General features: G+C 35.6%; 1 protein-coding gene across 1 annotated transcript; it reads left to right on the top strand.

Moving 5' to 3' along the window:
* The first annotated feature begins 19,523 nt into the window (after positions 1–19,523).
* TMEM41B (transmembrane protein 41B) lies at positions 19,524–55,020 on the top strand. Its single transcript, XM_074275011.1, has 7 exons — positions 19,524–19,834; positions 34,645–34,762; positions 38,288–38,416; positions 44,710–44,803; positions 45,582–45,686; positions 51,372–51,510; positions 52,610–55,020. Exons 1-7 carry the CDS (start codon positions 19,756–19,758, stop codon positions 52,777–52,779), a joined length of 834 nt encoding a protein of 277 aa, XP_074131112.1. The 5' UTR covers positions 19,524–19,755; the 3' UTR covers positions 52,780–55,020.
* Positions 55,021–72,089: the final 17,069 nt, after the last annotated feature.

Genomic DNA, 72,089 nt, shown 5'->3' with positions numbered 1-72,089 from the left:
AGGACTTCAAATTACTACTACTACTACTACTACTACTACTAGCTAGCTAAGATTTATAAAACACTATATACCAGATACTATGCTATCTTTTAGAAATATTAATTATGATAGTTAACATTTATATAGTATTTAATATGTGCTTTAGGAGAGAGAAGGACTCAACTGACAGAGATGTCACATTTGGAACATCCGACAGAAAGTGAACCAGCAGAGAACAATCATGAAAATCCAATAGGGGAAAGAATATTAGGAGACTGTGGTCCACAGTGTCATATGTAGCAGATAGGCTGAGAAGGATGAGCTCTTAGAAAAGACTATCAGATTTGGCAAATAATAAATCCTTGAAACTATAACAATGTAAATAAAAAAAAATCAATCACTATAAAACAATTGAAAATGAATTTTATGAAGTTAAAAAAAAAAGACTGTCCCAAAAGAAAAGACATGTGAAGATACTTTCCTTACACACACTTCTTTGCAGAAATGGGGGTTCCACAAGTGTGGAACATTGCATTTATTCATAAATCATTGTGATGTATTGATTAGTTTGGCTGTTTTTTTCCCCTTTTCTTTCCATTTAAAAAAATTCTTAGTTATAAGCCTTGACTCTTCCTGAGGAAGGGACACAAAGAGAAATTTAGGATATATAAAAATACATTGATACTTAAAAAAAAAAAAAAAATCATTAGTAACTTCAGAAAGAACAATTTCAGTTGGATGAATAGATCCATGGAGGCAGATTGACTTTGAAAGGCCTTAATTTTCTCAGTAAAGAAATATCTTCAATTGAGAGGATGGTAGTGGGAGGTATGGAGAGCTTAAGTAAGGAAAGGAAGATCTAGAAAAGCTTCTGTAGGGAGTGAGATAGGAAGTCAATTAAGGAGGTATAAAAGCATGGCTTTGCTACAGTGAGGGACTAGTGGAGGTTGGTTAAGATGAGTTCATAATGTACCCAGTTAGCACAATAATGAGATTTTCTTTAGCTTTATTAAATAGCTCATAAGTGAAGGTGGTGGGTGGTGGAAGTCATCCAGAAGTCACGCCAGGTTTGGCAAAAGAATAGTGATAGTGTAAGGGTCTTGCATATGTGTGTGTGGGAGGATGTGGGGGGTGTGGGTGTGTGGAGGGGCTGACAGTCAGATTGTACTTAAGTGCCTACTATTTACCAATCAGGCAGTCAGTACACATTTGTTAAGTGCCTTTAATATACCAGGCATTGTGTTAAGTGCTGAGATTTAAAGGCAGAGAACAGTTAAGTTGGCTAACAATTGGATGGAGCTGGAAAGTGAGAAAAGTAAGTTAGAATAAGGCTAATAGCCTGAGAAAGTCTTGAATAATAGATTGATTGAAAAACCCAATGCAGGTTTTCCAATTTTTAACATGTTTTTAAAATTTTGAGTTCCATATTCTCTCCCTTTTTTCTTATACTCCCTTTCCCACTGAGACAGCACATGTAAAGTTAATGCAAATCATTTCCTTAAGTCATGTTACAAAAGAAAACATAGTTCTGCCCTTTCCTCCTATCCCCCCCACAAAAACCTCAAGAAAAAAAAAAGATCAAAAAAATTCTTTCTCTGGGTATGGATAGCATTTTTCATCATTTCATAGTTGTGACAAAGAACTGAACAACAACAACAAAAAGAATATCCCTATCAACTGAGGAACAGCTGAACAAATTATGGAATGGAAAATTATTGCTCCCTAAAATATAATGAAAGGGATGCATTTATAGAAATCTGAGAAGAATTGTATTAATTGATGCAGAGTTAAGTACTCAGAACTATAACATCATAAAGGGAAACAGTTTTAAAAGATTCAAGAACTCTTATCAATAGAAAACCCAATCATGACAAGAGAAGACACAATGAAACATATTTCCTGTCTCTTGGCAGAAAGATGATGATAAAAAGTAGGTTTAGAATGAGATACATTTTTAGACAAAGTCAATGAATGATTTTTTTAATTAAAGGTTTTTATTTTTGAAGGGACATAGAGGGGATAGTGATAAAAAAAAAAAAAGAAAGAAAAGCATTAATCTAATATTTACAAAATACTAAGGGGAGAACAGAAGAGAGTTCATGATGGGATAGACAAGCAGAGTAGTGTTAATATCATGGTGTCAAATGTCATATGATCTGGAAAACAAATAAAATTTTTTAAAAATTCATTGTTTCATAAGCAGCCTTTATGTTCTTTATATATAGAAATGCTCCTATTTATTAGTATTTATTAAGTTCATAATATTAAAAGAAAGAAAATATAGAAATTATATTCTTTATATATAGGAATCCTTCTATTTATTAATATTTATTAAGTTCATAATATTAAAAGAAAGATAATATAGAATAAAAAAGAAAGAAAATTGAACCTCTAAGTCTAAGGCCAGAGCTTCAGGTTTTGAACCATAGGTTACGGAGAAATGATACTTCACTCTGTTGGTTCTCCTGCCTCTGGCTAATTTTTCTTTGTCTCCTGGCTGATTCCTATTCCTATTCCTGCCTTCTATACACTGATGCTCCTCAAGCTTCCATCCTTAATTTGCTAATCTTTTCTCCTTCTTCATTGGCTCCCTTGGAGACTTCATTTGGCTCCTCCCCTCTATGGTTTATTTACTTATTTTTTATTAAAGCTTTTTATTTACAAAGCATCTGCATGGATAATTTTTCCAATATTGACCCTTGCAAACACTTCTTTATTGTTGAAGAGAGTCACAGCCATCAGAATTGATCCTCAGATAGTATTGTTGAAATGTATGATGATCTCCTGGTTCTGTTCATTTCACTCAGCATCAGTTCATACAAGTCTCTCCAGGCCTTTCTGTATTCCTCCTGCTGGTCATTTCTTACAGAACAATAATATTCCATAACATTCATATACCACAATTTATACATCCATTCTCCAACTGATGGGCACCCATTCATTTTCCAGTTTCTAGCCACCACAAAAAGGGCTGCCACAAACATTCTTGCACATACAGGTCCCTTTCCCTCCTTTAACATCTCTTTGGGATATGATCCTAGTAGAAACACTGCTGGATCAAAGGGTGTGCATCCTTCTTCTGTGGTTTAGATGGTCTATTTATATCTTTGATCCTGATGTTTTTTCCCAGACTTCAAGCCAAATTTCTAGCTGCCTACTAGAGAGTTACCCACTAATTATCATATTAATATCAATTCATCCAGATCAAACTTGAACTTTACAACAAGCAGCGTCACTAGGTGGGCAGGTAGGGGTATTCTAGGATGATTTCTGTGCTGCTTTGTTCTGGACATTTGAATCTTTATGCAATATTCTTGCCAAGGAGCTAAAAAACGCTTGGGTGGTCCGAGACATGAAATACAGAAGTAATGAAGAAAATAATTGTGACTCTGAGTAAATGAAAAATCAGTGAAGATCCCTGTCATGTCCCAATCTGCTGCTTTCAGTCTATACGGAATTTCTATCTCTTGATTACTTGAGAGCATTCTGAATTCTGGTCTCCCATTTCTGTCCCTGACTCAAATTTCCCTCTCCACTGAGCACCTCTGAAGAAATAAGCCTTATTTGTCCTCTGATCCCCAGTTCCTTTGTTAATATCTCAAAAAAACCCCAAAAAAACAAAAAAACCAAAACCCAATCCCTTTAAATTTGCTAATCTGGGAGCTTCCTCCACTATTATAGTTCTTAACTTTTATGTTGAGTGTTCATATTTACATAATGTGCTGAAGTTTACTTCATTTAGAAAATTGCTTCAAATCATTCTAAATGACTCCCTGGTGCAGAAACAGATCTTTTAAAATGTTTTCTGGGTGATCCCTTGTGGTTCAGAATCATGGAATAATCAGTCAATAAATATTTATTAAGCACTTTTTATGTGTCGGCACTCAGCTAAATACTGAAGAGTCAAACAAAGGTAAAAAACTGTCTATCCTCAAGGAGCTTACAATCTAATCAGGAAAGACATATACAAAAAGTATATGATATATATATATATAAACATATATAAAGATATATATAAAAGGAGGGAGGAAGTGGCATGTACTGGGGATTGTGATAGGAAATTAAGAGGAGTTTGAGGGCAGTTAGATGGCTTGGTGGATAAGAGTACCAACCCTGGAATCAGAAAGACCTGAGTTCAGATCCCACATCAAACACTTAATACTTCCTAGTTGTGTAACCTTGGACAAGTTATTGCCTCCCAAAGAACAAAAAACACCTAATAACCCCAAAAACAAAACAATCAAGAAAAGAGTAAAAATAAGTGGAAAAAGAAGAAATAGCTATCTTGGGTACCCTTCTCAAAGAGAGGTTCATATACTTCTAGGAGGAGCTCTTTAATCTCTATCATCCAATCAGAAGGAAGGTGAGGGGCCCCCAGGAGAAGAGGATACTTAGGAATATGTGAATTTCAGGACTGAAAAGATATTTTAAGATGAAGAAGGAAGACTCGATGGTTGGAGGAGATGAGAGAACTCTATTTGGAAATGAATGTGTCATAATAATAAAACTTCAATAAATATTGTTTTAAATAATGAATTAGAAGCAATAATATTTTAAGATCATTTAAAGAAAATTTAATTGTTGAAAATTGCAAATGACTATAATTTTTTTTATTATAGTTTTTTATTTACAAGATATATGCATGGGTAATTTTCCAGCATTGCCAATTGCAAAACCTTTTGTTCCAATTTTGTCCCTCCTTCCCCCCACCCCTTCCCCCAGATGGCAGGTTAACAATACATGTTAAATATATTAAAGTATAAGTTAAATATAATATATGGATGTATGTCCAAACAGTTATTTTGCTGTACAAAAAGAATTGGATGCAAATGACTACAATTATTCTAGAATTGTTGTAGTTTTTTAAAAGTTGCAGGTTGGGGGTTGGGGATAACCAGGTTATTATATTGCATTAATCAAAGTGAATGATGTTGAGAAATAAAAAACTTATTAACTCTCACACCAGGTTTGACTTTAAGTTTACTTATTTTGGGTTCAGATGTTTTAAGAGACTCTGGGACATAACTCATCTGTGTCACCAGCCTTCAAAGTCAATTGAAAACTTTTGTTTTAATCACTGATTAATCCTAATTCCAAAGGATTTAAGATGAAATGTACCTTTTTCCTGATGGAGAATGATAGATTCAAGAATATAGATTGAAATGTATTTTTTTGTGTGTGTTAAAATAATTTATTTCCCCCCTGTACATTTCTGACCCACACAAGCCAGAAATAAATCAAGAAAATGAGCTTTAGAGTATTTCACCCATTTGAGAATTTCCATTCAACTGAGACAGAAAAAGTGTAATTCGGTCACTGAAATGTTTAAAAAATATATATTAAACAAAAATGTTTATACAAGATAAAAATACTCATCCACACTGCAAGAAACTGCAGATTCCATAGATGTGTTACATTTTAATAATTCCTTAAATCATTTTCAGTCCAGGTTTTGGTTTTGAATTCTAGAGACAATCTGTTGAAGGCTTATCGGTTTTTACGTTTTTCTTTTTTGCTCCGGGCACTGGTTGCATTACTCAGAGAGGATGTGGAAGGGGCTCTTGCATGGCCTGTAGCCTTCAGGTGTTCAAAGAGTTTATTCTGAGATGAAAATTCACCATGGCAAGTTGTACATCGGATGGGAATATCATTCATTATTTGTTGTTCATCAGACATTTTGATGGATTTTTTCAAATCCTTGGCTTTCTTTCCTTTGGGTTTTGGAATATTTTTTTTCTGCCCTTTTGGGATCTTCAGACTGCTCATCAGCTTCGGAAACAATGACCTTTTCCTGGACATTATCTTCTAAGCTTTTGGTGCTGCTCTCACTTGGATTGGTAGGTTCTTTTGATTCAAGAATCACTTCATCTACAGTCTCCTCTTTACAGAAGTAGTCATCATATTTCTTTTTTGGTGGTGGTGGTGTTTGCTTGGTTTTTTTTTCTCTTTTGATCTGATTTTTCTTGTGCAACATGACAAACATGGAAATATGTTTAGAACAACGGCACATGTTTAACCTATATCGAATTGCTTGCTGTCGGCACAGATTTCTGTTTCTTTTTCTTCTGTTTTTTGGAAAGTTTTTGCTTTGGTGTATCTTCTGTTTCTTCCTCTGCATCAGCATCCAATCCATTTTCATTTGCCTGTTGATGTACTGAAAAATCTTCCTCCTCCTCTTCCAACTGCTGTTTTGAAATGTATTTTTTAATATACTAATGTGAAAATTTGTTTTGCTTGACTATGCATTCTTCTTACAGAAGTTTTATTTTTATCTTTTTTTTTTTTTAATTGCAGGGAAAAAAGAATCGGAAAGGCAAGATAATAGATCTTTGAAAACTGAAAAAGTTGGTTTAATTTGTAAAAAGATTCAACATGGATTGATTCAAATTTGCCCCTATTTGTACATGTTACATTAAATAATATCTAGACATAATAAAAATGACAATTCTGTCTAAATTAAAATTTACTTATTCACTGCTGTACCAATAATAATACCAAGGATTACTTTTTAAAACTAGAAAAAAAAAAATTAAAGTCATCTGGAAGAACAAACAGTCAAGAACCAAAAGGGAAATAATGGGGAAAAGTTAAGAAATAAAGAGTTTCATCAGCACAACAGATTGGGTACACAATCTACTGAAGCAAACAAATCTAACAGCCTAGTTCTTGATAAACCCAAAGATTCTAGCTTGTTTGACAAAAACTGTTAGGTAAATTAGATATCAGTCTGGTAGAAATTATATTTAGAACAAAACCTCATGCCATATATCAAGATAAACTCCAAATTGATACATTACCTTGACATAAAAGATCATACAAATAGAGGAGATAAGAAATTACTGTTCATATCCATAAATAAGAGTTCATGATAAAAAATAGAATATAGAAGACCAACTAAGATAAAATGAAAAGTTTGATTATATAAATTTTTAAAGTTTTTCCATAAATAAATTCAAAGCAGCTAAGATTAGAAGAAAGTCTATTAAATGGAAAAAAATATCTTTGTAGCAAGTTTCTCTGATAAAAGGCCCCTATTTGAAACATATAAGTAACAGATTCAAATAAGAATAAAAGCTATTCTCTACATAGCAAGTGTTTAAAAGATTGAAATAGACAGCTCTCAAGGGAAGAACAGAAAGATGAAATGTCCTGAATTACTAACAATTAAAGAAAAGTAAAAGGAACTCTGATGTTCACTTTATATTTATCAGATTGACAAAATGGATTAAAAAAATGACAAGTCCTGGAGAGGTTTCTGGGAAGTTAGACACACTAATGTATTTTTAGTGGAGTTGTGAAATGCTCTGGCTTCTGGAAAGCAATTTGGAACTAGACCTCAAAGTCACAAAACTGTCTATACTCTTTGACCCAAGAATACCAACAGTAGGATTATAAACTTGAAAGATCAATAAAAGAGAAAATGGACCCATATGTACAAGAATATTTCTAATAGCTCTTTTTATAGTAGCAGAGAACTATGAATTAAGAGGGTATCTATCAATTGGGGAATAGTTGAATAAATGTTAGTATATAAATGTAATGGAAAACTATTTTCCTATAAAAAATGAAGACATAGTTTCAGAGAAACATAGGAAGACTCACTGGAATTGGTGCAATATGAAGTAAGAACTTGAAGTATAATTTATATTATAATGTCATTTATCAAGTATCAAAGTATCAAGTCTATTATGTGCTAGGCACTGTGCTAAATCCTGAGCAAAAGAGAAAAGAAAAGCAAAAAACAGCTCCTGCCCTCAAGACGCTCATTCTTTAATGAGGAATACAACATTAGTACTACTGTACAACTAGAGATTGCAAAATGAGCAACTCTCAAAGATTTTAAGAAGTCTGATTGATCTACCATAAATTCAGAGGATTCATGACAAAGAATCCTATTCACCTCATGACAGAAAGGTGATGAACTAATATGCAGGATGAGTTGCATATTTTGTAACATATTCTAAATGGGAATTTTTTTTCTCTATTCTTATTTATTACAATTTTTCTTTTTCTTTTTTGTGAGAATGGAGGGTGGGCAGGAAGGAGAAAAAAATGTTTAATAATTGAAACATGTTAAATTTAAATAAAATAAGAAAAGTTAACAACTCATTTATATTCCCTATCAATGGGAACCCCCCCCAAAAAAATCACAAGAAAAAAAAAGCAAGCAAACAAACAACAATAACCAAAAAGTACAAATACTATGCTTTGATCATCTTCACTCTCCAGAATTCTCTCTCTTGGATGCCAAATGGATCTCTCCATCACAAATATATTGGAACTGCCTTGAATCACCTGATTTTTTAAAAGAGCCAATTCCATCAGAGTTGATCAACATCTAATATTGTTGTTTCTGTGTGCAATGTCTATTTGGTTCTTGGTTCTACTAGCTTCACTCAGCATCAGTTCATGTATCTTTCCAAGCCTGTCTGAAGTCAGTCTGATTATTACTTCTTATAGAACAACAATGTTCTTTAATTTTTTTTTTTATTAAAGCTGTTTAATTTTTAAAAGATATGCATCGATAATTCTTCAACATTAACCCTTGCAAAACCCTGTGTTCCAATTTCTCCCCTCTCCCCCCTTCCCTTAGATAGCAAGTAATCCAATATATGTTAAACATGATAAAAATATAGAACAATTTAGCCATTCCGCAACTGATGAGCATCCACTCAATTTCCAGTTCCTTGCCACTACAAAAAGGGCTGCCACAAACATTTTTGCACACGTGGATTCTTTTCCCTTTTTTTATGATCTCTTTGGAATATTAGACCTAGTAGTAATCTTGCTGGATCAAAGGGTATGCACAGTTTGATAGCCCTTTGGGCGTAATTCCAAATTCCTTTCCAGAATGGTTGGATCATTTCACAAGAGCACAATTATTTAAACACAGTCATTCTTAACTGGCTAAGTACCTTCCTGGAAAGGTCAAAAAGCTATGGAAGCACATAACTATGCCCCAAGGTTAGGGATTCTAAACCTAGGTCTAGAGACTCTGAACAGATCACAGGTCTGTGCTATGTGAGGAAAGAATCATAACTTCACTAACCTCTAACTAAAATTTAGCATGTCCTTCAGTTATGAGTGTAGGAAGCAAACCTCAGTAGGATGATTAGTATCTGTGACCTTTTCAATTATAGAAAATATTATAAACATTTTCATATCACATTACAGTTATTTCAAAATATCTTCCATTATCATCTCTACTTCAAATTATTGTAGTTGTTAGATCCACTATTAAATTGCTAATAGTCTTCTTGTTTTTGGACTATTTAATTCTGTTTCTTTTGTAGTTCCATGTATTTTATTTTATTCATTTGTCAGCTTTTGGACATGAAAAAAAGTTAAGAATCCCTTCATCTGGGCACTTTTTGTTTCCATAATAATGATAACTAATGCTTATATTGTACTTAATACTGTACAAAGAGCTGGGAAGTCAGTCAGCATCCTCTAAGACTTCCCAATGGAATGGAGAAGACAGTTAACTATGTACACACAGACTGAAGACTGATTTCAAAGGGAAGGCACTACTATTTGGCACAGTTAAACCTAAGCCTTATCCCACAAAAACAATGTCCCATGTTCTGAAATATAATCTTAGGTGCTGGTTGAGGTAAAGGATAGAGAAAAAAGTGAGAATCAAGAAAAGGGGGTCTGGGGAAGCAGGGTGAGATATATGTTTGCTCTGCTTGGGAGAAGTTTCCATCCTAAATCAATTTTTTAAATTTAATTTTTAAATCTCTGACTGGGGAGATTTTTTGGGGGAAAGGCATGGGAAGCTTCACCCTAAGCTAAAAATTCAAAGTTTGAGTGTTCAATTGTGTCCCAATTTTTTGTGATCCTATTTGGGTTTTCTTGGCAAAAATACTGAAAGTATTTGCCAAAATGGTTTGCCATTTATTTCTCCAGCTCATTTACACATGAGGAAAGTGAGTCACACAATGTCTGAGGCTAGATTTGATTGCTCCTTAATACAAATGAATATCTAATTGATAGCATTTGCTAACATGTGATTGAGAAATTTGGGTGCCAGTACAAAATTGAAAATTGATTTTTCTTATTTAATCAATCTGGCATAGATTACTACTGCCCTCTGCTGTAAGAATCTAAACTCGTTTGTCCTGTAATTTGGCCTTTCACCTATGTTCTATAGAAACTTGTCTAAAGGTCTTATAGCAATCTCCACCTTTCCTTAGGTCGTTTGACATTCATTTCTATTGATTTAATTTGTTTCTCCAGTGTGATTCAATCAAAGCTAGAGAATACACCCAAGTCTGCTGACTACAATCTATCACTTGAGGATTACTTCTATCTCATTTTTATTCTCTATCAATGGCAACAAATTTGTTAAGTTTATCTCCCCCCTCCTTATTTTTTTTTTTTTTTGAACTTTGACTTTAACTTCGTTTTTTAATTGATTTTTTATTTGGGAATTTACTGAAAAATATCCTGTAATTTTGACCATTGTTTGACTCTCATTCTCAAGTTTTGAAAAACTCTGACTTTAAAAATGTTTGTTGAAATGAAATATATTAATTACACGAATTCAATTCTATTAAGGTATATGAGGGAAGGGTTAATTACAATTTTTTTGAAATATTAAAGAGTATAATTATTTAAAGACAGGCATTCTTGACTGTCTTGGACTGTTGACATTCTGTTTGGAAAAGTCAATGGTCTGTTGAGAAGAATCTGAAGCAAACAGGGTCACACAGATCACACAGGTACTAAGTGTTTGAGGGTGATTTAAATTCAGGTCTTCCTCGAACTAGATGCTCTATAAACGTATTGAGAGAAAGACACCAGCCCTCAAGAGGATCCCCTAGAGCCCCGAAGCCCCATGTAGAAGGCCTGAATCTAGGATTGGGAGACCTGAATACTCTACTTAGTAACAGAAAAGCTTAATCTTTAGGCAAGTATATCCAGCCCGTAGAAGGAGGGGTGGGGCAAAGGTAGATGAAGTTTACAAAGAGAAAGAATTAAGAGAGGGAATGGAAGCCTTTTCCTGATCTTTTGAAAGTTGTAATCTCTATTTTGTCTTTAGGGTAAAAAAAGCAATAACAAATATTGAGGCTAAGAATTGGGACCCCAGAGGACACATATTAATCTTGGAGAAAGTTCTTTTTTTTTACATCCTTGATTCTCCCTGGAAGTCATCAACCCAAAAAGGATTCAAATCAAAAAAACAAAAACCAAGAGGAGAATGAAACTCTCAGTGTCTTTTGAATATATCCCCAGATAGTCCGAAATCTTTTCCTTATATGATTAGAAAACTGAAATCAGTGACAAAATATCTCTATGTGCTCCAAAGTCTCTCCAAGAAACTCATGTTATTTACATTGTTATATTTAGATTTTCTTGGAAGCTGACTTTTTCCACATTAGCATGCTCATAAGCATTGTACTTAGTGACCAATCCCCCATTATAGTCATATTGATGGGGGTAAACCCTGAAACTGTCCAAATAATGGGGATGGACCTGGAAACTCTCCTCCAACAGAGACCCACCCTTCAGGGCAGGCCAAGGAAGCTCTCTTCTTGGCAAAGCTGCCTGCAGGGACTCTTGCCCACTGTGAAGATATTCTCTTCTCAGTGTTGTTTCCCTAATAGAACCTTACCCATTGAGAAGTCTGTCTTCCTAGCAAAGTTGGCTTCTCAGTGCCAATAAAATTTCCTTTTGCCTCAGATTTTTAGATTTTCGAATTCTTTCACTTTGGACCTTCATCGACTAGAGGTGGTTCCCCACCTCAATTCTCACTCCTCTTCAATATCACATAGTATATGGTAAGATTTGAACCCCAAACTGCCAGCAAGTCCCACACTCTTTCCATTATGCCCCATTGTTTTTTAGGGGGCACAAATCTTGGAATATCAGAGGCGGTAAGGTACTTAAGAGAGGCAAAGAAAAGATCCTTCTGATCTTTGTCCATGGACAGAGGAAGTTCCTGATATTTGCCCTGGGTAGTGACAAGTCCTGATCTTTGCCCTTGGATACAGTGTGGCAGCTGCTGATCAGTGCTCTGGATGAAAGGTGGCAATTTCTATAATCTACAGGAAGTGATTGCGTCCCTTTAAAGTAAGCTTTTCCTGCCTCCATTCTGTCCCAGATTTATCATTCAGTTCTCAGATCAAGTCCAACTTGTTCTGTTGTTCTCCTAATTGTTGCAATATATGTCACTGGGTCTTTAGCATCTAGTCATTGGATCCTTGATATAGAGTTGGTAGGGAATCCATCTTCCCCTTCATATGCTCATTGACTTTACTCACATGTCTTTGCACAAGCTGTACCTTTCCCACCCCTATCCCATCATGTGCTGAAATACTCTTTATCCTCACCACTCCATCTTGGAATTTGTAGCTCCAGTTAAATCTTGGCTCAAGGGCATCTCCTTCAAGAAGCCTTTCTTGGAGTTAAGCTAAGAACAGAAATTTTTCCTGATTCCCTCACTTGTGTCATGTCCCCTAGGTAACTTTTTAGGGACTAAGGGAGACAAGGATTGGGAGAAATGAGGGCTTTAGTTTTATATACATGGAAAGCAGCAGAAAGAACTTTGAGTCAAAGGATCTGGCTTTGAATCTCAACTCAGCTATAGCATTCCAGCTATTGATGATTAAAACAATTTTTTTTCAATGGTATTTTATTGTTCCAATTACATGTAAAGTTAATTTTCAATATTCACTTTTGTGAGATTTTAAGTTCTGAAATTTTTTTTTTCCTCCTTCCTTCCATTACTTCTTCCCTTCCTAAGATAACAAGCAATCTGATAGAGGTTAGACATGTATAATCATTTTACACCCATTTCCATATTAGTCATGTTGTAAAGAAAAACCAGAACAAAAGGGAAAAACCATGAGAAAGAAAAAACAGGTGAAAATAGTATGCTTCAAACCAAACTCAGTCTCCATAGTTCTCTCTCTGGGTGTGGATGGCAGTTTCTGTCTCAAGGCTATTGGAATTGTCTTGGATCACTGTATTTTTGAGAAGAGCTAAGTTTATTTTAGTTGATCCTCATATGATCTGTACAGTGTTCTTCTGATTCTGTTCACTTCACTCCCAGCTGTTGATCATTGAATCACATTCTGGTGGGATCTTACAATAGGCACTCAAGGACTTTTGCAGTTGCAATAGCTCAAGAAGTCCAACTCCTCAAATATTTAAGACCGTCAGTAAGCATAATATGTAATGGAGATAAACTGGAACCTCTCCCAGTAAGATCAGGAGTGAAACAAGGTTGCCCACTATCACCATTACTATTCAATATTGTATTAGAAATGCTAGCCTCGGCAATATGAGTCGAGAAAGAGATTAAAGGAATAAGAGTAGGTAATGAGGAAATCAAACTGTCACTCTTTGCAGATGATATGATGGTATACTTAGAAAACCCCAGAGATTTTAATAAAAAGTTATTAGAAATAATTTGCAACTTTAGCAAAGATGCTGGGTATAAAATAAATCCACATAAATCTTCAGCATTTTTATACATCACCAACAAATTGCAACATCAAGAGATACAAAGAAAAATTCCATTCCAAACAAATGTTGAGAGCATAAAATATTTGGGAATCCATCTACCAAAGAAAAGTCAGGAATTATATGAGCAAAATTACAAGGCACTTGCCACAAAAATAAAGGCAGATTTAAATAATTGGAAAGACATCCAGTGCTCATGGATAGGCTGAGCGAATATAATAAAGATGACAATAATCCCCAACCTAATCTATTTATTTAGTGCTATACCAATCAGACTCCCAAGAAACTATTTTAGTGACCTAGAAAAAATAACAACAAAGTTCATATGGAAGAATAAAAGGTCGAGAATTTCAAGGGAATTAATGAAAAAAAAGTCAGATGAAAGTGCTCTAGGTGTACCTGATCTAAAGCTATATTATATAGCAGCAGTCACCAAAACCATTTGGTATTGGCTAAGAAATAGACCAGTCGATCAGTGGAACAGATTAGGTACACAGGACAAAAAAGGGTACAACTATAGCAATCTAGTGTTTGATAAACCCAAAGATACCAACATTAGGGATAAAAATTCATTATTTGAAAAAAACCGTTGGGAAAACTAGAAATTAGTATGGCAGAAATTAGATATGGATCCACACTTAACACCATATACCAAGATAAGATCAAAATGGATCCATGATTTAGGCATAAAGAACGAGATCATAAATAGATTAGAGGAACAGAGGATAGTCTACCTCTCAGACCTGTGGAGGAGGAAGGAATTTATGACCAGAGGAGAACTAGAGATCATTATTGATCACAAAATAGAAGATTTTGATTACATCAAACTAAAAAGTTTCTGTACAAATAATACTAATGCAAACAAGATTAGAAGGGAAGTAACAAATTGGGAAAATATTTTTACAGTTAAAGGTTCTGATAAAGGCATCATTTCCAAAATATATAGAGAACTAACCCTGATTTATAAGAAATCAAACCATTCTCTAATTGATAAATGGTCAAAGGATATGAACAGACAATTCTCAGATAATGAAATTGAAACTATTTCCACTCATATAAAACTATATCCAAATCACTACTGATCAGAGAAATGCAAATTAAGACAGCTCTGAGATATCACTACACACCTGTCAGATTGGCCAAGATGACAGGAACAAATAATAATGAATGTTGGAGGAGATGTGGGAAAACTGGGACACTGATACATTGTTGGTGGAGTTGTGAAAGAATCCAGCCATTCTGGAGAGCAATTTGGAACTATGCCCAAAAAGTTATCAACTGTGCATATCCTTTGATCCAGCAGCGCTACTACTGGGCTTATATCCCAAAGAAATACTAAAGAGGGGAAAGGGACCTGTAAGTGCCAAAATGTTTGTAGCAGCTCTTTTCGTAGTGGTTAGAAACTGGAAAATGAATGGATGTCCATCAACTGGAGAATGGTTGGGTAAATTATGGTATATGAATGTTATGTAATATTATTGTTCTGTAAGAAATGACCAACAGGAGGAATACAGAGAGGCTTGGAGAGACTTACATGAATAGATGCTGAGTGAAACGAGCAGAACCAGAAGATCATTATACACTTCAACAACAATATTACATGAGGACGTATTCTGATGGAAGTGGATATCTTCAACATAGAGAGGAATCAACTCACTTCCAGCTGATCAATGATGGACAGAAACAACTACACCCAGAGAAGGAACACTGGGAAGTGAATGTAAATTGTTAGCACTAATGTCTAACTACCCAGGTTACTTATACCTTCGGAATCCAATACTTAACGTGCAACAAGAAAATTGGATTTACACATATATATTATATCTAGGTTATATTGTAACATATGTAGGATGTATGGGATTGCCTGTCATCTAGGGGAGGGAGTAGAGGGAGGGAGGGGAAAATTTGGAAAAATGAATACAAGGGATAATGTTATTAAAAAAAAAAAAAAAAAAAAAGAAGTCCAACTCCTCATCCCTTAGTGGTTAGAATTGCACTACCCAGGACAACCTCCCTTACTGGTTAGAATTACGAAAGGAATATACTCTAAGTTATCTAACTTATAAGGTGCTAAGTAAGTGGAATTGAGGAGATGATGGTTAAATCTAGTTTAGCATTGATTTAATCTTACCACAAATAATGGTTTCCTAGTGATATAATGATTGATGTATACTCAGTGTGGGGCATGTAAGGAGCAGTTGTAAAGGCTGGAAAGGAGAAACCCACTAGAAGGAGGAGGAGGCAGATTCATTCCATCTTTCACCTTTGTGTCTTTTAAATGTAATGTTATCTGGGAGCAGGTTTCTTGGGGTTCTCTGGAGGCAGTCTTCCTTTCAGTTCAGTAATCACAAGTGCAGCCAAGGATTAAAGTCCCGATCCTTTATTGTCTCTTTCCAAGTCTTGTCTCCTTCCTTGGGCCCGGTTAGCTTTCTTAGAGGCTTATCTCTCTCCAAGGAGAAAGGAAGGCTGCCTCCAGAGAACCCCAAGAAACCTGCTCCCAGAGAACATTACATATTTTTTTATTAATAGTTTTTATTTACCAGATATATGCATGGGTAATTTTACAGCATTGACAATTGTCAAACCTTTTGTTCTAATTTTTCCCCTCCTTACCCCCACCCCCCAGGTGGCAGGTAGACCAATACATGTTAAATATGTTAAAGCATAAGTTAAATACAATATATGTATACTTGTCCAAACAGTTATTTTGCTTACAAAAAGAATCAGACTTGGAAACAGTGTACAATTAGCCTGTGAGGGAAATCAAAAATATAGGGATTGGGAATTCTATGTAGTGAGAATATTACATTTTAAAAGAGAATATTACAATACTCCATGCCAGAGGTTTTTAAATCATGTTTGTGTCATGGCAGGTGGTAAATATTCTTGTTATTCAGTTGTGTTCAATTCTTTGTGACCCCATTTTGAGTTTTTCTTAGATTCAAGATAATGCAGTGATTTGTCATGTCCTTCACCAGTTCATTTATGGAAGAGGAAACTGAGACAAACAGAGTTATCTTTTTTATTATTATTATACCTTTTTTTTTTGACAGTACATATGCATGGGTGATTTTTTACATTATCCCTTGCAATCACTTCTGTTCCGAATTTTCCCCCCTCCCCTGGATGGCAGGCATTCCCATACATGTTAAATATGTTATAGTATATCCTAGATACAATATATATGTGCAGAACCCAACAGTTCTCTTCAGAGTTATCTAACTTGGCTAGGGTCACACAACTAGCATCTGAGGTCAAATTTGAACTCAGGTCTTTTTTATTTGAGGCACCTTGCTGCCGAAAATGAGTTCATTTTTAAAGGAACTTTTAGTTTTGCAGTGTTATACGGATTTTATCTCATTTCATCCTCAAGGGAAGTGCTCTTATTATATACATGAGGAAACTGAGGCAAACCAGACTTTTAAGTGATTTGCTCTGGATATCTGGTTTCCCTCTTTATGCTCCTAGGATTGGATTCTCATAAATGCACAATTCAACTGGTAACTTTCAAAGCTTTGTCTGAGGTTGTCTGTCTGTGCTTTTCCATACCTGTGTGTGTATATGTACAAATATATTTTCTTCCTTTCTTTGGAGGGGTAGAACTACTCCATTATCTACTACTAACAGTCGAAATTGATCAGGAGATAGGTCTTGAGTTGGGATTATATATGAGTCGAATGAGAGTTCTTCATAGTCAATATACTCATAACTTCAATATCACTGGTGACCTATGGCTTTGACTGTTACATAGGGGTTGTAGATTTCGTCCATCATATATAAGATGCGTAGAGATGGAAGGGCAATTAGAACAAGGATGACTGCTGGTATGATAGTTCAAATAGTTTCAACCTCTTGATGTCTATAGTGCTGGTGTGGGTTAATTTTGTTGTAAGCATGAGGATAAGGACGTAAAGGACTAATGAGCTAATTAAAAAGATAATTATTAGTGTATGATCATGGAGGTATATCAGTTCTATGATGGGAGAGGTAGCATCTTGAGAGCCCAGTTGTATAGGATAAGGCATGCTAAGACATGCAGGGCTTAAACTTGTGATTTAACTATGGCAATGTTATGTAAAGATTGTTACTAATATCTTTTTGAGAAAGTCATAAAGGTTATGGGGTTGACTTGAAATCATTTCTTTGGAGGTTAGATTCCATCCTTTCTCGTTTAAGATTTAATGATCAGGAGCAGCTAGGTGGCGCAGTGGATAGAGCACCAGCTCTGAATTCAGGAGGACCCGAGTTCAAATCTAATCTCAGACACTTAACACTTCCTAGCTTGTGTGACCCTGGGCAAGTCACTTAACCCCAGCCTCAGGGAAAAAAACAAACAAACAAACAAAAAAGATTTAATGAACACAGCTTGCTTGAATGTATGATAAGGGGGAGGGCACAATCTCCTCCCTATTTCAGTCAAATATGGGCAACTATGTACTTATTGACATAAGATCTTTCGTTTAGAATGAAAGACTCTCAGCCAATGAGGATGAAGGTCAGTGGTGGGAGGGGGTGTTTTGCGTTAGGGATTAAAAGTGCTGTCCTGCCCACAGGAGACGTTCCATTGTCTGCTCGAAGGGTGGGATGCTCTTCTCGGGAGAATGTACTTTGCTTTTCCCTAGAGATCTCTCCAGTTTTTTTTATTAAATGGTGACCCCTCACCATTCCCGTACCACACAGTATGTAACAGTGTGAGAGATAATTCCGAAACCTGGTAGAATCAGAATATATACCTCTGGGTGTCCGAAGAATCAGAATAAGTGCTGATAAAGAATTGGGTCTCCTCCCCCTGCGGGATCAAAGAATGTTGTGTTTAGGTGCGGTCTGTTAAAAGTATTGTAATACCGGCAGCCAGGACTGGCAGAGATAGGAGAAGCAGGACTGCTGTAATTACTGACCAAACGAAGAGTGGTGTTTGATATTGGGATATTGCAGAGGGTTTTATGATAATAATTGTTGTAATGAAGTTAATAGCTCCAAGGATAGAAGATACTCCTGCTAGATGAAGTGAAAAAAATAGCTAGATCAACTGATGCTCCTGCGTGGGCAAGGTTGCCTGCTAGAGGGGGGGCTTAACTGTTCATCCAGTTCCAGCACCTGCTTCAACTGTAGAAGATGCAAGTAGTAATAGAAATGATGGTGATAGTAGTCAAAAACTTATATTTATCCGAGGGAATGTTATGTCGGGGCCCCAATTATTAGTGGTACTAGTCAGTTACCAAAGCCTCCGATTACAATAGGTATTACTATAAAGAAAATTATCACAAAGGCGTGGGCTGGGACAATTACCTATCAGAGTTCTGCCTTGACCAAGTTCTGCCCCGACCGTATTTGCTGGCTGCCTTCTTCCTTTCAACTAACTCCACTTTTACTGAAAAGATAGTATGAAAAGAAAACATGAATAATTAAACAAAAAAACCCCACACGCTAGTTTTGTCTAAAAATGTATATTTTAAACTGCAACTGGAAGCTATGATGGATAACATGCTTCATCTTTAGTTTTCTGGGATTGCAGCTGGTTGGTGATTGCTTTGACACTTTATCTGCATTTCTGCTAATATACAGCTAATATGCTTGTGGAACTGAGTTGAGTTGTAATTTTGTGGGCCGAACAATGTAACCGGGGAGCTGTTTGTCTGCATTTCTGCTAGGTGCAGAGCGGGACATACAGCAGTCACTAGATAAATGCTTGTGGAACTGAGTTGAGTTGTAATTTTGTGGGCGGAACGATGTAACCAGGGAGCTGTTTGGAGACATTGCACGTAAGGACTTTAACCAGAGAGAGTCCTCCAGGAGCCGGTTTAGCTTAAGATCCCAACCGCCTTCGCGTGCATTAATTAACACAAGTTGCAAAGCCTTCCGATTGCCCGTACCCCAATCAGAAGAGTCCAGGTCGCAGTGCTTAATGGAAACACCTCGCAGCCGGCTGGCACAGCCCGGAGCGCGGGCGTGTCCACAAGTGCGCATGCCTCACAGCCAACGGAAGGTGAAGGAGGAGGGGGCGGAGTTTTCAGACCAGCCTTTCCCGTCTCGCGGCGGCTTTTGTGGGCGGGCTCGCGCGCGCGCTCGCGAGACTTGGGGGCGGGGAACGGAGGGGCGGGGACTAGAGGAGACGCTTTGGAGGGGGTCTGCGGGAGGTAGGGGTCGTTCGGGGTGAGGAGGCGGCGGCGGCGGCGGCGGCTGCTGCTAGGAGGCGGAAGTGAGTCCGGGCCGCTCCGGCTGAAGCTCTGAGTGCGTGGAAAAGGCTCGAGCTCCGGCGTCGTGAGGGATCCTGCGTCCTCCCTGGTCCCCCTCGCGACGGCGGCCATGGCGAAAGGCAGCGTCGGGGAGCGGGCTGAGGAGGTGGCGGCGGGTCCGCAGGACCCCTCTGACCAGGCCCTGAAAGGTAAGGCGGCCCCAGGCTACTGGAGTCCCAGCCCGGGGCGGTCTGTCTTCCGCGGGGAGGAGGCGCCGGTTGGAGAATCTGTCAGTCAGTGGACAAACGTCCCCGAAGCATCTCCCGGTGCCGGGAGAAGCAGCGGGGTGAGCCCGAGCCCCAGGGAGTCTGGGCCCGGAGACAAAGCCCGCCCCCGCTTGGCACCCCGCGCTGTCCTTAGTATGGGCTCGGAAGGTCTCTTGCACGGGCTGGATTCGATTTCAGTCTCTATTCTTTAAACTTCCAGCGTCCCGACGACCCCCAGTACCCTTAGTATGACACTAGGACGTAGGTTACCTCCAGTGCCTTAATTAGACGCCTATTGTGTGCCAGGCACTCTTCTAAGGATGGCATACAAAGGAAAGCCCGAAACTAGACAGCCCCCAAGTTCTGCCAGGCAGTGGGGGAGGCGGCGTGCCGACACCTCCCGACGGAGAGTCCGAGTGCTGGCCGGCACCGAGGTCAGGGAGGACTGGCTAGCGCTGGGCCTGCACACAGTAGGTGGTTAACCTTATTAGCAGATGGATCTTAAGGGCTTTCTGTGTGCCTGAAAACTCGGGAAGGCTAAAGCAACTCCCCGACCCCTTCCCCAAACTAGACAATAACCCTCGCCCATCCCTAGCACAGCTGGCAGCCCGTGCTTGTCGGGTCTCATTAATTTTTTCCCAGTCTTGACAGCTTTTTGTCCCTAACGAGTGTTTAGTAATATATATATATATACACAGAGAGAGAGAGAGAGTTTTCTTGTTTGATTGCTTTTTCTGTAACTTAACCTTATTTAGGAATGCATGCTCTGTACATGAAACAGCCTAACAATGTTAAACTATTATTCCAGAGTTTTTTACATACCTTCAATAATGACCCTAGATAATATTTTGGATCTAGCATGGCATGCATTAGTCATTTTTGCCCATCTGCCACAACACCAATTAGGTTTCTAAAAACTCTGAAAACCCATATACTAAAAGTGGTTCAAAGAAGTAGCTATTAAGCATGTGACCATTCAGGTAAATTAAGATGTTTTCTGTTACCTTGCCACTGATGAGTGGGGGGGAGTTGGCCATGTTCAAGAACTGCACTTCTGTTAGTGTTAGTTTTTATAATATTAATCACTTAGTCTTTCTATAATATTATGCTAAGGAATGGGAGAGCTTATAGTCTTAATAGAGGAAAAAGGCACCTGCAAATCACTTACATATTATTGCATATTGTAAATCATTAGAGAGTTGTAAATGAAAGTGCTCTCTGAATTCTGAGAACCAAGGTCACAGATGTCGGGGGAGGCTTCTTAGAGGAGACAATGTGCTTTGTGGGAAGATATTCACCTGAAGTGGGGTGAGCCACATAGAAGGACTAAGCAGAAACTTCAGAGTAGAAGCTGCTGTTCTTGTTCTGAGTGCAGAAAGAAACCCAGTTTGACTGAAGTGTTATTGAATCAATACTTGTGACTTTATCCTTAAGCCAAAATTAAATATTTTAGTGACACCTGCTGTGCTGCCATCAAAATCCTCCTCTATTGCCTTTTTTTTTTTTTGAGGCAATTCGGGTTAAGTGACTTGCCCAGGGTCACACAGCAGGAAGTATTAAGTGTCTGAGACTAGAACTGGGGTCTTCCTGAATTCAGGGCTGGTGCTCTATCCACTGTGCCACCTGGCTGCCCCACTCTATTGCCTTTCATAGATGATCCTGGGCAGATAACCATCCTAGCTAAACTTGAAGAAGCTTTTACTCAGAATGCAACCTTCCAAATATTGAATTTTGATTTGCCACAGTAATTCATCACAATATTGTCTGTTTATCCTGTACAGTGAGAATGCAATGTATATAGAAGTGTGTATCAACAATAATTAAGTACTGAATCCTTGAAATATTGTGTTGAAGTAAGTATATATGAAGGACTGACTTTTCTCTGAAGAAAGTTTACAGTGTGGTTCAGAAGACAGATATACATATAGGAGGTGTTTATTATCCTGACTTTATTTCATTAGTGCAGGGAAGAACCTTCTTTTACCAAGGTAGATCAGCCTGTCTTACCAACTTGAAGTCTTAGGAGCACTGAGAAATTATAAGACTTGCTGAGGGGTCATATAGGCAGCATGGGCTACAGGAGATACTTGAACCCAGATCTTCTGGTTTTAATATAATTTTTCTGTCTGTTAAGCCATAAGAACCCCATATACATAAATGGAAAAATAAAAATGCAAGGCATTGTGATAATCTTTCAAAATGAGTATTATTTGCATTCAATTCAGAGGAAAATGAGAGCATCAATCTAAGAGGCTTAAGGAAGAGAAGGAATTTGAGGGAGGGGTAAATTTTCTATGTAGCAGAGAAGAGAAGTAGGACTTTAAAGCTGTCTATGGAGGGAAGATGGGACCAGCATATTGGAGACATAAGTGAATGTGGCATATCTGAGGTACATTGAGAAGACTAATTTGTAAGGGTAATTGTGATTTGTGAGGTTGGGTAGGATAGAATGGGAGGATCTTGAATTTTGATACAAAGATGTTATATTGCATTCTGTACATGAGGTCATAGATTTAGAGCTAAAAGGGACCTTAAGAGATCAAGTCGTTCCCAATTACAGGAGAGAAAGCTAATGGAGAGATTAGGCAGCTTGTCCAGTGTCTTATGGGTAGCTGGGTACAGAGTTCTCAGCCTGGAATCAGGAAAATAATTCAAATTTGATTTGAAACATGTACTAGCTGTGTGATTCTGGGCCAGTCACTTCACCCTATTTGCCTCAGTTTCTTCATCTATAAAATGATCTGGAAAAGAAAATACTCAAGTATCTGCCAGGAACACCAAATGATGTCAGACATGCCTGAAGCATCAATGACTGCGATTTTATATATTAAGTATTTGATACAGGACTTGAACTCAGGCAGATCTTTTTGATCCCCTTATACATATTAGGGAGCCATGTTCAATGGTATTTTGTTTGAAGTAAATTGAGATTCATTCAGGAAGTTGAGTCAAGTATGAAGTGATAGGAGACTGGACTAGAGTGGACTTCATTGTTTGCCATCTTGGTCTTTTTCCTGGCACTTCATTGCAATCACATTCTGAGTTAGGAGAAGGAGTTTAATTGTTTTAAGAAAATAATGGTGCTGAAATTCTGATAAATTTCCTTTTCTAGTTCATTCAGAGTTCTGTCCTATTAGTGGAAAAAGTCCCTCAATAATGACAATAAACTTTAGAATGAAACTATAAGATTTGGAAGGGAGAATTGTAAAATGATTATGTATTAACCACACAACACGTTATTTCATTTGGAACCACTTTGTGTTCTAAGTGATTTTAGTAGTCCAATCTGCAAGTGATTTGAATGTGACTTCAAGAAGCAAAATCTAAGTTTATTGGGAGTTCATAGTATTTGGGCTATTTTCTATTCTTCATCATTTATTAGGAGCCCAGAGTAGTTAATGGCATTCATAAAGCCAAGACAGTATGCATTACATTGATAAGTCTTTTGTGGATAAGTAATTCTTGCTAGATGTTCTTGTGATTATTCTCCTATTGGTTTTGTCTGCTTCTCTTGGATCAGATGGCTTATATCCATGTATGTAACAGTCTTTCAGATTTGGGGATTGAAGTGATTTTCATTTTTGTTTTTGTATCCCTAGTGCCTACCTAACATAAGGAATAATTGCTTGTTGATTGATTGCTCCTTTAGACTTGTTCTGCAGGAAATGTTGAGCTCATTCATTGTTACAGTAATGAAGCTTGGAGCACTTCCTCAAATATCAATCAGTGAATCTTAAAATATTTACTTTACCTAGTTCTGAACAACAAAATTAATCAGCAGGTATTTATTAAGCACCTACTAAGTACCAGGCATTATGCTAAGCTCTGGAGATGCAAAGATAAAAGTGAAAAAGTCCCTTAATAGTCATTCCCGGTTAAAATTTGTTAAACAGTTAATCTACTTGAGAACATTTCTTGCAATACTTCCATTGTTTCTTTTCCCATTTATTTTGCTACAATTGCTCTACATTTAATTTTTCATTTCATATTTATATAGTCATTGTATGGGGATTCTTAGCTTATTTCCCTTTGGGTGTTTTCATTCTCTTTGTACTTTTTATCTTTTTTCTGTATCCCTTCTGTATATCTCCCTCCCTCTACCACCCATCCTCAAATATGAGGAGCCTGGCACCCTTGTAATCTTTTACTCTTTCGTACTGACAGAGTTCCTCCAACCTAACCTCAGTGGGAAGAGTATATTGTAAACTCATGATTTTTGAAGACTTCATAGAGGAAGGACTTGGCATTAGGTTTTGAAAAATAGATAAGGTTTTGATTAAAGAGGGAAAAAGAGGAAATGATCAAAAGCATACAGGTAGGAAATTTTGACATATTTATAGGTAATCAATAGACCAATCCAATCTAGTAAGTATGTATTCATTACCTGCTGTATGTTGGCACTGTACTATTAGGGTTATTCCCGATTCTCAAGGAATTTACAATCTTAACGGAGAAGATGGCATACAAAAGGAGGAAGGAAGGGCAAAAACATATCAAGGGGCCTCTTGCATTTTGCTTGATGAAACAATCTGGCAGAGCAATAGCTGAATAGCGCTTGTGGGGTGTGGGGTGAGGAATAGTAGTGGAAAATAAACTTTGAATGATATTGAGGACCAGAATTAGATAATTAGATATTTGAGATTTATCAACAATCATTAAAGTTTATTTCAGATTTGCATTTCCTTTCTTTTCAGCAATTGAGAAAGAAAAACAGAATCTCTGTTATAAACATGTGTAATGAAACAAAGCAAATTGCTTTGCATTGGCCATGTCAAAAAACAAACAAAACTCAGTACATCTCATCTTCTCTGTCTAGAAACAGGGTAACCTGGAATTGTGGTTGGTCAGTGTTGCTCCTGTAATTCCTAAGGCTTTCAAAGTTGTTTGTTTTTATAATATTTAACAGATACTTATTAAATGTTTACTTTTTGCAGCTCATCGAACCTCTGTGAAAGGTATAAAGTTTAGATAACTCAGTCTGTGCCCTCCAGAAGTTATAGTCTAGATAAGAAGCCATCAGAGCAGCCAAAACACACAATATTATTTAATAAGTGTATTAGAGAAAACAGTGCTATGTGAGTTCAGAAGGGAAAGGTTATCACCCACTGTGGGTGAGAAAGTTTTCTGGACAAGGTAATGTTTGACTTTACCTACTAAATCCTTTACCATTCTTTAAAACCAGAGAGAAGAAAGGAAAAGTTTTACAGGCACAAGATAAGCTTGACAGAAAGCCATGAGCACAGTTGGAAGTGGGGGGTGGGAAGAGTGGAGGAAAGATTGCCTTATTGTTTGAAGCAGAGAATACGTAAAAGACCTGAATGCCAGGCAGAATAATTCTGCCTTTACCCTGGAGGCAATAGGGAACCTCTTCAGTTATGGAGAGTAACCGGACCAGATCTATGTATAGAAGGCAAACCACTGAATGTTTGAGCACAACGCTTTAGAAAAGGAACTGATAGGTCTTCATAACTAAATGAACTTGAGAGAAAGAGTGGAGCTTTTAAGTAGTTAAGTAGAAAAAGTGGTAGTTAGAGAAATAAGGAAAATAGGAAAGGAGAGCTGATTTAACTATGAGAAAAGGCTATCTAATTTAGGTCATTGGTGATCTTCAAAGATTCAATATTAATAATAGGTAGGGCAAAAGCCATATGTATGGGTAATGTTCTAAGACTGAGGAAACAGTTTAGAGAATGTTTGCCATGAAAAAAGGTAAGAGAATAGAATAGTAGAGGAAACAGCAATTAAACAAAAGTGCTCTGTGTATCCCTGTTGCTTCTCCTCCACCTTCATCCCCACCTCTGCTTGCTTAAAGGCAGAGGGGAGGAAGGCAATAAAGACTGAAACTGGGCAAATAAAGGATAAATGAGTGAGAAAGATATGGAGAGGGAAAAAATTTTTTTTAAAAGCTTTTTATTTTAAAAACATATGCATGGACAGTCGTTCTTCAACATTAGCCCTTATTGTTGAAGAGAGCCACCTCCATCAGAATTAATCATGGCATAATGTTGTTGCCCTGTATAAATCTTCTGGTTGTGCTCATTTCACTTAGCATCAGTTCATGCCAAAGGTAGGAAGCTCTAAGAGGAATGAATAAGGAAACATGCAGAAGGGGAAAAGGTTGGGAATAGTGGTAATAGGAATATCAAGGAGAAAAGGATCACCAAGAACATGAATTTGAGTTGGTCAAGTTAACAGTGCCTTGCTCCGTGATACATGTTTAATGTTTGAATTAAATATAATTCTCTTGTCATCTCTTGTAATTCTCTTTGGTCTGAGAATAGGAGGAAAGAAAGCATGGTTTGTTATTGTGGGAGATTAAGGAGAGAAGTTTAGAGTGCTAAAATCATTTAGTAGCCAACCACTAAATTCAGATGGAGCAGTGAGTTGTCTATGTAGCCAGAAAAGTACTGCATTATAATTGTTTCTGTGACATGAATGAAAATTACTGAGTCTCTAGTAGCTTTTCTTCTAAGAAAAATTAATACTATTCTCTATATTCTGATTATTATTTGACCTTAGTATTACTGTTTGCACTTATCAAAATTTCAGCATCTATTCTATTCTATATTATACTTACATAGCACTGTCACTAGTCATTACTCTTTGTATGCAATGAAGAATCAATTTATCTAGAAAAATGTGCCTATTTTAAATAGGAATTAAAGGAAAACATACAAATCTTTAATCACACAAGTTGTTTTGATTCATATGTCTCAGTATTTCATCATCTTGTTTGAGAATAAGCAGGGAATAGAAGAAATCTTGGCTATGTGTACTTCATTCTTAAACTGCAAATCAGCATTTATGTTGATCGGTATTATGATTTTCTTAATAGGAAAAGCAGGTTTAAGTACTATCTGCTCTCCCTTTTATTTTTTAATCGTGACTTCAGTAATCAGTATTCAAGACATGGAAAAAATTCACAAGCACACAAAAACAACTGGCAACTTTTATCACATATAGTGATTTTTTTTTTTCTACCTAGAAAAATAAAACCTTAAAACAGTGATTAAAAATGACTTTATTTTTGACCTACATTTTTCTCATTAGTGATTGGAACATTTTTTTCTCAATATTTTATTTTTCCAAATATAAAAAGTTTTCAAAATTCATTATTATAAGATTTTGTGTTCCATATTTTTCTCCTTTTTTCCTTTACCTCCCTGCTTTCTTAAGACAGCAAGCAGTCTGATTGATATAGGTTAAATAGGTTGTACTGTTCTGTAAGGGGCCAGAACTCTGGAGAAATATACTTGAGGTAAGGATTCTTACAAGGTATTAACTCAGTGGAATTGATAAGACAATGGTTATCTAGTTTAGCATGTGTAATGCTGGAGAAACTGAACAAGGTTTGGTCCCAGAACTGAAGGAGACTATTGTCTCCAAAAATCCAGAAAACAATCAAGAGTTCTCAATGACTTATATACAGACTCTGAGGGTAGACTGAGGCAGGGGCGGAATCAGGGTATTGAGAGTGGGAAAGGGATTCTGACAAGTTGAGGTGAGCCTCTGGAGAAGAGGATGACATAATCAAAGGGAGCACCCCAACGTGGGGAGAGGTGGCTTGATAAGACAGTATCTGATATTCTGATAGTTTGAGATGGGGAGAGGCATTCTGATATTCTAAAACATAGGTCTTTTATCCTTATCAAGTATTCTGGAAGACAGAGACCCTCTGATGACTGGCCTGCCCTCCTTCACTTCTCCACTGAGACTAAGGCCCATCTGAAGGTCCCCTACAAAGCTAGCCAGAATATTACATAATCCTTTTAAACATATTGGAATATTTTTTATGTGATCATTGATAGTGTGCATTTCTTCATTTGAGAGCTTCCTCTTTTTAACTACTCACCCCATAGGGGAAATGGATTCCTTCCCTCTCCTTCCCTTACTGAATTTTGTGTTTAATCTTTTTCTCTTAAAAATTCCAAAAGTTTTCCTGACTGGAGCCTTTGAAGCTTTTATATAGTTATAATACAGGTTGAAAGTATCACTCAGACTCATCCTTTAAGACATATTTAAACACCAACTTTTAATAGGAGCGGTTGATATTTTAGGCATGATATCCAAAATAAGAAATAATAATCCCCATTGAATCCTGTTCTGGTAAAACTATTTGGAGCACTATGCAAAATTCTATTCCCTTAAAAAAAAATTATATTGTTCTCACTTTCCCTTCTCAGCATTCCTTTTTTACCCAGAAAACAATTCCTAATAACAAAAGGAGGTTTGGGTGGGAAATGTTTTTGTTTTTAACATCTAGGCAGTGATTTATTAAATAATGCATTTGATTGAAAAACAAACTGGGCCCAATGTTCTAGTAACTTAGAATTCCAGAACTTGGTTTAATCTTACTGTTGATATACATTTTACCAGGAGTAAAAAACCGGAAAAGCAGGATTATAGGAATTGAGACATTTGTTTTCTCATTGGTGGAGGGAAATCAGCAGAGCCTGAGGTGAGAGGGAGGGAGATAATTTTTGTAACATCTTTTAGCTTAGGTGATAGTTGAAAAAGGGAATAATCTTGTGACTTCTTCAAAACCTGGTGACTTTTTTTTTTTTTTCAATTGGGATTAAGTTACTTGGTCAGGGTTATATTGCTAGTAAGTTTTAGAGGTCTGAGGCAGATTTGACTCCGGTGGTGCTCCTGACTTCAGGACTGATACACCATCTACTTGTACCAACTATATATAGCTGCTCCCCAGATCGGGTAACTTTTAAGTAGCTAAAACTTTGCTTCATAAAATGGAGCTACTTTTTAAAAATTTGCTATGAATCTTTTATTTTTGTCATTGACCTTAAAGAACATATCCCACATTCAGATTTTCCCCTCACTTAATAGTATTTTATTTTTTCCAATTATATGTAAAGATAATTTTCAGGTTTTTTCTGGTAAAATTTTTTGAACTCCAAGCTTTTTTTTCCCTGAGTCTTCCCTCTAAATTCCCCAAGACAGCAAACAATCTGATGTAGATTATACAATCCTTTTCAATATATTTCCATATCTGTCATGTTGTGGGAGAAAAAAACAGACCAAAAGGGGAAGAAAAACATGAAAATGGTTTTTTCTTAAAGAGTAAAATTACTATTCTTTGATCCACATTCAATCTCCCATAGTTCTCTCTCTGAATGTGGATGGATTGGGATTTTCCATCCCAAGTCTTTTGGAATTGTCTTGGATCATCTGGTGAAAAGAACTAAGTCTTTCATAATTGATCTTCACACAGTTTTGGTATTGTGTACAGTGTTTTCATGGTTCTACTCACTTCACTAAGCATTAGTTCATGTTGGTCCATTCCAGGCCTGGAATCAGCGTGGCAGGAACACAAGTACATTAATGGATCATGAACCAATCGAGATTTTCTGCAGAACATTGTGTAACTATGCCTCAAAGCTTACTTAAATAGTTCATATTCTGTGATTCAGCAATGCCCTGCTAGGCCTATACTCCAAAAAGATCAAAGAAGCAAACAGGAAAAGAATTGATAGAAATATTTATAGCAGTTCTCTTCAGAGAGACAAAAAATGGAAACTAATGTAATACAGTATATGAATGTAATAGGATACTGTTGTCCTATATAAAATGATGAAATAGTTTCAGAGGAGACTGGAGGGACCACTATGAAGAGTGAAGTGAGTTAGAATTGGAGCAATTTATACAATAAATAATAATTGTAAGGAAAGACAATTGTGAAAGACTTTAGGAATATGATCAATGAAGTGATAAACCTAGAACCCACATGACTTAATATAAAACATATCCCTTTTCTTGTAAGTTTCTTGAGAAGAGTACCTATCTTTTGACTCTGTGTATCCTCTGTAGTTAGCACAGTGTTTAGCATATAGTAGAAACTTAAAGAATGGTTATTGACTGAGAAATTTAAATATATAGATAAATTTTTGATCATGGCTAATGTATGAATTTGTTTTGCTAGACTGCTTACTTATGGTGAGGTTTTTGTTTGGTTTTTTTTTTTTTTTTTTGAAGTGGGATACAGTGGGGAGAATAGATCATAAATGCATGTAAAACACATATACTTATAAAAATAGAATATATATGTTCTGTATAGACTATAAAGAATACTATACAAATTAAATATATAGGGCAGCTAGGTGGGGAGTGGATAAAGCAACAACCCTGAATTCAAGAGAACCTGAGTTCAAATGTGATCACTTGACACTTCCTAGCTGTGTGATCCTGGGCAAGTTACTTAACCCCAATTGCCTCAGGGGAAAAAAAGTATATATCATCCCATACCTTTTAAAACTTATGTTTGTCTTACTTTCCTTCTTTTCTTTTAAAAAAATGCCTTTGACTTCCTTTCCTTTCCCCTTCCCATTATCATTATCGTATTCTTTTTGTTTTTCCATTGTTCCCCCTTTAGAAAAAGGATGAACAAAGACCTTTTAACAGATATTTAATCTTGTAAAATAAATTTCTTTACTGGCCTGTATCTTCTGAAAATTATCTCATTTTGTATCCTAAGTTTATTACTCTTTTGTCAAAAAATGACATCATCCTCTATCACTTTCTAGAATCCTAATTAGTCATTGATCAAAAAACATTTTGTTCCAAATTGCTCTCTAGAATGGCTGGATCTATTCACAATTCCACCAACAGTGTATCAGTGTCCCTGTTTTCCCACATCCCCACCAACATTCTGCATTATTTTTCCCTGTCATTTTAGCCAATCTGACAGATGTGTAGTGGCATCTCAGAGTTGTCTTAATTTACATTTCTTTGATTAATTTCTTTGTCTGAGAATTGTCTGTTCATGTCCTTTAACCATTTATCAATTGGAGAATGGCCTGATTTCTTATAAATTAGAGTCAATTCTCTATATATTTTGGAAAATGAGGCCTTTATCAGCAGATGTTAGTTATTATTGTGTTGATAAGCATTCTTAAGTCTTTTCCAAATTGTCTAACCATTTCATCGTTTCTTACAGTGCAATAATATATATTGATATATTATAATTTGTTTAACCATTCTCCAGTAGATGGGTAGTTCCCATAATTTCCAGTTTTTTTGGTGGGGGTAGGGGATGAGGCAATTGGGTTTAAGTAACTTGCCCAGGGTCACACAGCTAGGAAGTGTTAAATGTCTGAGATCAAATTTGAACTCAGGTCCTCCTGACTTCAGGGCTAGTGCTCTATCCACTGCACCACCTAGCTGCCCCAAGTTTCCAGTTTTTACTTTTGTTTGTTCTTTTCATTTACATTTCTGAAGTCATAGTGTTTTCCTAGTTCTCTTTTGTTTGAGTTTATAGAATTATTCCCCTGCTTCTCTGTATTAATTATATTTATCATTATTAAATACCTGTTATGTACCAGGCACTGTGCTAAGTGCTTTACAAATTTTATCTTATTCAATCTCATTTTTATCTTTTTATAGCACAGTAATATACCATTATATTCATACATAGACATTTTAAGAAACATGGACATATTGGATCCTGCCCAAGAATGAAAAGATTTAACAATTCATTTGTACAAGCACTTTCAGATTTTTAAAAGCATTTTAAGATTTGGATAATGTTTTTTCTCACTACTGTCTGAAATAGTTATTTGAAGTTGTATGGTTTTCATTTTCCAGTTAGGAACCTGAGGCAGGTTCAGTAAAGTTAAGTAAGTTGCCCATAATTGTACAGCCAGCAAATGTCAGAACTCAGATTGGAACTCTTGACTCTAGCACTTTCATAGAGCTCCCTATTCCAGGGATATTCTTTGAAGGAATTTGTGCTGTTTAGATTGGAGAAGAAACCAGTTGGACAGGAACATGAGTCTTACATATTGCAGTTCTCTCATCTCTGAGAGGGATTAGATTGATTCTCTCTAATTTCAGAGGATAGAATTAGGACTACTAGATGAAAGTTATAGAGAAGATCATTTTTATTTATTGTAAGGTAGACTTTTTTCTCAAAAGTGTTTTGTTTTATCCAAATATATGTAAAAATAGTTTTCAGCATTCACTTTTGTTAGATTTTGTGCTTCAGACCCGGTCAGATCCAAAGATTGATGCAAGGAATTAGTTTCTACTTGCCCAGTTATAATTTTTAAGAAATTATTTTTCTTAGTGAGATTTTGTACCTGTTTTCATTTGGCCAATTATGCCTTTTAATTATATTTCTTTTCTTTATTTTTTGGCAAGGCAATTGAGGTTAAGTGACTTTATCCAGGGTCATACAGCTAATAAGTATTAAGTGTCTGAGGCCCCATTTGAATTCAGCTCCTCCTGACTTCAGGGCCAGTACTCTATCCACTATACTAATTAGCTGCCCCCAAAGTGTTATTTTCTTCAGTATTTTTTATGCTTCTTTTTCTTGCATTACTCTCATTTCTTCCCAATTATTCCTCTAGCACCCTTAGCTCTTTCTTCAGCTCACCTAGGAATTCTTGTTGGGTTTGGGGCCAATTAGCATTTTTCTTTTGAGGCTTTCATTGTAACTGTTTTCATATTGTTGCTTTCTTCTTAGTTTATATCTTGGTCTTCCCTGCCACTTCAATAGCTTTTTATGGTCAACTTCTTTTTTTTTTTTTTTGCTCATTTTTCTAGATTATTTTTTGACTTTGAGTTTTATGGTAAAGGTGGGCTCTGCTTACTTGGTTGGGGATTGCAGACTTTTTTTGTGCTGTTGTTTTTAGATCTAGTTCTGGGTATCAGCAAGTTTTCAGTGTGGTGTTGTGTGCTTCAGAAATGGTGAGGGGTCACCATTTAATAAAAAAAGCTGGAGAAATCTCTAGAAGCAAAGCAAAGTTTATTTTACCTTCTCTGGAGAAGGGTGTCCCACCTGAAGATCACAGGGAGGAAGCACCTCCTTGTGGGCAGGGTTAGTACTTTAATCATGCAAATACCCCTTCCCACCACTGATCCTCATGCTCATTGGCTAAGGTTCCCTCTAAATGGGGGAACTACCCAAGAAATTGAACTTGACCAATAAGTACTTAGTTGCCCATATTTGATTGAAATAGGGAGAAAATGATGTCATGGGAGGATAGCAGGAAGGGGACTTATGTATGCCCTTGAATCAATGTTCAAAGTCCTTCAGGCCTACTCAAACTCTGAAATAGATGAAGCCTTACTCGATTTTCACAGCTATCTTGAAAGATCTCACCTCATGTCAGTGTGATCTGGGAAAAGGTGTGCTTACTGCTTTCCCACTTTGGGCTTTATCTAGGAAGGGCTCATTGTTTTCCTATAGCTGCAAGTGTGAACATTTCTCTTGGCCCTGACCAGATCCCTAGTTTTCTTGTTACCAATCACAACTGGTCCTCCTCACTCTGCAACTTGGACCCAGAACTGGGTATTGACAGTAGTTTTCAGTCTGCACCAGTTGCACTTAGTGACAGCAAAGACTCCCGTGTAATCTCTATTTGTCTAAACCTCTTACCATGTTTGGACTGAGAACTCCCAAAGCCCACAGTTAATTCCCCTTCTCTTCCCCATGTCACCTACCTCTCCTATTCACCTTCTTAGTTGTCTTAAGCTGGAGAAATGTTTCACTTTGCTCTTTTGTTGGCTCTATTGCTTTGAGGGGAATTTGGGGAAAGTTAGGTTGGATTGCTTGCTTGCCTGTATTCTGACCTCTTGGCTGTACTTCCTGTTTCTCTTTTTTGAATTGTCTATTTGAATATTGTCTAGCAATTCTTTGGTAGAAAGGAATAATTGTTTCTTCCCCCCCTCACTCTCATCTGATAGTTAGACAACATGTCTTAGAATTGGACAGACTCCAAGTTCTGCCTCTGACATTCTTTGTGACTGTGACCAAGTCATTTCCCCTCTTCATTTTCCAGGCAGTTTTTTAAGACAATGAATGACTGGTGAGCTAAATTCTCAGAGAAAGAAGTTTCTACACTGACGAAAGTACAAATCTTAACGTATTCTCCTCTCCCAACAATTTCTCATACCTGAAATGAATTCTATACTCACTTATACTTTTTGGAAACCTTAGATTCTTTTTTGGGGAGGAATGGGGGACGGAGGGTATCTTTGTATTCTTTGCCTTGATTTCTTTGAGGCATAGGCAGACCTAGTGGTATCAAAGATTCCAAGGGTATGCACAATAGAGTAGCTTTTTGTAGAATCAATGCTCTTTCACATTGTGCTGTTTCAGGGGTCCTTCTGATCCCATAGATCCCATTAACTTTTTTTATCTGTATCAGCAGACTTAGTTCTTTAGCAATGATTAGTAATTTCATTTTCCTTCTCTTGCTTATCCTCAAATACACAAATGAATTTGTGAACTTATTGATTTGGGCATGCCCTCCAAACCATGGATGCCTTACCATCCTGTGCAGCTCTTATCTATATTCTTAAGATTTAATACAATTCACCTGATTTCTGGAGACCTTTAATTTTTCCCAGTATTTTGTGGAAACCAGTAGAGCACTCTGTTCCTTCTGTCATTCCTGTCTCTTGATACATCACTATTATTAGCACATCTTCTCTGTGGTACAATCTTTGATGACATTCCTTGTTGATTTTATGTTGAGTCTGCTCATCCTATACTTATTCACTAATTGTTCTTACCTGGTATAAATTACATTACTCTTTCTTTTTTGTCGGTTAACATGCTAAACTGGTTATTTACACCAACAGATGGTGTAAAAAATATAATATTTTAAATTATATTAGAAAAGATTAAAATAGTTTAGTAGGAGTTTAGAGAAACACTTTTCTGTCTGAAAATAACTTTACTACTATAAAGTTTTATCCTTTATTTTTAAATTTAAATTTTATTTTTCTTTCAGAAAAAGCTAATGCTGAAGCTGGATCAGCAAGGATGTCTCTTCTTATATTGGTGTCCATTTTCCTGTCTGCTGCTTCTGTTATGTTTTTGGTATATAAGAATTTCCCTCAACTTAGTGAGTAAGTATCCAGAAGAGGAACTGAATTTTTTCTATCAGAAATACACACACACACACACACACACACACACACACACACACACACACATACATACACACACAAATTATACAAATATATTGATAAATATATAAAAGTGTCAAAATTGATTTTGATATTTTAATAAAATATCAAAGGTGGTTCTCAGCCTGAGATTATGGATTAACAGAATAAAAATGGTATTTCAGGCTGTACAACTTGTATATCATATCTACATTACCTTTTTCTTCCACATTCTGCCTCCACCAGGAAAGTTAGTTTTTCTCTGCACCTATGTCCCTGAACCATGTTGCTCAATAGACAGGAGAATGTGGTATTAGTACCTGGGAGAATAGGTAAGGGTCTGGAAAGCAGAGCATTTAAGTGGATGGCAAGATTGTAGGATCTGTGATCTTACCCTTCTGCCTACCAGGAAGAATAGACCATTCAGTACTTCCTTAAGGATGACCTCATCAGTTGCCACTTGTAGATGAACTCGAAGTACAATTTGTGTCTTGTTGTTGTCCCCTTTGTATCTGAAGGAAGATGAAGCCAAATTGGCTTTAGTGGCTTAGTTTAGTAACTCAGATGTGGCTTTAGGCTTGCCAATACTGGAATCAGTCAGTCCTTCACTCCAAGGACATGATAGCATCTCAAAAGAAAGGGAAAGTAGAATGGATGGAGGAATGCATTTCTATATTACTGGTAGAAAGCTTAAAGTTTGTCCAGAGAACAGAACAGTGACAAGAATGGTGAAAGGCCTGGAGAATGTGCAGCTTAGTGATTGTTTGAAAGAACTAGGTGGAGTGTTTATCCTAGAGAAGAGTAGACTCTGAGGGGAATAGAACTACTGTCAAGTAGTTGGATCATCATGTGGAAGAGGGCTTGTTTAGATTTCTTTTGCTTGATCCCAGAGGGCACATGCAGTTGATAGAAATAATGATTTAATAATATTCAGAACAAATCAAGTGTCATAAGCATATTTCCCCCTTATTCGATAGATTCAGACAGAGGCTGGAAGCTACTTGTTGGGTATTTTACAGATTGTGTCAAACTTAAATGGAAAATATAAAAATGTATATTTTATTTTGTTTTAATTTATTTTGCTAAATATTTTCCTATTACATTTTAATCTGATTCAGGCCACACTTATAAGTGTTGTGAGTAACATTCAGTGGGCTACATGTTTGACACCTCTGTTGTAAATAAATATTCATCTGTTATGGATTAGATTTGGTGACCTCTTGTAGTCCTTCTAGGCCACTATCTCTTTTGCTATAAGATACCACTGTGCAGTTATATGTCATCAATATTTTAAAAGTTTGTTTCATATTTTCTTAACAGAGTAATCCTTATACGTTTTTAGAGTAGGTAATTGCTTATTAAGTTTTCCCATTCTCATACAAATTACCCTTTGAATTAGATAAATGAACCCATATGTACACAAATAATTATAGCAGTTATTTTAGACAGTTTGAACCTTAGTTCTTCAATGTGCAGCTTTGGTTTCCTCGTTGAATTGCTAATATCTTTGAGAAGGCAAAGAGTGAAAACCAGTTTTAATTGTTTCTATTTTGAATTAATGTTAGAGACAAGGATAATTTGATTTTAGAGCTAAAACAGACTTTAACATCTAATCTAATCTCATTTTATAGATGATAAAATTAATACCCACAGATTTTAAGCATTTTGCCAAAGATAATAAGTATAAGGAAGAGGTAAGATTTCAGCTTTGGTTCTCTGAATTGAAAGCAGTTACTTTTCCCACTGTAGCATACAGCCTCCATTAGGTTTGTATGATAGGAGGAGTTCCATGGAGTTGGAACTAGAAGAGAGAGGGATAAGATGTTGATGATAGTTTCCTATGTTTCTCCTTCTATCAATTGAAAATTAAGTTTTAAAACATCTGTAAAGACTAATTTACCAGTTAACAAATGAGCAAGGCATATTAATAGACAGTTTGCAGAAGAAATACAAACTATCAGTAATCATATTAAAAAATGTTTAAATTGCTAATAATTAGAGAAATATAAATTAAGCCAATTCTGAAGTACCACCTCACACCCGTCATTTTGGCAAAGATGGCAGAAAAAAGAAAAGGAAATATATTTTGAAGTGGGTGTGGAAAAATGGATAAACTGATATACTGTAGTTATTAGAACTGATAGACTGTAGTTATTAGAACTGTCAACTTCAGTCCTGGAAAGCATGTGGTGGATCTATATCCCAGAAGATATTATTCTGTTTTATATGCCCCCTTTAACCCAGCTCTTGGGAATACTAGAGATCAAAAAGAAAGGAAAATGACTCATGTACACACATATTTATAGCGGTTCTTTTCATGGTTGTGTAAGAAGCAAATTATCTTACCAGAAACTTCACTGACTCACTGATGAATGCAGGAAAGATTTTATTTTACATTCTTACGTGAATGGGTGCCTAGGTTAGTAGACACACTTTTGAAAACCCTGCTCTCTACAAAGTACCATTTTGGACTGTGGGTCTTCACTTTTATGGAGTTTAGATTAAACCTTTTATACTTGCATAGTTATAGTTAAGTATCTATTTTAATTTTTAGCCAAGTTATATATCAACATTGATATTGAACTGTGGATTATTTAAAATGTCATATATAATTTTAAAATAAATCCAATGACTTTTTAAGATTATGAAGGTTTTTCAAAGTGTTTTGTGTGCAGTTATATTATTACTGGTGTTTGCCTACTTTTATACAATTTTAATTTTCACTAAATGTTGGTTTTTCCATGTTTACTTAGTCAGTTTAGAATCCTCCCAATGGTGTTTAATAAGCACAATTCTTTTATGACTTAAGAGGGAACTTTTGAATTTGGTGCTTGTGATTTTGGCTAAATGAATACACTTAGGCATTGTGCTTGTCCCTTCCCCCTCTGGAATGTCAGCTCTTTAAGAGCAGGTACTGTTTCCTGTCTTTCTTTGTAATCACTGTACCTAGTTTCCTGGAAGGATTTAGTAAATTCTTATGGATGGTTTGAATAAACAATTAAGTACTTCCCATGGACAAATAACTCTGCTACACTAGGGATACAGAGATGAAAAGCTATATATATGTTTAGTCTCTGTCTGCAAGGATTTTGTAGTTGAACATAAGCATTTGATCCAAAGTAGGATAAAATTAAAGAAAAAGATGAGATCCAGGTTAAGAAAAGGTAAATACATATTTATTAAACACTTATAATGTACTAGGAACAGTACTGAGTACTGGGGAATGAGATACAAGTAAGCAAGACAGGACTGGACTCAAGGAACTTCTGTTTTAATGAGGGAAGATCTCTCAGAGCTGGTAACCCTGGCATGGCAGAGTCCAGAATTAGGCTAGAAATGACCAGCAGGCAAGAAAGTATCAAATAATTTTGTAGAAAACTGTCTCTTTAATCCTTTATTTTTAAACAGAATTTTAGAAAAACAAAATGAAGTAATTTTTTCCGAACTATATTAAAAAATTCTATTAACCTTGTTTTATTTCTTCAGGGAAGAAAGAGCAAACATGAAGGTTCCCAGAGATATGGATGATGCCAAGGCACTAGGAAAAGTTTTATCCAAATACAAGGACACCTTTTATGTACAAGTACTTGTAGCTTATTTTGCTACATATATTTTGTATCCTTTAATATGAAAACATATAGCTGTATGTAGATAATGAAAAAGTTTCTGTTATTGTTCTGTCTAGCAAGGGCAATTTTTGTTAATTGTGAAAGTGACATTTATAATTATAGTTTTATTTATAGGATTATCTTTATTTACCATTTATCCAGTTTTCAAATTAACTTGAAGCTTTTATTTCTTTAAATTGTTTCCTTTTTTCTTAGTCTTTCCTCATTCTTCATAAATTAAAGATTAACTTCTTAATATCAAGTATTGATAGTTATTTCTTCATTTCTTTATTTGTAATTTATTAAATATTATTCACTGTACTTCTTTTGATACTTCTATCTTGTTCCATCAGTCATGTCTGATATTTGGCTGTTGTTCCTTTTAAAAATTTTCTTCTACAAATCACCAGCATTTTTATTATTGTAAATATTTTGTATGTCAGATTATTCAGTAGCTTTTCATAGATTGCTAGTTACAGTGTGGAGGTGACTCTGGGTTGTAGAAAGCCTCTTATGGGTCCTCCTGGACTGAATACGCTGTGAATATCATCCTACGGGTGATGGATGTTCTGATTATTGCACTTCATAAAAACTAACCTTTCAAGTATGCAAGGGTTACTTACAACTTGAAAGGGTTGGATCTCAACAGAATATATATTGCTTGTTTGAGAGCTCTCATAGCTTGATTTGGAGAGTTTTAAATCACAGCAACAACTAAATACAGTAACCTAAGATGTTACTATGACTGATCTATTGTCAATAGAAGACGTGTACATTGATTCAATGGAATTATCTAAGACATCAATGAAGTCACAGATCATTGAAGTAGTATGTATACATGTGTATACTTACATATGTTCTTTCTGATCATGACTCCTATCTTTTATCTCTCTATATCTGGATGTGAACAAGTAAACTTGGTTTAGAGAACTCCTAGTATATTGGCACCTATCATACTTTTCTATTGCCTTTGGATAATCCTCATTTCATTTCTTCAGAATCTAGCTCCCATGTACTACCACCAGAAAATTATCAGTGTTTTTAAAAAATACATTTTTTTTTGTCAGGGAGAAACTTGGGGTTCATTGAAGAAAAGGTATCGCCTAATCTTGTTTAACTTAGGGTCCATCTCATTGATCATTTGTGCTGTCTTTTCAAGGTGTTAGTTGTCCTTCTTTCTTGAAGAGGATCAAAATCCAATATGAACCTGTAATGCTCTGCCATAGGTCAGACACAAATAGTCCCTATGAACATTTGGGTTGATTTCTCTAACTTTGTTCATTTCTTCTGAACTATTCAGTTCTGCTTTGCTTATAGAGCACCTTCTCTTATGAGGTCATGCCATGCTGAGTAATCTTGTTCCAGTGTCTTCCATGTCATACAATCATTTCTAAAGTTCTTAAGAGGGATCTTGAGATCACTTTTTCTGACTGCCTTGTGAGTTCTCCATAAAATCTTTTTGGCAAGCATATATTTGGCAGTTGAACAATGTGGTTATCTCCAACAAAATTAAGCTATCTTAAGTAGAGTTGGAATGCTTGGCAGTTTAGCTAGAAAAAGGATCTCATCTGGTATCTTATCCTGCCAAATGATCTTCAATGGCAGCGATTTACTTCCTTAGCACCGTCTTCAAGGCCCTCTCTTTCACTGCGGCCACTTCAGGTAAACATGTGTCCAGCATCTATTCAATAAACTGTCCTTCATTTGCTAACCTTGTTTCACTCAGAACAGCTAATTGGATGCGACACCTATTGTTCTGTTACAACGAGCTCTGTTCATTTTTCAGGTCTATTGGATTTTGTGTTTGTTAAATGTACACATTCCATGTACTATTAGTAAGTGGAACAAATTGCAGAAATTTTGGTATATTTTTTAGTGTTTGGATCACTGTGTGGGATCCTTGCCTGCTGTGGTGATCAGGCCAGGGTTAATAAGTAGACACTTCTTAGGACACCTTTTCTAGCTCATTCTTCACATCTGAGGTGCACAGTGTAATCCTTAAAAGGCTGCTCAGACACCCAGGGGGCTGCCAAGTCCCACTGAGGTTTCCAGTGAGAAGACAACCCTATGGCCTGGGCTACCTTTGTGCAGGATTGTGACGACAGCCCCCAGTGTATCCACACCTACTGCATCATTACTGACCCACCCCTACGGGACATTGAGATGGAAATGATATCTTTTGGTGATACCTTTTGATTTGTGTGAATTGGATTTAAGTGAGGCAGAGTTGTGCAAAGTCATTGGCCTCTGTCTTCCTTGGTGTCTTTAATGTCTAGCCAAGCTCTGAGGGTTCCACAGCACTTTCTTCTGCTTTACCTTCTTTATGGCCATTGGAACAAATTGTTCTTTTCTGCTCATTTCACCAGGAGAAGTTTTCACATGCTGGGGGTAGACACCTTCCCAACTCCCGATAGGGTTTGAGACCCCTTAGTTATCCTTAACCTGGTTTAGTGCCTCTGCCAAAAGAGTTTACTGGAGTGTGTTCACTGTGTGTGCTAGAGTTTCTTGGAGCCACAGGTGAGTTAGATGGATTAGGTGGATTAGGATACCAAAGATGGAAAGCAGCTTTACACACCAGAGGTACTAGTCTTTCCTGAATATACTCTGTACTCCTTCTAAGATGTAAGCACAAATACCACAGATGATACATTCAGCTTTATTCCACAAAAGATTATGGATGTCATGTAAGACCTGGCTCTTAGTGGTCTAGGACTTGGTATAGTCAGCATGTCATCTTTTTTTTTTTTTTTAAATTATAGCTTTTTATTTACAACATATGCATGGGTACTTTTTTTTTACAACATTGGTCCCTTGCACTCACTTCTGTTCTGACTTTTTCCCTTCTTCCACCCCTTCCCTTAGATGGCAGGCAGTCTTATACATGTTAAACATGTTAAAGTATATCCTAGATACAATATATGTGTGTAGATCCGTACACTTCTCTTTTTGTACAAGAAGAATTGGATTCAGAAGGTAAAAATAACCTGGGAAAAACAAAAATGCAAGTAGTCCACATTCATTTCCCAGTGTTCCTTCTCTGGGTGTAGTTGATTCTGTCCATCATTGATCAGTTGGAACTGAATTAGGTCTTCTCTTTGTTGAAGATACCCATTTCCATCAGAATACATCCTCATACAGTATTGTTGTTGAAGTGTATAATGATCTCCTGGTTCTGCTCATTTCACTCAGCATCAGTTCATCTAAGTCTCTCCAAGCCTCTCTGTATTCATCCTGCTGGTCAATTCTTACAAAACAACAATATTCCATAATACTCATATACCCAATTTACCCAATCATTCTCCAGTTGGTGGGCATCCATTCAATTTCCAGTTTTTAGCCACTACAAAAAGGGCTAACATTTTTGCACACGTGGGTCCCTTTCCTTTCTTTAATATCTCTTTGTGATATAAGCCCAATAATAACAGCATGTCATTTTTAAAAAATTTATTTAAAGAAACAATAAGAAAAAAAACAACGCAGAAATGGAATATGAAACAAAACAAAAAGGAACATTGTCAGGAGCCCAGCAGTACATCAGGGAGGATTCATATAACATATATATAACAACAAATACCAGTTCAAGAAAGTATATATCAGTGGAAGAAATTATATTCTTGAGTATCCGTCTTTTCTTCACTTCCTTATAAATTATTGTTTTGTTCTTTGCTGCACATTCTTTTTACTTTATTTCCCCCCCCCCGTTTCATCCTCCCACCCATCCACGCAGACTATATACTTAAGAAAGGATATATTTATATAGACATATGCAGATACATACATAGTACACATATCTTTCTTCTGATTCTTTGCTATAATTCTGCTCATAACTTGCCTTGCTAATATTTAACCTTTCCCCACCCATGAGTTTGTCCTTCATTGACCTTCCAGAATCCAGGGTCAGTGGTAGGACTAATGGTAGAACTGGCAGAGAGCATTGAGTTCACTAGATTCAGATCCCTCATTTTATGCAAGCAGAAATAGATTCTACACTGTGAGGTGACTTATTGACTGTACAGTCACACAGCTAGTTAAGTTGAACTGTGATAAGAATGATAATTTACTGATTCAGAGAGCTGTATTGTTTTAATATATTTGTTATAATTGTTATATTTTTCAAAATAAGCAATATCAATGAGAATTCACTCATTGAAAATCTCTACAATATCTCATTTTTATGAACAGGGACAAACAATACTTTTTATGAAATAGATAATGGTAAATTTTAAAAATGTATCATTTTTCCATTAAAAAATTTTTTTTTAATCCATAAACTTTGAGGCTAATATCATCAGAAAAGCTCATATGCATGGAATATGGTGAGAACATTTAGTTTTTATTTAGTCTAATTAGCCATATAAATTAAGATATTCTTTTAATGTACAATTTATGGAAAAATCAGGACAATGAACTCCTGTCTCTTTTGACCTTTGTCAAATATTCATAGACTTTGCAGAAAATTATGCTTATTGTTACATAATTGTGTGGAGCTTAGTGAAGTAGATAGTTTAAGGAAAGATGATAGGTTAGCCTTGCTAAATGTGGATAGAAATGAACAGGTAATGATAGGTTTTCTTTTTTTTTTATTCAATCTAATTATGCCTATATATGCACAATAGTGGATTGGGCTCTTAATCTTTGGGAATTTTTAGATGAATTAGTTCACTGTGAAAGTTTAGTATTCATTGGGAGCAAGAGAGAGACTTATACATAACAATTTCAATAATCTAATAAGTGTAATTGATGCATTAGATCTCACAAGAAGGTTGTCGAACCTTCTCTAATATCTTTTGCTTGAGAGGTAAATTGTGAAAGTTTGATACCTTAACTTTTAAATTTAAGCAGGGCACATTTATATTAATCTATGTAGGGAATCGATTTGAGTTCCAATAGTATTTTGCTTTGTTCTTTAAGGATCTATAATTTCCTTCATACTGCAACCTTAGTAGGCAGAGTGCTGGGTTGGAAATTAGGGAGATCCAGGCCAGAAACTTAATTTTGATACTTAACTATGTGACTTGGGCAAATTATTTACACTCCTTGGGCCTCTGCTCAATGACTTCTAAGGTTTTTGTAGTTTCCCCATCTGTAAAATTAGAATAAGATCTCTAATACTTATCTGACAGGATTGTTGAGGTTCAAATGTTTATAAGAATCTTTGGACCTTAAGCTACTATATGACTGTCAATAATTATAACTTAGTGGCTGTTTCAGAGTTGTTGTGGTTATAAACTTCTAATTTTGTTAGGCTGTTCATTACATTAGAAGCATGATCCGTTAATAAATCATATTTGACATTTTTAATGGGAAGTGCTTAAACTCTGTTAGCATAATAGCCTTCACAAAATAGCCTTTCATCAGTGCCATGAGGTACCATTAGAGAATAATAAAATAGTCCTTATTTATAGAAAATGCAGAGTTTTCTATTGGGAAGAAAATGAATAAAAGCATAAGTTCAGGATTAAAAATGATCATTTAGGTTTAATTGTTTTGTCTATATCCTTTGTTATTGTCTTTTGTTCCCAATTCTTTTTTTCAACTTTAATACTTTATCTTAAGTCAGTTATATTACTATAATCAAATTAATTTAGATTTCCAAATTATATGTTTTTATATATTTTATTTATGTATATACAATTTTATGTATTTTATTATGATTAAATATTTGTCTTTGTGCATTCTAAACAGTTTTAATTAAAGAAGTCCTTTTAAACTTTAAAAAAAAAAGACTGTATATAAAGGAGATTGCTAAGACAGTATATTTCCTTGTCTTTGTTACTGCCATCTCAGATCAAAATACAGTGTAATAAATTATAAATGTTGCTTAACCATGTAAATTTTTATTTTTAAAATTTAATTGGGGAAGATTAGCTTTGTTTTTTATCCCTGGGCTACTACAACTGTTTTAAATTTTTAAAAAGGCTTCATGTTTTATTGCCTAATGTAATCCCTATTTTTATTTAGTAAAAAAAAAAAAAAGTGTATTTTGTGCTTAATTCCCATGCTTTAATTTGAAATGTTCTGTCAGCAAAAGCAAGTTACCCAATTTTTATGATTTTTAAGTTTGGGATATAAATATGCCAAAATTTCTTAAAATAGGGCATTTTGTTAGCATATAATATTATTCCTGTGGATTAGTATAAAAAAGTAAATTATGATAGTTTGTAGAAATTGCCTGTTTGATGTTATTTATGTTTGTGTGAGTTGTCTTGTAAATCATATTATATGCATTATTCTAAGAAGCATTGAATTTCCTTTTAAGGATTTACATTACATTTTAATCCTTAACCATTAAGTATACAGTTTGCAAACATTTGCTATTCCAGGGTCTATATTTCTCAGTATTCTCTCAGGATTTCTTTATCCCTTTCCACTGGCCTTATTCCTTGTTTGTTTGGTAAGTACATGTGTATGTGTATGTGTGTGTGTGTACACGTGTGTACCTACATCTGTCTTAGTAAGGATCAATGGGGATATGATGATGTCCTAGTGATATTCTATGAGATGAGTTTTAGCAGGAACTGAATGGTTGAATTGCTGATAAAAATCCCTCCAGGAAAAGCGGTTTCATTTGATGGGACAAGATGGACGCACATCTGTTAGCTGTCATCTTCTCTGTCTATCCCAAATCATACTGATCTTTGGGGAGTTGTGTATTACTATTGGAAAGGCAAGGAGCTTTTGATTTGAAAAAGTATAAACCACTTAGGAATAGTAGTTTGAGGTAAAACAAATCACTAACTTGATTAGCATTTGAGATTTTATCTTGAAAAATGCTTTTTTCAGCTAAAATTAGTTCTTTTTGTAAACTTCCTTTTATCAAACCTTAAGTGTGAGTCCTTCAATAGAGATTCAAAGAGTGACTTTGGACACAAAAGAAATTCCAGATAAATGGTCCTCGATTTCGGTTATTTTTTCTGTGTTACATCTGCATAGCAGATTACATATTAGATTCTGGCTCTGCTACTTATCAGCTGTATGTCCACGGGCAAGTCAAGGAATTTTTTTGGATTTTAGTCTCCTTAGAAATCAAACAGTCAAGACTCAATGACATGAGGACCCTTCTAGTTCCATATCTATGATCCTAAGGATCACATGAAATTTAGATTAGGTGAATCTTTCCTTTTTGAGGTAAGGAAGTATAATTGTGCTCATGGCTTTCTGTTGCTTTCTAGTGCTCTGGTCTCGGTGCGTCCTTCTGTTACATGCTTTCATATTTGGTTGGGAGACCAGTAGTATACAAGTATTTAACAGAAAAGGCAGTAAAATGGTCACAGCAGGTAAGAATTTTCTCCTTTGTAATTTGTACTGTTTTATGTGCCACTTCTGTCTTTGATAACTATTGCTAAATGTATTGGCCTTATTATGTACATTTTTAGTTAAGATAACACCAAGCTTGTCAGAAACACTAAAATGGACAATTAAGAATTTTGATTAAAACTTGTTGTGCTGTATTTTTAAAAACTCATAATTAAAATTTTTATTTATTTGTTTTCCCCTAGTTACTTTTAAAATGTTTTTGCATTTGTTTTTAAGATTTTTGAGTTCTAGATTCTCTCCTTTATCCCCAACCACAATTAAGAAACCACAGGTGAAGTTATGTAAAACATTTCTATAACAGTCAAGTTGTGAAAGAAAACAAATTTCTCATCTTTAATGAAAATAAAAATTCTCAAGAAAAATCAATCTGTATTCAGATCAAATTAGTTCCTTCTCTGGATATGGATAGGATTTTTCATCATAAGTTCTTCAAAGTAGTTGTGGCTGATTGTACTACTAAGAATAACAAATTCATTTACATCTGGTTATCCCAGAACATTGTTATTACTTTTTATACAGTATATTTCACTTTGTTCATGGAAGACTTTCCTGGTTTGTTGGTTTTTCTTGTGAGCATCCTGCTCATCATTTCCCAGAGAACAATAGTATTCCATCATAAATACATACCAAAGCTTATTGAACCATTCCCTAATTGATGGGCATCCCCTCAATTTCTGAATTTTTTTTTTGTGTACTTTTTTGTGTGCATATATGCCATTTTACTTTATTATTTTTTGTTTTTTTTCGGAATCTCTTTTGTTATTTATGCCTAGTAGGGGTGGTGTTAGGACAAAGAATATGTATGTATTTGCAACCCTTTGCGGTACTATATTTCTAGAGAATTTATCACTGTAACATTGATAATGAAATTTGAAATAGAGAGGCACTACTTCTCAATGGAGGGTGGGGGAGATTTATATTTCAGTTAAGGGTGTTCCCAAATGAACTTCTGAGCTTTCTTCTGATTCTATGATGTTAAATACAAAAAATGTTATTCTTGTGCTTTTAAAATTGTTTATATTTACAGATAGATAGATAGATAGATACATAGATAGTTAGGTAGTATATACTAGTACAGAGGCAGCCACTTAAATGTTTATTGAAAGAAAACAAGCTACTTAATTTTCTGCAAGTAAAAATTTTCATTTCATTGAATTTAATATCTTAGATGATCACAGTAATTTTATCAGTTGGTTTCCAGTTATTAAAAACTAAATTTTCTGTTTCTGTGATATTTTAAAATTACTTAATTTAATCTCATTTGAAAAGGCCATGGGTCATGGGAGCATCAACCCTGGAATCAGGAGGACCAAGACCTGAGTTCAAATATGGTCTCAGACACTTAACACTTATTAGCTCTGTGACCCTGGGCAAGTCACTTAACCCCAACTGCCTTGGCAAAAAAAGAAAGAAATAAGGCCACAAAATCACTTTATAGATATGTTTAAATTGAGGTCTTATACAGATTAAATTCTTTAGCTATATTTGCTACTGAGCTTCTCTAGTTCTAGTTCTAATTCTCCCAAACAGTGGATGGGAGTTATAAAATTTAGCTCAAGATTTTGTAAGATTTTACTTTTACTGCTGTCTACAATATTTTTTGTGATGTCACTAGACCAATAGGAAATTGAGGTTTGTGATTAGTAGGCATGTTCATGTATTTTCACTTAGTGCTGTGTACAAACACTTGTGCTTTGTAGATCTCTTCACTGAAAAGAAATGGGCATTCTAAATCAGTTCCAATTGATTTGTAATGAAAAGAAACAGCTACACCCAGAAAAAGAACACGGGGAAATGAGTATGGACCACAACATAACATTTCCACTCTTTCTGTTACAGTTTGCTTGAATTTTTGTTTTTTTTCTTCTCAGATTATTTTGCCTTCTTTCTAAATCCGATCTTTCCTGTGCAACAAGATAATTGTATAAATATGTATACATATATTGTATTTAACATACTTTAACATTTAACATGTATGGGACTACCTGCCATCTAAGGGAGGGGATGGGGGAAAAGGGGGGAAAGTTGGAACAGAAATTTTTGCAAGGGTCATTGTTGAAAATTTATCCATGCATATGTTTTGTATATACAAAGCTATAACAAATAAAATTAGATTAAAAAGAAAAGAAATGGGCATTACTTTTTAAAATTTAGAATTATAAGATGAATTTTTAAGTACTATTCTAAATGTTTAATATCAAAATAATTTACTTTTTTAGGTTCCTAAAACTTTCTGGTAGTAAGATATAATATAAAATTGGGTGATAAGCTAATATTTAACTCATTCTGGTTTATTTTAAATGAATGGCCTACCAGCTTTTCTTTTTGCTGAAGCAATTAGAGTTAAGTGACTTGCCCAGAATCACACAGCTAGGATCAGATTTGAACTCAGGTCTTCTTTCAGGAAGTTCCTTCAGGACTGGTACTCTATCCACTTTACCTAGCTGCCTTGGGCCTACCATATTTTCTCAGAAAAATGCTGCATTTTCAAAAACATATAATGAGGTTTATCATTTAATGGGCTTGTCTGTTGGCATTTGGGGTAGTTTTTTTTAAAGATTCTTTGATATTCCTGGACTAGTTGAAATGAAGTGGATCAAATGGCATATGCTGATTTGCCTTGACCTTAGTGAGGTCATTCAGGAAGAAGCATAACAAGCATAACAATCCTGGACTGAATTTAACTCTTAGAGCATTGTATTAATTTATATTATGCTGGGTCCATTTTAAAGCAGACATTGACTGCCAATTTGCCCGTAAATGGGCTCTTTTTTTCCCCTAGGACTGGATTTTGTTAAGTTTAAACTTCTTAAGCCTAAACCTAATAGTCGAGACCTGTATTTCCAGGATCAAGTTAGACCTGGAACAACTTTTGAGAATCTGGCAAGTGATTTATGTCCTTATTTTTATTCTTTAGTCATTTTAGTTCATTAAGTGTTTACCATGTAATGAATGGTAGACACAAGAGATATAAACTGCCAGCCCTCAAGGAATTTAGAACTACTGGGGAGAAAATAGTATATAAATAAATGGATGGATGGATAATGGATATCTAGATTTAAAATTTAGATACTTAAGAGAATCATGAAAGGCATCTTGTTGAAGAGATGTCACTTGAACTGATTTTTTTTTCCCCCTGAGGTAATTGGGGTTAAGTGACTTGCCCAGGGTCTCAACAGCTAGTGTCTGAGGCTGGATTTGAACTCGGGTCCTCCTGACTTCAGGGCCGGTGCTCTATCCACTACACCATGTAGTTGCCCCATTTGAACTGATTCTTGACGTGATTTCGAAATTCCAGGAGGAAGAGATGAGGATTAAGATTATTCTAGGGAAACAACACAGGAAATAACAAGAACAACATGACTGGAATGTAATTTAACAAAGATCCAGTGGAGGATAGGAATTAGTCTGGAAAGATAGTTTGGAGCCATATTTCAAAAGACTATAGATACATGGGTACATGGTGTTTTGTGCTCAACATATTGAGCAGATTTTCCATTCCTTTCTGATTGATTTCCTATTGCACTCTCTATGGTAGCTATTCCAAGTCTTTTCATTTCTCAAATCTGCTACCCTGTCTCACCCTCCAGAAGACTTTGCCGAAAAAGTTGAGACTTTTCTTCAAAAGATTCCCTCCTTTCTCTCCTGTCTCATTTCACACAGTCACATTATCTCCCTCCACTCTTTCCTCCTTCCCTCCAGCCTGCTTTTTCTTGCCAATGTCAACTCTCTTATATTTGTTCTTGTTCCTGTACCCTTCCATTTTCCTTCTGCAAATTTGTCCCTATTTGTCTTACATACTTTCTTGTCTAGGCTATCCTAGTCATCTGTGTGCAGTTGTAAGATTGTAAAACTCCTTCCCTGCTACCCAGAACATATCCTTGTTTACTCCTCCTATCCTATAATTTTTCTGTCTGCATGGTAACCTACACTCAAGGGTTCCACTTGATCTCAGTCTCTTCTGAACCTTTTGCAGTCTGTCTTCTGTCTTCTGTCCTCATTCAGTTGTCAAATGGCTCCCTCTTATTTTCTACTCCATTAGAATGTAAGTTCCTTGAGGACAGAGATGATTTTTGCCTTCCTTTGCATCTCAGTGTTTAGTACAGTGTTTGGAACATAGAATTTGATAAATGCTTGTGGATTTGGTCAGCAGTGTTAAATACCGTGGAGACATCAAAAGGATGAGGACTGAGGAAAAGAATTATACATAATGAAGAGTTGAGGGTTGAATTTCCAATAAAGCAGAGACAAGGAGAAAATAGTGACTTATGAAAACTTGTAACTTCAAATGTATAACTATTTTTTTGTTCTGTCAACCTCTTCAGGTTACCTTTACCCAAAGGAGATAAAGGCCTCTATTATTATGAGGATTTTTTTTTTTTTTTTTTAAGAAAAGCACTAAGTACCTAAGATGGAATTCTTTGCCCTCCAAATTTGCTACTTCTTCCTTACTCTGTATACTGAGACACTTTTTAGTTCAATTCTTACATTTTACAGATGAGGAAACTGAGATCCAAAGAGGTAAGGGCACTTATCCTTGCCTACATAATAAATTTAGGTGGATTAAGAATAAGCAGATAAGCCTTTTACCTCCCGTTTCATTGTTCTGTCTACTTCAGTGCCTGAATACTTATATACTTACATAAATTATCTGAATACAGATAATTTGTAGATAAATGTATATTGTTTATTGTTCTAAAAACTAATGGCCTATTTTTGTCTTGGAAAAAATAACATTCCTGCCCCAATTCCCCCACCAGGTGATAAAATTGTGGAAATTGTGAGCACATATCCCTACTTATATTATGTGTCTAAAAGTCAGAATTTACATTTCACACTTAGTATGACTCTTAAGGAAGTCACTTAATCCTAGTTGCCTTGCTAAAAAAAAAAATCAATTTTAGTCAATATCTTATACAAATTTAAGTTAGAATAGTTCCTTCATTTCCACCACTAAATATTTCTTTCTTTTTTTTTTTTTTCATTTTCTTTTTTGTTTATTTCATCTATTGTATGTATATTATAAGCTATTTTGAAAGAAGTTAAACTATTCTGGAGAACATTTTGGAATTATGCCCAAAAGCCTATGAAACTGTGTATCCTTTATTTCAGCAGTGTCATTAACCTGTATCCTAGAAAGATCTTAAAAAAGGGAAAAGGACTTACCATGTACAAAATGCTTTGTGAATAAAAAGCTTTAATAAAAAAATAAAAAATATTTGTAACATCATCATCAGTTGGGGAATGACTGTATAAGTTATGGTATATGAATATTATGGAATATTATTGTTCTGTAAGAAATCATCAGCAAGATGATTTCAGAAAGTCCTAGAGAGACCTATATGAACTGATGCTAAGTGAAGTGAGTAGGATCAAGAGAACATTGTACACAGCAACAACAAAATTATGTGATGATCAATTCTAATGGACCTGGCTATTTTCAACAATGAGGTGATTAAAAGCAATTCCAAAGGAAGGGAGAGAGAAAAAATTTGGAACACAAGTTTTTGCAAGGATGAATATTGAAAACTATCTTTGGATATATTTTAAAAATAAAAAGCTATTATTTTAAAAAAGAGAGAGAGAGAAGTTGGAATCCTACATAGAATTTGCTTGAATTTTAATCCTTTTTTCTTTTATGACAGGTTGAACGACACCGAGACCATCTCATTAACTACATAATATTTTTGAGAATAACTCCTTTTCTGCCTAATTGGTTTATTAATATAACATCTCCTGTTATAAATGTACCATTAAAAGTATTTTTTATTGGTACTTTTCTAGGTAAGACTTAAGTTGTACATTCTTTACAGAACACCACCCTCTACTGGATACTAATTTAGAGGACAAGTTTAAGTTAAGAAGTAGCCTGGGTCTCTTTCTTACAGTTTCCTTTTTGATTTTTATTTGGTATTATCTTTTACATAAATATTAATCATTTAATGAAGTTGGTTGAACTTAACCCATTTTGAAATTTACCTGTGAATAGTCTGCTTAGAGGCAGAATAAATATTATATGAACTTGAGTTCTTTCTGGTCAAATCTGTTTTTCAGATTTCCATTAAAAATACCGAGATATCAAAATAAGCATTCAAGTTTTTGATCTTACCAAATTGATTAATGCTTGCAAATCTGCCATTTGGTAGATTGTCTTTGAGATCTGCTATGATTCTTTCCTCCATCCTTTCTTCCTCACCCCCATGATCCTGGTGATGATGATAAATCTCAGTACATGGGGTAATCTTGATCCTAAGTGAAAGATGATCACCCTTCATTCAGTTCTTTCTCTAGAGTAGCAGGTTCTTTTTAGGTTGCTAAAATTATTTTAATTCCTAATAGAGAAATTGATGAAAAGTAGGCTTTTCCATTTTTATTAATAATTATGGGGGGGAAATCCAGCTTTCCTGTGTGTGTGTGTGTGTGTGTGTGTGTGTGTGTGTGTGTGTATATATATATAAAGAGAGAGAGAGAGCTTTCAACATTTATTTTTGATTTCTGTGTTTTTTCTCCTTCCCTCCCTTTCCTTCCCTTCCCCCTCCCCAAGATGGCAGGTGATAGGTCATACACATATAATCATATTAAACATTATTGACTAAAATTCCAAAAAGGGAATTGGTATGTATTATATACAATAGAGTATAGTAAGCATTTCTGAAATTATAAAATTTTAAAGGGGGAATTTTAGAAATTTTTAGCCCCATCTCCCTGTCTGAGGCCCATTGAGGGGAAATCAATTTAAAGTAATTCACTTTTTAGCAAACTGTAAAGGAGTGATTTTGCTATATGTCTTTTGTGAATTGCCTTTCAAAACTAACAAGCAACATACCATTCTTAAAACTGAAAAAAACCTGTCTTGATCCTTTCGTTTTGTGTTTTGTTCTAGGCGTTGCACCTCCATCTTTTGTAGCAATCAAAGCAGGAACAACACTGTACCAGCTTACAACAGCAGGAGAAGCTGTTTCCTGGAACTCAGTATTTGTCCTGATGATTTTAGCAGTTGTCTCTATTCTGCCAGCTATCTTCCAGAAAAAACTGAAACAAAAGTTTGAGTAACAAAACACTTTGGTTTTAATTTCCCTATGTTTTCATCTCAGGATCTGCAATTCTGCATTTTTCTGTTTTGAAATCATCTCTTCACCAATGGAAAAAGAGAACATTTTCCTCCTGTCAAACAACTGGGGTGTAAGGCATTCTAAAGTGGCAAGGAAGAAGAGGAAGTAAAATAGGATTGGAAAAGGACATTAAAATATTTGCTTGCTGTTAGTGGGTAGGGAAACATTAACTCCTAAATGAACCCTAAATGAACTAAAAACAAGTATTAATGACAGGTTGCAGAGAATTCTTCATTAAAAACCATCAAGCTAAGCTAGCTATTGTAATCCAGGACCTGGGTATACTTATCCCTGACTTGGTAATTGGGGCTATTGATTTTCCCTTCTCCCTTCTCTCTCTCCCTCTCTTCCCCAAGTATTAGCTTAATGAATATGCAACAGTACTTGCTGGAAAACAAAAGTGTTAATATTCCAGCTGAGATTGGCTTTTTTTTTTTTTTATGGAGCATCAACCAGGAAAATTAGACTCACATGCTATAGTTCTTATTTTTTCCCTCTTAGATTTGTTTGATGAATTTGTTTAAATACAAGCCCTTGGAAGATTGAGAAATTCACTTAGGATATCAAGTTTTTCTACTTTTGTGGGGTTTGATTTTTGTTTTAAATTTTTATCATGAATTTGTCTGAAATTTAACATTCTGACCTCAACTTGTTTTGTTCTCTTTAAACTAGTTTTGCCAATATTTCAGTTGTGCCTGTATACTAGGATGATCAAAATTAATGGCAATAATTTCTGTCCAAATAATATTTTAGAATACTATTGTCTTTTTGAAAATTCAAAAGGGGGTTCCCAAGCATGCCTCCAAATACAGTCTGGAGGGGGTAGAAAAATTGCACTGCTTTGAATTTTTTTAGGGACAAAAACTTAGTGCCAGTACACATCTTTACTGGTAAATATAATAAATTGATTAAAGTAGTTATAGAGTTTTCATCCTTAATTTATTAGTCTGATAAAGTATGTTATATAATTATACTTTTTAGTGCATGTTATACTTATAAAGCTATATTTTTTGGTAGCTTTTTGTTTGTGACTGCTTTAGATCAATGCAGTTTTCAAATTGAGTGCTTTAGTTTGTCACCAAATAAAAAAGAACACTGTCTCTCAAATGTTAACAACCCTAATTAAGTAGCACTGGAAAAACTATTCAATGCTTGCTCCTTGTTTGCAGTGCCTCTGATTCTGGGCTTTGCCATTCTGCAAGATTTTGTCAGTTTGTCATTACATAAGAGTCTCCTTTAGAAACCAGAGAAACCCTTTATTATTATTTTTAATTTAGAAAGATGTGGTCATCTTTAAAACCTGTTTTCTATAATATAATGTGGATCAATCTATTACTTTTTCTGTCACAGTATTAACAAATGAATTTATTGTAAATATGCAGAAAATATATTAACATGTACATGTCACATTGTTTTTATGTGATCTCATTTAATTTTGTTCATAGAAAAAGCTTCCTTTGCTCTTAGAGCATACAATAAAGGTTTGAGTATTTTTACATAAAACTATCTCAAACATACTTTATGGACAGAGTAGTAACTAATTTAAATAATATGATGAGTAAATTTTTACTTCAAAATATGAACTTGAATTATAATTTATGAGCTTGGATTCAGCAGAGCAGTGAAGCTTCACACTAATGAGCTTGTCACCTGAAGCCCTCCTATTTCCTTTTCAGAGTTTTTATGTCATCATTACTGACTGTTTAATTGCTCCCCTTTATTTTTGACCTTTGAATAGTAGATAAAGATGATTGCTATTTTCAGTTTAATGTTTTTTCTTCCTGAGAATGTCATTGACTTCAAACCAATAGTTTTAGATTCCTTTTCAATGGCTAGGAAGGAATCCTTGAGCATGTTTTACTGGGGGAAGATACAGACAGTAACATACATGCAAAAGCCCCTTCACAAATGTGATATTCCTGGAAAACTTTTTCTAATGCCCCAAATTGATATGGTCCAATTGGCACAAGTTGAAGTCCTTTAGATGGAGATAGCTGCCTCAAAACAAATGGGAAGGTGAAAAAAGTTGGTAGGAGGATGAGACAATAACTTACCATGTGAGATTGCATTCACTTGGCAAGGTAGACTGCCTTTGGAATTGTTGTATTATGTTTTGTGTACAATATTTTTAAGATACTCAGTGTAAGCTAAACTGTGATGGGAATAAAACACTTAAACATCACTTTTGTTGTGTATGGATTTTATTTTACGAAATGACCTTACAGAGTTGCGAGGAGTACTTTGTAAACCTTAAACCTTAAATGTTCTATAAGTGTGAGTTATTCCATAATAATGCTTAGATGTATATATTTTTATTGCTTCAACTGGATAATCTCTAAGGGTAGAGAAAGTTGTGTCTTATTTTTGTAGCATGTCCTAACCAGCACAACGTTTTGCATTTTGATTTAGACTTCTTATTTTGTTCCTTTATAGAAATCTGGGTGACAGAACTACATCTACCAATCAGAGCAAGAAATGCTCTGTACTTAAAGGCTTAGGGACTACTAAGAGGCTAAATGATTGTCCAGAACATGCAGCTAATATGAATCCCTTTGGACTTTGAACCAGGGTGTTTGTTTTTTTCTTTTAATTTAAAAATTTTTATTTTCAGTTCTAAATTCTCTCCCTCTCTACTTCTTGCCCACTCATTGAGAAGGCAAGAAATACAATACCAATTTTAATATGAAGTCACATAAAATATATTTTGCCTATTATTGTAGAAAAAATAAGATAAAGAAAAAAATATGCTTTAATCTATGCTCAAAGTTGATTAGTTCTCTCTTTGGAGGTAACAATTTTCATCCAAACAATGATTAGAGTGGCTAAGTTTTTCACAGTTGCTGTTGCTGTGTACTTTGTTCTCCCAGTTCTGTTCTTTTTGCATCAACTCATATAGTTCTTACCAGGTCTTTCTCTGAATGCATTCCCCTTGTCATTTCCCCTTGTACTATCATAGTTCGGCCCTCATTTGAAGGGCATTCCCTCAATTACTCTGTAATTGTACTCTGCCACCATAAAAAAACATTGACCCTTGTAAAAACTTCCGTTTCAACTTTTCCCTCCTTCCCTTTACCCCTTCCTCTAGATGGCAGGTAGTCCCATACATGTTAAATTTATTAAAGCACATATATATATATATATATTTTTTTTTTTAATATATACATCTTTTTCCTTTTCCTTCAGTGTCTTTGGAAAACAAACCTAGTAGTACTATTGCTGAGTCAAAGTATACGCAGATTTATAACCTTTTGGGCATAATTTCGATTATTCTCCAAAATGGCTGGACCAGTTCACAACTTCACCAGCAGTGCCTTAGTGTCTCTTTTTCCACATTACCGCTAACATTTGTTTTTTTCTTTTCTGACATGTTAAGTTTTTTGACTCCAAGATCCCATCTTCCTCCACTGTGGCTTGATGTCCCTTGCTTTGCACATAAGTAGATGTTTTTGGGATATATGAAGAATTAGTTCCCATCTAAGACATAAGATCAAATTATTTTTGGATTTTGAGCTGAAAGAGACCAGTCATTCTTTCTCATTCTCATTGTTAAAAGATCCTTATAACCAAAATCCAGTTTCTTTTTATTGCTGTACTCTCTGAATGAAAAGGCTTTAAAAAGAATAATTTCTTTTTTTTTTCTTCACATTAACCCTTAGCTCAATTCCACTTGTCTTGAGTTTTTTTTTTTAATTTCTCATATGATGTGGCTCCCGCAGATGCTATATCCACATCTATTGAAGACCCCCCAAAAAGTTTTTGTTTTCAAAGTCTTTAGTGCTGTCAAATGGTTCAGCATCAGAAACTGATATGGTATTAGTGAAAATGACATGAAAGAAGAGGCATTCTCATCTGCTTTACTGCCGAGCCCGAATGTCCACAGGATTTTCCTTCTGACTTGCCCCTGAAACCTTATATGAATGTCTTTGCCTATTACAGTGTGACCACCTTGAGAGCATGAGGTGTCTTTTATATTTTTATCTCTCACACTCAATACAGTGCTTTCTTTGCACAAACCAAGTGCTTAGCAAATCCTTTATTCATTCATTCCTGTGGTTTTCAGAGCCCTCATCTTCCCAGGCATCCTAGATCTATTTCTTAAAATAGGATGCTGACAACTGGGCACAGTCCTCTAGAAGGCATTGTCATAGAGCAGGAATGCTAGATTAGGAATTGGGTGGCTTGGGTTCAAATGCCACATCCTTTGTGACTTAGTCATGTCATTTAACTGCACTTCATAGTGCAGATATTGAGATCATAGCCTTTTTGTCTTCAGTAACATTGCCATCCACCAGCACTCTGATTTCACTCATTTTTGTCTTCAAGGTATAGTTTCAATAGAAAACAACACATACACAAATCACTGTAATCTAGCTGCCCATAATTCCACCTCTTACTAGTTGCCTTACATCTCCATTCTAGGTTTAACTTTGAGAGATGATGATAACTAAATTTATACCTTAATAATTAATATACTCCTATGCCATCATCCTCATCCCTCATTCCCAGCCCTACTGCTGCTCTTCAGATATACTTGTGCCCTCCCAAGTAATCCTCCCAACTCCCACTTTAAAGCTACCCATCTCTTCCACTGTGCTCTTTCATCTAGAACCATTACCCTTCTCCTTAAGCCCTTGGTGCTCACTGAGACCTGGCATCCTTTCCACCACTGGGTGCACCTGCCATGATTCTCTCCCTCACTCACCTGAGAATCTTGATTCATGTTTCACTTTGAAAAAAAGGACATTTGGGAGCAGCTAGGTGGCGCAGTGGATAGAGCACCAGCCTTTAATTCAGGAGATCCCCGAGTTCAAATCTGGTCTCAGATACTTAACACTTCCTAGCTGTGTGACCCTGGGCAAGTCACTTAATCCTAGCCTCAAAAAAAAAAAAAAAGAAAAAAAGGACATTTGCCAAAAGCTCCCTCTTCTTTCCTCTTTATCTCATATCCCTGTTGTCTTCCCCCACCCTTTCATGCTGGCTGTATGTTATTGCCAAACCAAATCCCTCTACGTGGCACGTATCACATTCCATTCTATTTTTAAAAGCATTTTTCTACCATCTCTAGTCTAACCTTCACTTTCTCATTTGTTGTCTTGTCTCTACTGCCTATAAATATATCCCTATCTTCCTCATCCTCACTATCTTATCACTCCTTTTCGCGTCTAAACTAGAAAAGACCATCTTCAGTTGATGTCTCCATTTCCTTTCCTTTTAATTTTCTTCTTACATCTGGCAGTTTAGTTTCTGCCTCATCATTCAACAAACTGCTCCTTTCAGGATTGTTAATGATCTCTTAATTGCCAGATCTAATGACCTTTTTTTTACTCTTCATCTTTGACCTCTCTGCAGCTTGTCAGTCATCCTCTTTTTTGGTACTTTTGTCTCTACGTTTTTGTAAAGCTATTTTCTAGTTTTCTTCTGACTGTTTTACCTTTCCTGTCTAATCTTTTTCTGTATCTTCAACCTATTAACTGGGTGTCCTCTAAGCCCATCTCTTCTGTTTACACTTTCATTTGAGGACACCATCTCCCAGGATTCAGTTATTAATGATATGAATCATTCTCAGGTCTATTTATCCTGCCTTGTCCCCTGATCTTGATTCTTTTTAAATAGTACTTATTTTTTCCAAATAGCATGCAAAGATAGTCTTCAACATAGACGCCTGCAAAATCTTGTGTTCCAAATTTTTCTCCCTCCCCCCTTCCCCTTTCTCCAAGACAAGTCATGTAATATAAGTTAAACATGCAATTCTTCTAAATATATTTATATATTTGTTATGCTGCACAAGAAAAATGAAATCAAAAGGGAAAAAAAAACACAAGAAAACAACAAAAAAGTGAAAATATTGTGCTTTGAACCACATAGTTCTCTTTTTGGATATGGATGACATTTTCTATCACAAGTCTATTGTCTTCAATCACTTCATTATTGAAAACAGCCATACCCATTAGAATCGATCAACACATGATCTTGTTGCTGTGTACAGTAATCTCTTGGTTCTACCCACTTCACTCAGCATCAATTTGTTTAAGTTTCTTCAGGCCTTTCTGAAATCATCCTGCTCATCATTTTCTATGGAATAATAATATTCCATTACATTCATATACCATAACTTATTCAGCTATTCTCCAACTGATGGATATCCACTCAGATTCCAGTTTTTTGCCACTACAAAGAGAGCCACAAACATTTTTGCCCATGTGGGTCCTCGTCTCTCTTTTATTTGATATTCATTCTTATATCTCCAAATACCTGTTGTATTTCAGGAATATCCCTTAGAATCTTAAGTCCAACATGTCCAAAAATGAACTCATTCTCTTTTCCCTTCAAACCCTCCCCCTCCTAATTTTCTTATAACTGTTGTTTAGTTGTGTCTGTCTTTGGTTCATTCAGGGTTTTCTTGGTAGATTAGAAGGGTTTGCCATTTCCTTCTCCAGTTCATTTTACAGATGGGAAACTGAGGCAAACAGGGTTAAGTGACTTGGCCAGATTCACACAGCCAGAAAGTGTCTGAGGCTAGATTTGAACTTGGAAACTTTCAGACTCTAGCTCTAGCACTCTGCCCATTACAGCACCACCTACCATCATTCTCCAAGTTAGCCTAAGCTTGCATCCTAATTGTCATTCTTTATTCCTTACTCTTTCCTTTCTTATTGCATCCTTTGTAAAATCTCTTACTCCCCTTTTGTAAGGGCCCTTTAAATGGGCGGACACAGTGCATCGGGAGATTGAGGCCCAGAAGTAATTTCTGTGGATATTAGGACTGCCCTTGCGCGGGATCCTGGCCATATTGAGATAGTTTCGTAATGGGTGACTCTCTCGCTGATTGGCTGTGTGTGTCACCTCACAGGCCCTATGTAAGCCCACTGCAGGCAGCAACCGCCCTCTTTAACCTCGTGCTGTTCACCCTGGCTCCCCAGCCTGGGTGGCCAAGCCAAGATGGGTAGCCAAAAGAGGTAAGGGTTTTGGTAGTGAACACATGGGTCTTCTGACCAGGTGTTCACTCGGGAACCAACAAATCAGGGCATCAGTTAGGGCATTATGTGAGTAGGTATAATAAAGGCTTTTAAGATTACATGTGGTTGTTCTTGAGTGCGCTACCGGTTATTAAGCTATAGATTCAAGAGATTGTGGCCAGAGACCTTAGAAGGCCTCAGAGGAGGCGAGCCGGGTAGAGTTCACACTGCAAAGGACAGTGGTCAAAAGTACTCTGTTGGGCCTAGACTAGTAATTGTAACTGCCAGGAGAGCACGATACACCCTTTCTCTGCCACTATCCTGGTGTAGGACTCATCACTTCACATGTGCACTATTGCAATAAATAACAAGGGCTGGTCTCAAATCTTTCTCCATTTCATCCTCCACTCAGCTGTCAAATCTTTGTATTCTGTGAAATTCTGTTCTGTGATTTAAAAATGTACATTAAAACAATTCTGAGGTATCATCTCACATCTCACAGATTGGTTAATATGACAAAAGGAAAATAAATGAATGTTGGAGGGGATGTGGGAAATTTGGACACTAATGCACTGTTGGTGGCATTGTGAACTGATCCAAGTATTCTGGAGAGCAATTTGGAATTATTATGAAAGGACTATTAAATTGTACATGCCCTTTGATCTAGCAATACTACTACTAGGTCTGTATTACAAAGAAATTTTAAATTTTAAAAAGGGAAAGGACCTATTTGTACAAAATATAGTGGCTCTTTCATAGTGGCAAAGAAATGGAAATTGAGGCGATGCCCATCAATTGGAGAATGACTGAACAAATTGTGATTTATGATTGTGATAGAAAACTATGGTTCTGGAAGAAATGGTCAGCAGAATGATTTCAGAACAACCTGGAGAGAAATGGAAAACCCTTTCTAAAGGAGCAAGAATTATTATAGAGGGTTGGTGGAAACACATGAAGTGCAATGAGCCCTCCACTGCTCAAAAAAAAAAACCCAAACCACCTGTAAAATACTGATCAAGATATTAAAGGAAAAAAAAAAATCACATTTTTTTTCCTCAATAGTATTTTGTTTTTCCGATTACATGTAAAGATAGTTTTCAACATTTATTTATTTTTTTCTTTATTAAAGCTTTATTTTTCAAAACATATGCGTGGACAATTATTCAACATTAGCCCTTGCAAAATCTTGTGTTCCAATTCCTCCCCACACACTTCTACCTCCTTCCCTAGATGGCAAGTGGTTCAATATATGCTAAATATATGTTAAATCCAATATATGCATACATATTTATACAATTATCTTGCTGTACAAGAAAAATCAAATCAAACCAGAAAAAAATATGAAAAGCAAAATAAAATGCAAACAAATAACAACAAAAAAGAATGAAAATGCTTTGTTGTAAAGCAAACTCAATTCCCACAGTGTTCTCTCTGGGTGTAGATGACTCTCTTCATCACCAAACAATTGGAACTGGTCTGAATCATCTCATTGTTGAAGAGAGCCACTTCCATCAGAATTGGTCGTTGTATAATCTTATTTCAACATTTATTTTTGTAAGGTTTTGAGTTCTAAATTTTTCCTCCCTTCTCTCCTATCTCCCTAAGACAGCGAGCAATCTGACATAGATTATACATATAGAATTATTTTGTACATTTCCATTTAATCATATTATGAAAGAAAAATCAGAATTAAAGGAAAAACCAGGAGAAAGAAAAATCAAACAAAAAGAAAAGTGAAAATAGTATGTTCATTCAGCCCCTCCTTTAGAATCATATCAAATTGATTAATACTGATTGAAATAGAGAACAGGTCCAAACAAATTATTTCTCACCAAAATGTTGGAATCACAGTACAGTGTTTCTGACTCTCTGAAAACATTCAATGATTCCTTATTGCTGATAGCACTAAAGACATTTAAGGACTTTTGTACTCTTTCTCCAATCTACTTTTCTAACCTTATTGCATATTATTTTCCTTTATATACTCTCTGGACAAATTGGATCATTATCTGTTCTTTGATCTTGATGTGCCAATTGTTGGTTTCTCATTCTTAGAATTTGTTCCCTCTTTCCTTTAAAGCCAAGTTTAGTCTCCAATTATTCTATGAGGTCTTTACTTTTTTTTTTTAAACCAAAAAAACCTTTTTTATGATAATGTTTTATATTCTACAAGATTATATGATGGTCAGCTATATAACAGACTTAGCTCTTTTCAGCAATACAGTAATCCAAGACAATTCCAATGGAGCTGGCATGGAAAATGCCATCTGCAACCAGAGAAAGAACTATGGAGTCTGAATATAAATCAAAGCATAGTATTTTCACTTTTTTTTTTTTTTGGTCTGATTTTTCTTGCACAACATGGTAAATACATAAATGTGTTTAAAAGGATTGTGCCCGAGTTCCAGTCTGGCTTCAGACAGTGACGGTTGTGTGGCCCTTGGCAACTTGCTTACCTCCTGTATGATTCTGGAGTACGCTAAAAGGATTCTCTCCAAATTTTTCTAGAGCACTTTGTCTAAATCTCTCCTTTGTCACTGTTGTGATTTCAGATCTTCCATACATGTAATAAACACATGCCACATGTACCTGAGGTAAATAAATAAATACTTAAGGTGTGGTTGTTGACTCCTGTTTATCTGTATCCTCTTTATCTTCATGGCAGTCCTGAAGGTAAAAAAGGTTTCCAAAACCTTTGAATTACCTCAGGCTACAAAATTTGACTTGTTGCTGTTTATTCTTTTTTTCCCATTGCTTTTTTTTTTTTTTTTTTTAATTAAAGCTTTTTATTTTCAGAACATGAATGGATAATTTTTCGACATAAACCCTCGACAAAAACCTTATGTTCCAATTCCCCCCCACACACTTCCCTAGATGGCAAGAAATCCAATATATGTTAAACATAGTAAAAAATATGTTAAATATAATATATGCATATATATTTAGACAATTGCTGCACCAAAAAAATCAAATCAAAAAGAAAAAAATGATGAAGAAAATAAAATGCTTTCCTGTTTGTTCTTGAAGAGGATCAGGATGTAACATTCAGATGAATTGTATTTAAGTGAGGGAGGGCTGTGCAAAGTCACCAGTCCCACTTTCTCCTCCAGAGCTGTTTGGGAACAGTGGCAAGATGCAGCTCCGGACGATGGCCCTGGATCAGGGGGTGGCACTTTATTTGTGCTATCAGCCTGGGCTTTTAAAAGTCCTCCACCCATCCCACAAGTCCACAGGCTAACCACTAAAACAAACAAAACAAAATTTTAAAAACTCAGGCTGCAATGCCCCCCTAAACCTAGAGAGGGCAGTCAAGCCTGCAAATCCCAATACCTTTTCCTCCAACATCACACATGACTTTTTAAAAAAAAATTCATATTATTTTGCATCCTAGTATAATACAGTAGATGAAATAATAATCAAATATTAAAATGCAAAATTTACAATTTCTGTTTTCCATTCATTTCTCTGCTGCCACGGATGTATCTCATTCTCCCAGGTGCTATCCCCAAATTCACTAAGCTTTGTGTGTGATCACATGACTTTAAAAATGCTTTGTGAAAATACAAAAAAACCCACTATAGTTTAATATTAATGTTAATACATTTTTGTTGAATCGAATCTTTCCCACTGTATCACTGCTGCATTAGTAAACCAAAGATACAAATATACTGATTTTTTTTTTCCTTGCTGAGGCTGGGGTTAAGTGACTTGCCCAGGGTCACACAGCCAGGAAGTGTTAAATGTCTGAGACCAGATTTGAACTCAGGTCCTCCTGACTTCAGGGCTGGTGCTCTATCCCCTGCGCCACCCAGCCCCAAAGAAATTATTTGTACAACTTGACATAACACTTCTTAGATTGCTTCATACTCATCATTTACACCTTATAAATAGCAGTAGGAGAAATTTGCCTCTTCTGTTATTGACAAGAGACTTGAGCGACATCCAATTGTTTTTGTCACAAGTTCCACAAATTCTGTTAGGTAGGCATAAGAGAAGTACCTGTTAGCTAAGAAGAAAGAACAAAGGAGAAAGGAATGCAGGAATCAGAATCACATATATATGTCCTAGTAGAATTATAGCTCATATCTTGAAATGACTCATCTGTAAAATGGGCACATTAGCTATACCTTTAAGGTAGACAAATTTGTTGTTCCATTTAAAGTGATTTGGATTGTTGACCCATATCGGAGAAATATGATAATCAAAACCTGGGCCAAGTGAAAGTTAGGCTGTTATTTGATCTCTCTGTGATGAGATCTGATGAATTTTTTTTTTTTTTTTGTAGGATCTTGTTACAAAGGAAAGAATGTTGAGCTTTGAAGGGTTTGATAGGTTGGCTCGTGATTGAGTGTCAAAAACTGGTAAGTGCTGACCCCCAAGATATTTTCTCCTTTTGAGGGTACAATCAATTTCTAGTAAAAATTATAAAGAACTGAGGAAGGTCCCAGATAGACAGATGAGGTTCACTAGAGAGAATAGTTTTCTTGACTGTTTTGGTTATGAGTCTTTGTACTTTTTTCCATGTTAAATAAAATAATAAATTTGCTGGTTTACTAGCTTAGATACTTGTATGGAAATCTTTTACCAGTTTTTTGTAGATACCTGAAAACAAATACCTGCTCCCAGGAAATGCTAGTTTCCATGAACTCATGAGAGAATAACGATTGATGAATTTTCCAAATTAAATATTATATAAAATCATAATTCTGAGGCCATTTTTGAGCCATGCCATATGTTCAGTTTCTATCCTAGGAAAGAGTGAATAGAGTAAATTTTCCACAGAAATATTGTGGTTTAATGCTTAGAAGAGTAATGGATTTGGAGTCCAGAGACCAAGGTTTGAATCTCAACTCTTCAGAAAGCTGAGAGTGGGTATGCATTGGAGAGAAGATGTGAGTTCTGAGTAGAACATCCAGGAGGAATGCAGAGCTAGCTAGAGGGATTACCCATGCAACCTGACAAATACTGAGAGACTCAGAGGCCTACCCAAGAGCTGCGGGCACTGTGATCAATGTTGTATGGAGACAATCATGAGCTCCCGAACTTTGCTGAGAGACGTTCAGACAAGTTAGGGGACTTACAGTGGGCCACCACGTTATCCTGGAGTACACAGTCACCAGAGGGAAGGAGGAGAGAAAAGGGTAGACAATGAAGCAGCCTTGGGATCCACAGAGGACCCTAAGATCCAGTTAAGGGTTGGACTGTGAGTTTTGCAGAGACCAAGCTTAAACATCTGTGTAGTACAGAAGGGGGAACTATCACTTTTGCTTTGGCAAGGGGGATTTCCTGTTGTTTTTTAAATTGCTTTTAATAGATGTGTTCTATTATTAGTTAAGGTTTTTTATTAGCCTCAATGCTTATAGAGAACTTGGAAACTCTTTTGAAGGACACAGACCAAATGATGAGGCTAAATGAGCCTTATAAATTATGATCAGAGAGACGTGGAGCAGTCATAAATTGAGATCTAATACCCAGATTGCAGGGATCCTGATTCTTGTACAGCTGACAATGGATGGAACACTAGCAAGTCACCTAACTGTTTTTCAACCTCATTTTCCTTATCTATATAATAAGGATAATAATAGCACCAGTTGCCAGGATTATTGGGAGGATAAAATGAGTTAATATTTGTAAAGTGTTTTGCAAACCTTAAAGTCATTTATAAATGCTATCATCATCATCATCATCATCATCATCATCCCTTCAAAGCTCACTGCAAAGGCCATCACTTCCATGAAACCACGTTATACTGATATCTCCCCATTCTTTCTCAAAGCTAGGACTTTACATTTTATTTGCTTAATTATATTCTAATTTCTATATTTATTTGTTATCTTATATGAACATATTGTAATTTATTATTTAATCCGTGTGCAGTCAATATTTATCCACATTTGTAAATCCTGTTTCCTCACAACAACTGAACAATTTTCACTTATTTTATTGAGGAGGAAACAGGTTCATTTATTACCAGCTGGTAATCGGTATGTGATGGAGCTGAGACTAAACTCATGCTTGTTGAGGGAATGTATGTTAAGGTAATAGTGAATAAAAGGCCAGACCTGGAGTCAGGAAGGTATGAGTTCAAATGTGATTTCAGATATTAGCTGAGTGAGCATGCACAAGTCACTTCACTCTGCCTCAGTTTCCTCATCTGTAAAATGGGCTGGAGAAGGAAATGGCAGACTGCTTTAGCAATGGATTTGGAGTCCAGAAAACTTTGCCAAGAAACCCTAAAAGAGGTCCTAGAGAGTAGAACATAACTGAAAAACTGAATATGGTAGAGGAAGGACAGCTGGGTGGTACCATAGTGACAGAGCGCTAGGTCTGGAGTCAGGAAGACTCATCTTCCAGAGTTCAAATCTGACCCCAGACACTTCTGAGCAAGTCACTTCACTCTGTTTTCCTCAGTTTCCTCATCTGTAAAATGAGCTGGAGAAGGAAATGGTAAACCACTCCCGTATCTCTGCCAAGAAAAGCCCAAATGGGACCATGACTGAAACAACTCAGCAACAACAATTTGGGAAACCCTATAGAAAACCATAAGGAACTTAGATTTCTCAGTTAATTCATGTAGGCTTGTTTAGATCTTCTGGGAGGGGGCAGTTATATTTATTTCTAAGCAAATGTTATTTGCAGTTGTGTAGGATGTTTTGTTTTGACAGCTGAAGACTATATGTGTATGAGTGTGTATATGTGAGTATGTTGGGGAGGGGGGTTAGAATTATATTTATATCAGTGTCTCTACTTATGAGTAAAGTGCTAGGACCTACAGTAGACAGAGAAAGGGAAAATAAAGAAGATATTTATAAATTTAGAATTTCCCTTTTTGAGCTGCAGGAATGATTTTTTTTTTCAAACACGTCACAGAATCACAGAATTGAGAGTTAGAAGGGCCTTGAGAGATTATCTAGTCCTATCAGTACTTGTAAAAGGATCTTTTCCACAGCGTTGCCAGCAATTAGTCATCTAGCTTCTGTTTGAAAAGCTCTAGTGAGGGGGAAGACACTACCTCCCATGGCAGACCAATCCACTTTGGGGTATCATCCTTTATGCTAGGAAGATTTTTTTTCTTGAATCTTTCCCTGTATAACTTTTCACCTCCCAATCTTAGCTCTGCCCTCTGGGGGGAAATGAAAACAAATCAAGTTCTGCCTTCTGAAGCCAAGGAAAAAGAAGTCTAGTCCTCCTACACATGGCAGACCTTCTAATCTTGAAATACTATCTCTAGGTCTATAGGTCTGTATCTATATCTATAGGTCTGCCCCTCCTTAGCCTCTCATCTCCAATGCTCTACATCCAGTGCTCATGTAATATAGCCTCCACATCCCTCAACATCCTGGCTATCCTCATCTGCATCCTCCAGTTTGTCAAGCTCTGGGAAATGTTGTGCCTACAACAAAATACAACATTTTAGCTGTGGTCCAACAAGAGTAGAGGGCAACAAGACTATTAATACCTGTGTCTAAAAATTAAACTTTTATTATTTTAAGGGTGGAATACAGCCCAGATAATACCATTCATAATGCAGTTCAATAGAACCTTTTCCTGTAAGATCAGGAGTGAAACAAGGTTGCCCACTATCACCATTACTATTCAATATAGTACTAGAAACGCTAGCCTCGGCAATAAGAGCCGAGAAAGAGATTCAAGGAATTAGAGTAGGAAATGAGGAAATCAAACTATCACTCTTTGCAGATGACATGATGGTATACTTAGAGAACCCCAAAGACTCTGCTAAAAAGCTATTAGAAATAATTCAGAATTTTAGCAAAGTGGCAGGATACAAAATAAATCCACAGAAATCCTCAGCATTTTTATACATTACCAACACAATCCAACAGCAAGAGATACAAAGAGAAATTCCATTCAAAATAACGGTCGATAGTATAAAATATTTGGGAATATATCTACCAAAAGAGAGTCAGGAATTATATGAGCAAAATTATGAAACACTTGCCACAAAAATAAAGTCATATTCATAATACAGTTCAAGATAATATGGGATCTAGGGGAGGGGGTGGAGGGAAGGAGGGCAAAAGTTGAAACAGAAGTTTTTGCAAGGGTTAATGTTGAAAAATTACCCATGCATGTTTTGTATATAAAAAGCTACAATTAAAAAAAACCTTTCCCTTCCAGAAATTCTAAAAAAAAAAATAATATGGGAGTTTTTTGGCTGCCATGTCACCCTCTTGATATATTTTTAAAAAGAAAAAAGAAAAAGCATTTATTAAACACTTTCTATTTTAAGGCACTGGGCTAAGCATTGAGGATACAAATATGAAAGCAAAAGCAGACCCTGGTGCAAGGAGCTTATAGTTGTTTAAAAATTTTATTTTTAATTTATGGAATAAAATAAGCATTTCCATAACACAGTACAATAAAAAGATGATTGTACACAAAACTGCTAGTCTACTATGCACAATTTGCCATTCCTTTCAAATATATAATAAAATTATCATGTAAATTTCTTTTTTTTCCTTTCACTCTCATGGCTACCGGTAGATACAAATATTTATATTTATTATGTATGTATATATGCATATACACATATATGTATGCATATATATGTAAAATTACTTTATACATACTTTTATCAGCTCTTTTTCTGCAGATAGCATCCTTCTTCATATGTCCTTTAAAATTAATTTAGATAAACTAATTTGAGCTTACATTCTCATAGGACAAAACAACACATATAAGGTGGAAGGAGGAGGACACTTTGGTCCAGAATGTAGCAGAGATGGTTAGTGAGGCCATGAGGAAGTAGATGATCTACTCCTTCCAGGAACATTAGCAGTGTTGTTGATAGTTCCAGAACCAGAGAGGGGCTGAAGGAGAGGCTCTTCAAGCAAGATAACAGATCAGGCTGGTGAGAAGAGAGCTAGACCTAAAAGAGCGGCCCAGGTGAAGCAATGAAATGCCCAGGTCTTTTTCATACGATTCTCCGACTATGTGGTTCCATCATATACTTATGAACTTCATTGTTTTTTTTTAAGTCAAATGTAGAATTTTACATTTTTCTCTATTATATTTCATCTGATTTGACTTAACACTTCACCTTAACCTATCAAGAGTTCTTTTTGATATCCAATCAGTTGTCCTTTCCAGTTTCATTCACACCATCCATATAGCTGGAAAGCTTTAAGTCATTGATAAAAATGTTGACTAGCATATAGAGTAAGGCTGCCCTCCAAATGCATATTGACCCATTAATGACTTCTTTTGGGGTTTTCTTGCTCAATCAGTTCTAAATTCTTTTAATTATATTGTTGTCTAGCCAATCTCTTTCCATCTTTCTTACATGTCTGGCCAGTGCTTTTCTGAGATTTAGATATTCAGTATCTATAACAATCCCTTTATCTACCAGATCCATTAATCTGCCTAAAGAAGCTATCTAGTTAACTCTTGATGAAGTAATATTGACTTTTAGAGATAATTTTTCCCCTTTCTATATACAGAGAAATTAATTAATTCCTTTATCTTTATCCTTATTATTATCTCTAGTCTACTTTTCAATAATCTGCTTAGAAATGCATTTTAAAATTTTGGTATATATGATAAAGGTCAAATCCATAGCTAATAGTTATTTAAAATTTTTTTTTTTTTTATCAACCTGATTTCTAAATCTGCCCTTCCCCTTCCCCTTTTCCATTGAACCTTCTCTTATGTCAAATCAGCAATTGCTACAAGGCACAATGATTCAGTGCTGGACATAAACCTACAAGACCTGAGTTCAAATTCCACCTGTGCTACTGAGTACCTGTGTATCTTTGAGAAAATCAGTTAACCTGTTTCATTCTATGTAAAAGAAAGGGGTTATACAAAAAAGGTACCCCCCACTGGGGGTACCATAGTGGCCGCTGGGCTTGGAGTCAGCAAGACCCAAGTTCAAATATGAGCTCAGACATTTCCTAGCTGTGTGATCTTGGGCAAGTCACTTAACCTTGTTTATCTCAATTTCCTCATCTGTAAAATTAACTGGAGAAGGAAATGGCATACTGTTTCAGTATCTTTGCCATAAAAAAATCCAAATGGGATCATTAAGAGTTGGACACGACTGAAAGTGATAGAACACTAAAATGATATGACTTCTATGTTTCCTTTTAGCTCTAAATATGTGGTCCTGTGAAAACTAGGCAATACCTGAATCAAATGTGTCAGCTTATGTAAAGTTCCCATAGTCTCTCACTTTCACAAAGAAAGAAGAAAGGTCCGCTTTTTTATTTCTTATTGGGGACTAAATTTTGTCTTGACAATTATTAGCATTTAGTTTTGTTGCTGTTGTTGATATTTCCAGTTATTTTAATTGTGCGTACACTTTTCCTGTATCTGCTTAGTTCAAGAATCTTCCTGTACTTCTTTGAATTTTTCCAGATAGTTTTTTCTTTTAAATAAGATTTATTTATAGCTTTGTTTTTTACATCACAGTTATTTCCTGCCCAGACCTCTGCCCTGGGGAAATGAGCAAAAACTACCAATAGCATGAATGTATGTTGTAGTCTATGAGACATGCTTACTCATAATCCTCTACCTCTCCGCTGAGAGGAGAGAGATGTGCTTGCTAGACCTAGATTTGGTTATTATAGTATTCAGAGCTCAGCTTCCTTTGAGTGTTCTTTTCATTCTCATTATTGAAGTAAGTGTCTATGTTGTTCTGCCTTTACTTCTCTTACTTAGTATCAGGTCATGTACCTTTTCCCATCTTTCTCTGAATTCTTCTTAATTGTAATTTCTTATTGAACAAGAATATTCTTTTTTTACATCACAGTTTGGCTGATTAGTCCTCAGTCTGTAGGTACCTGCTTTGTTTCCATTCTTTGTTCCCATAAAAATACTGTTACAAATAATTTCGTATATATTAATCAATCAGTCAGTAATAAGTTATTAGTGGCAATTAATATTGCCAGCACTAAATATTGTGCTAGAGAAATGGCAAAGATTCCTGCTCTTTAAGAAGGTTACATTCTACTGAGAGGCAACATGTACCTAATAAATATGTATAGTATGTAAAAATATATATGCATATAGAGGTTCTATTCCAGCCTCAAGAACTTAAAATCGAACTAAGACTGTGTGCATATGTTAAAAGTTTGTATGTGTGCATATATATTGCATCTGTTTAAAAAGGAGATATCTAAAATTTTTTTAAAATTTAAAAATTTAAAAAATGAAAAATGAAAAAAAATAAAAGGAGACATCTTCTGGTTCAAAAGTTTCAAAAAAAAGTTTGCACTTTTCTTTCTTTCCTTATGCCTATCTAGTAAGAGATACTGTGATATACTTTTCTTATTTCTTTTACATCAGCAAATCCTATGTCTTGGTAGATTTGTCTCAGGTAGAGAGAAGCCAGGGATTAAATGGGGAGACAAAAATATTTCAATTAGAGCAGAGAGTCAAACCCAACTGGGGGCTCTAAGCTATAGTGATTATACTAATAACTTCTGGCTTGATGGAAATACCATTAAAAAAAAAAAACAAAAAACAAAAAACAGAACAAGGGCAATGAGCTAGGAGAGAGAAGAGTAGCATGTGAGGAACTAGAAAAAGGTGAGTTTGATTGGACCTAAAGTACATAAAGGAGAGTGATAGATCATAAAGCTAGAAAGACAGATTGGAGCCAGATTGTGAAAGGTTTCTAGAGTTTATAGGTGACCTTAGAGACAACAGGAAGTCATTAGAGTGTATGTAGAAAACTGAGTTCTTCATACTCAAGATTTGGCAGCCTTGTAGAAAAGGAATTGGAAAAGTTAGAGACTTGGGCAAGGAAGAACTGTTGAGGGCTTGGATGGAATGGTAGCTGTGTGAGGAGAAAGAAGAGAATCAATTCAAAAGATGTTTGTAATGGTAGGGAAAAAAATAGGATTTGATATCTAATTGGATATGTAGTGTGAAAGAGATTGAAGAACCAAGAATGACATGAAGCTTGCAAATCTAGTTGAGCATTTATATAGTGCTTAAAAGTTTGCAAAGTTCTTTATATATATTTACATGTATTATCATCTCATTTTATTACTCCCATTTTACAAATGAGGAAACTGAGGCATTTAGAGCTTGAGACTTGTATACTTGTACACAGCTAAATGTCTAAGGCAGAATTTGAACTCAAATCTTCCTAATTCCTATTTCAATAATATCTATCTGAAAAATTTTGGAAAACAGGTAGTTTTTCTTGGGGGGGAGGAAATAATACTTAATTTTTAGCATGTTAAGTTTGAGATGCCTCTAAGAGGTTCAGTTCAAAGTGTCTAATAGGCAGAATTAGAGTTTAGAAGAAATACTGGGGCCATATTGG

This window comes from Sminthopsis crassicaudata, chromosome 6 (assembly GCF_048593235.1).
Source record: "Sminthopsis crassicaudata isolate SCR6 chromosome 6, ASM4859323v1, whole genome shotgun sequence".
Lineage (NCBI taxonomy): Eukaryota > Metazoa > Chordata > Mammalia > Dasyuromorphia > Dasyuridae > Sminthopsis > Sminthopsis crassicaudata.
This window is presented reverse-complemented; position numbering and strand designations above follow the sequence as displayed.

Coding starts and splice junctions, on each gene's coding strand:
- TMEM41B (XM_074275011.1), top strand. CDS start 19,756: ATGGCGAAAGGCAGCGTCGGGGAGCGGGCTGAGGAGGTGGCGGCGGGT. Junction 44,804..45,581: donor CCTTATTCCTTGTTTGTTTG/GTAAGTACATGT, acceptor GTTGCTTTCTAG/TGCTCTGGTCTCGGTGCGTC. Junction 45,687..51,371: donor CAGTAAAATGGTCACAGCAG/GTAAGAATTTTC, acceptor CTTTTATGACAG/GTTGAACGACACCGAGACCA.